Source organism: Lathyrus oleraceus, chromosome 7 (assembly GCF_024323335.1).
Source record: "Lathyrus oleraceus cultivar Zhongwan6 chromosome 7, CAAS_Psat_ZW6_1.0, whole genome shotgun sequence".
Taxonomy (NCBI): domain Eukaryota; kingdom Viridiplantae; phylum Streptophyta; class Magnoliopsida; order Fabales; family Fabaceae; genus Lathyrus; species Lathyrus oleraceus.
Genome location: NC_066585.1, coordinates 246,230,558 through 246,302,646, shown reverse-complemented (window position 1 = coordinate 246,302,646; position 72,089 = coordinate 246,230,558). Strand labels below are relative to the sequence as shown.

General features: G+C 39.1%; 1 protein-coding gene and 1 long non-coding RNA gene across 2 annotated transcripts; one reads left to right on the top strand and one right to left on the bottom strand.

The window, feature by feature from the left end:
* Window positions 1-26,293: 26,293 nt before the first annotated feature.
* LOC127107449 (uncharacterized) lies at window positions 26,294-27,606 on the top strand. Its single transcript, XR_007795723.1, has 2 exons — window positions 26,294-26,683; window positions 27,314-27,606. It is a non-coding gene; the product is annotated as an uncharacterized LOC127107449 (long non-coding RNA).
* An 11,051-nt stretch (window positions 27,607-38,657) lies between these two features.
* LOC127107448 (serine/threonine-protein kinase EDR1) lies at window positions 38,658-51,574 on the bottom strand. The gene is made up of 17 exons (XM_051044733.1): window positions 51,241-51,574; window positions 48,056-48,452; window positions 46,845-47,048; window positions 46,233-46,421; window positions 45,815-46,059; window positions 45,268-45,387; window positions 44,957-45,046; window positions 43,875-43,970; window positions 43,328-43,426; window positions 42,493-42,613; window positions 41,557-41,845; window positions 40,635-40,758; window positions 40,518-40,537; window positions 40,092-40,248; window positions 39,332-39,620; window positions 39,160-39,232; window positions 38,658-39,029 (listed from the first exon to the last, which is right to left on the bottom strand). The coding sequence occupies exons 2-17, from the start codon at window positions 48,302-48,304 to the stop codon at window positions 38,947-38,949; spliced, it is 2,448 nt and encodes an 815-aa protein (XP_050900690.1). The 5' UTR covers window positions 48,305-48,452; window positions 51,241-51,574; the 3' UTR covers window positions 38,658-38,946.
* Window positions 51,575-72,089: the final 20,515 nt, after the last annotated feature.

Below are 72,089 nucleotides of genomic sequence, written 5' to 3'. Positions count from 1 at the left end.
TTTCATTGGAAATAGGTTTTCCAAGAGCATTCAATCGGTTAGTTAGATGGGTGAATCTCTTTTGCATGTCGGAGATGGATTCTCCTTGTTTCATGCGAAAGAGCTCAAATTCCTGATTGAGTGTGTTAATGCGGGACTGTTTTACTTCAGTAGTACCCTCATGGGCAACTTCTAAAGCGTCCCACATTTCTTTAGCAGTCGTGCAATGTGATACTCGATAATATTCATCAACACCAAGTGCTGAAATTAACATGTTTCGAGCTCTCCAATCACATGACCACTTTTTCTCATCTTTCTCATTCCAATCATCTTCCGGTTTAGGTACTATGGCGCCAGCCGCATTGGTCATTGTAATTTGAAACGGACCGTTTTCAATGGCAGCCCATACTAACCTATCCACAGAATTTATATGAACTCGCATGCAGTCCTTCCAGTAGCCATAATTTTCACCGTTGAAAATAGGCGCTCTATTATACGCCCCCTTTGGTTCAGAATCCATACTGTTACAGGCAGCCACAGAGCACCAGCGAACCGGCGCTCTGATACCACTTGTTAGACGGTGTGGCTAGTGATCGAGAGGGGGGGTGAATAGATCACCTCTTAAACTTTAAGAGATTTTTACGTTTAATCAGAGTTTTCAAATACAGCGGATAAAGCAGTCCCGAATCGACTTCCGTCTATTCTGAACCGCTACTAGAAAGCCGGACACGCAAGTGCAGTTGCTGGATTTTAATGAGAATGACAGAATTAATACACACAGAATGTTAACAGATTGAATGCGCTTATCCTCAAATACTATTTCCAATGAACACAATCAAGTTAACCGTTTTGTCAAACAGTTGGTGTGTGAGTGTTTGATGATAAACAGCAATGGTGTATGACTAAAGGTTTTGTTATCACTGCTGTCCAGAAATTTAATCAATCACCACACACTAACAGAATTTGCAAAACAGTATTTGAAACGTAAAGAAGATTAAGGTAAAAGAAGATACGCAGAGATTTGTTAAGGAAGTTCCCCACGTCGTCCTCGCGTGTGGGTACGTCTCCCTCTCAATTTCAAATGAAATTGAGAACTTTGATTATCAATTATTGCCGAATCCGTTGATACAAGGTTTTGATACAAAGACAGAATTTCTAATCTCCAAGAACCTCTTCTTGTATAAACCTTCACTTGATCTGAGCTTGATCAAGATTTTCCTGCACAAAGTTGCAAACAATTCACCGGTTCCACGACCTGCTTGCGAAATCCCCCGATCTCCAAACGCAACGCTGCGGCTGAATCTGTTCTGCAAATGTGACTCCGAAACCCTCAAGAACACACCAGTTCTTGAAGGACAAACCAGTAGGTTTTTCCTAGAAACCCCCTTCAATCTTCGACTCAGCTAGATCCTCGATCGTTCCACTGCAACCCACAGCTAGATCCTTGATCACACCACTGAACGTTATCTCGATCCTTCTTTAATCCAAAGAACAAGAATTGTTGTGTGTAATTGTTCTTGAAGAAAATTGATTGAGAAGATGAAGAAGATGAAGTCTCTTTCAGGTTTCTAAATGCTCACTGACAATTGCTCCAACACTTGTTTGATCTTGTGTTCAATTGTCTTTTTGCTCAATGAATTCGTGTCCCTCATTTGCTGTCAAAACCTGTATATGTATGCTACAAAACAGATTCTGTTATGACTTAAAACAGCCTTGTGTATTGATACACAGGAGTGTGCATCGATGCATACTGTAAGTTGTTTGTAATTTGGTCAAATTAATTAATCATGTATCGATGCAAAAGTCGTGTGTATCGATGCATGTGGTATTTACACTAATCTGTATCGATGCTTAATGCTCATGTATTGATGCACAGGCTAACACAAGTGGTCATGTATCGATGCAGAAGTCGTGTGTATCGATGCACAGAGCTTTTGCACTTCCATGTATCGATGCATGGCTCGTGTGTATCGATGCATACTGAACATAATTTGTTTTGTCATTTAATCAAGGCTGCATGTATCGATGCACAGATTCATGTATTGATACATACTGTTACAAAATGCATTTTAATAGTTATTTTAAGTAATTTTTCAATGTACATGTATATGTGTGGTTATGCAACAATGGAGTGGGATGAATCACAAGGTAAAAACACAATTATATCATGTAATGCAATGCACAACCAATTTGGATGATGTTCACACAATTTGCTATCATTAAAAGTTAATTCAAGTTAAAGAATTCTTTCACACCATATCCATCATAGACCCCTTCTCCTGATCATGCCCTGACTGGCCCAATGCAACTGATTAGGGTTGACCAGTAGTCAAAACCCTAATCTCAAGGAATCTGCTTCAACACTTGAATCCTCTGATGATAACAAGACATGATGATGATGATGAATCATTGTAATCAAGATGAAGACCAATATCCTTTGAGAATCACAAAACCCTAATTCACAGCCCAATCCTCAGATGGCCAATGATCAGTCAACAAAACCCTAACTTGCACTTTGACTTCCTCATCTTCTGATCAAGACTTGGAAAAATGGCTTGCACAATGTAACCACATGATATGCAATATGCAATGCCTAATGACCTAAAATGATATGCAAAATGATAATGCTAGTCCCAAGAGAGGAGGGCAAATTTTGAGGTGTTACAGCTGCCCCTATTCAATCCACTGTGAACCTGTCGATATGAATAGCCTCGGCTTTCAGATGATCAGGATGAAGAGTGATTGAATACTAAGAACAGACGAACAATTTGCACTCTGATGGGATAATAATTAACAACGCCTGTCAGAATCGGCGAAGAAACACAATCTTCTGAAAGAATCCGTCCGGAACGGAAAAAACTCAGCTTGAACCCCAAAACAGAAACGTCGACCTGGATACCAAAATAAATGGTAACACAGGGATAACCATGGCCTGATCACCACATCCGCTCGGGATTATTATTCTCTCTTCTCTTTTATGCTTTTCTTGAACCCCGAGATTTTCTCTATTTTTCATTTTCTTGAACCCCAAGATTTTCTCTTGCGCAAATGATCCTCGGATCACCGCATTTGAACCCCGCTCTCCTGTTTGCCAAAATAATGAACCCCATTCTCCAGTTTGAACCCCAGTCGCCTGACGATGACTCGCAATCGTCGATGTGAACCCCGTTCTCCAGAAAATGCCGCAACATCTCCTTTTCTCCATTTGAACCCCATCTCCAGAAAATGCCTCAACATCTTCTTTTCTCCGTTTGAACCCCGATCTCCAATCTCTCGTGATAATTCCGCTGGCAACGTCGGAAATAACACCAAACCACTCTGAGGGCGACATGTCAGAGGGTATACCTTCACAAAGGAAGGTAGCATGTGTATCTCTTCCTCAGAAGACACCTATAACGACCTCCATTGGCCTCAGCCAGAGTCTAAGGTGACACATGAACAGAAGATAATCCTAAGGACCTCATCCCGGATACAATCTTCAACTCCAATCTTCATTTGAACCCCAGAAAAATGCCTCAGCATATCCTTTTCTCCATTTGAACCCCAGAACATGCCTCAGCATATACTCTTCTCTGATTGAACCCCGATCTCCAGAAAATGTCGCAACATCTCCTTTTCTCCATTTGAACCCCGGAATCGTGCTGATCGCGTAACGTCTTCTGATATCATTTCCATCTCTGTCCGATGAAAACATTTCCTCCAATATCGCACTACTGGGGAACATTGTTGATCTGACGTCGTGATGCTAAACTCCTCGGAGTAACATCTTCACCACCCGATGAAACAAAACTCCAAGCGGTAACCACGGCTTGAATTGCGCTGGTCGCAAAATATTTCCCATCTCTGTCCGACGGAAAAACAAATCTCCTCCAGTATCGCACTACTGGGGAATATCTTCGATTGAAACCACGATTCTAGACTCCTCAGAGTAACATCTTGCTTTTCGGGCCAAACCACCTCTCAAACAGTAACCACAGCTTGAGACTAGATGATGCGTGCAATATGATGCATGATTGATTTTTCTGCGTAATGCTCCATAATTATGGAAATGCTACGCGCTTTATTATTTTTCTATGCAATATGCTATGCTTATTTTTTCATGATGAATGCATAAAAAGTATCCCTCTCAGGGACTCTTCTGAAGAGCTCGAGACACTCTGCTGAGGAACTCGACATTGCTCCAACTCCACCCTGCTGGGGAATAGCACTGCTGTTGGGAAAAGGTAACCCTTGCTGGGGGAAGAACCTCCTTTGCACCCGATCCACTCGAAAAACTGCTGGGGATAAGCACCACCAACGCTCTGTGGGGATACAACAGTCTTTGACTTGCTGAGGATATTGATCCCTACTCTGCTTCGGGAAATCCTCACAGATACCTGACGACTTCACTGGGGAAATGCTCACAGATACTCTGCTGGGAAAACAGCAACCTCCAGGACTGTCGACTGGGGAAGCATCAATCTGACACCTGCTGGGGATAACCATCCAAACCCTGCTAGGGAAAACGAATGCTACTCCGCTGGGAACAACCCATGCAACCCATAGGTAGAATCAACTCAGCTGGGGATGCAAAATCCGTCCGCTACGGAAACTCGTCCAATCCACTGGTAGGATGAACACTGCTGGAGATATATTTCATTGAAACCCGCTCCACTCGGGGAATAGCAACCTTCAGGTTTGGCTGCTGAGGAAACACCGTTTTAAACCTGCCGGGGATAACCATCTTGACTCGGCTGGGAAAGTCACAGACCTTGGATCTGCAGGGGAGTTGGTCCTCTAATTCTGCTTGGGGACCACGCTGGGAAATGAGAAAAGTTGGTACAGAACACCCATCGACTCGTCGAACCACGGTATCCACCTCCCGATCTCGTATCAGTTTTCCATTTTTGAGAATTCCCAGACTCGTCTGGACCTTTTCTGCTCCATCATCTCGTATTCCAAAATCGTATCGCGATCGACGGGACGTACTCCTGGGAATTATATAGAAATTTCAATTTTCCGACTTTGAAGAGTCTTCTTGATTAATTCCAAAGGTCGTCGGACGTCTCAACGTCGCCTCTTCCTACCGTCCTTCATACATTCGTCCCTGATCGGACTCTGCGGGGAATTACATACTTTCAAATCTTCCAACTTTGAAGAGTCTTCTTGATTACCATCGAGGATCGTCGTACGTCTCAACGTCTTCATCCTTCTTTCATACATTCGTCCCTGAGCGAACTCTCTGGGGATTTGTTTTGTCAACAGCTTCCACATCACAACCTGCAAGTGAGTGAAAATACCTAACAGTTCCTGCAAAACAGATCGTTAGATAAAACCGTGCCCCAGGCGTGTCAAGATTTCAACACTTGGGTCACTCAACCTTCCAAATAAGATTTCAAGCTTTCAATCTTATAAACATGCATTGGAAGGGACCTGTATGTCTTAAAATGCAAGATTCTTTATCAAAAATATCTGAATGTTTTTGCAATCAAAGCGGTAATGAAAACAAAAAACAAAATTATTTGACTGAATATGCATTTTATTGATTGAAAAAGTGTGTGGATCAAATGAGCAATACAAAGGAAGCAATTCCTGAAAAGAGGTAAATGCACACAAAAGGAAAAATCTATCCTAATGGCAATGTGAAACCCGTGATCTCATCGAGTTCCAACTTGGTTACACCCCATATGTCCTCAGACTCTCCGTGCTTTCTGCCTTCTGAACAAGACGATTTTGATTGATCCCTACCGGGCATTATCCATGATGCTTTAACCAAAGCGCAAACGATTATGCCAGACGCAGTTGTTCGTTTCAATCCCTCTTTTGCCTGGACCGCCCTTTCGGGTTTTCAGTCCACCGGGATACCCTTTTTTGCCCAAGTCGCCTTTTCAGGTTTTCGACCTGCCGGGTGTACATTTTTTCATTTTATCCCTAATTTTTGCCCGAACCTTTCCTTTCTGTTTTTGGTTCGCCGGGATGCCCATTTTTGCCTGGACTATTTTCTTCTTTTCGTCCAGCGGGTCAATTATACGAAGTATTTTTTAACTGCGTCCGCATTCACAGGGGATGGAAAATCCTCACCATCCATGGTCGTTAACAACAAGGCTCCACCAGAGAAAACCTTCTTGACCACGAATGGACCTTCATAATTCGGCGTCCATTTGCCCCTTCGATCGTTTTGAGGAGGAAGGATCCTTTTCAGCACCATATCACCCACGTGATATACCCGAGGTCGCACCTTCCTGTCAAAAGCACGCTTCATCCGTTGCTGGTATAACTGCCCATGACAGATGGCTGCTAGCCTCTTTTCCTCTATCAGGCTTAATTCTTCGTACCGGGTCCTTACCCATTCAGCCTCTTGCAACTTTACGTCCATCAGGACTCTCAAAGAGGGAATCTGAACCTCAACAGGTAATACCGCCTCCATTCCGTATACCAACGAGAAAGGAGTTGCCCCAGTAGATGTACGTACCGACGTTCGATACCCATGTAATGCAAACGGCAACATCTCATGCCAGTCCTTATAGGTTACCACCATTTTCTGCACAATCTTCTTTATGTTCTTATTGGCTGCCTCAACCGCCCCATTCATCTTCGGACGATAGGGAGAAGAATTGTGATGTTCAATCTTGAATTCCCGGCACAGTTCTGCCATCATCTTATTGTTCAAATTAGAACCATTATCAGTAATGATTCTCTCGGGAACCCCATATCTGCAAATGATGTCTCTTTTGAGAAACCGGGCAACGACCTGCTTCGTCACGTTCGTATAAGAGGCTGCTTCCACCCACTTGGTGAAGTAATCGATGGCCACTAATATGAACCTGTGCCCATTCGAAGCCGTAGGCTCAATCTTTCCAATCATATCAATGCCCCACATAGCAAACGGCCATGGAGACGACATCAAGCTCAACGGATTTGGAGGCACGTGCACCTTATCAGCATAAATCTGGCATTTATGACACTTCCGCACGAAGTTGAAACATTGGGCCTCCATTGTCATCCAATAATAACCTGCCCTCAGCAGCTTCTTCACCATTGCATTCCCACTAGCATGGATACCGAACGATCCCTCATGAACCTCTTTCATCAATTGGCTTGCCTCTGCATCATCAACACATCTGAGCAAGACCCAATCAAAATTTCTCTTGTACAAAACCCCATCCTTATTAAGGTAAAACACCATGGCTAACCTCCGCAGAGTCTTTCGATCCTTTTTCGATGCTCCCTCAGGATACTCTTGAGTCTCTAGATAGCGCTTAATATCGTAATACCACGGCTTCTCATCATCGGACGCTGTATCAACAGCAAACACATAAGCCGGTCTATCCAGACGACCTACCTCCACACTGGGGAACTGATTCCACCATTGCACCTTAATCAAGGCAGCCAGAGTAGCCAAAGCATCTGCCAAAGGATTCTCCTCTCTAGGCACATGATGCAACTTCACCTTGGTGAAAAACGTCAACAATCTCCTCGTATAATCTCGATACGGAACCAAATGAGATTGATGCGTATACCATTTCCCGTTAACCTGATTTATCACCAGAGCTGAATCTCCATATATCACAAGGTTCTTGATTCTCAAATCAATTGCCTCTTCAATCCCCAATATGCAAGCTTCATATTCAGCCACGTTGTTGGTGCACTCAAATGTTAGCCGGGCAGCAAAAGGAATATGGGATCCTTTCGGCGTAACCAAAACAGCACCAACACCGCTTCCATTCACGTTAACGGCCCCATCAAACATCAGAATCCATTCGGATTCAGGGTCAGGCCCCTCCTCCGGGATTGGTTCCTCGCAATCTTTCGATTTGAGAAACATGATGTCCTCATCAGGGAATTCAAACTTCATCGGTTGATAATCATCAATGGGTTGCTGGGCGAGGTAATCAGACAATACACTCCCCTTAATTGCCTTCTGAGAGGTATACTGTATATCATATTCTGTCAAAATCATTTGCCACCTCGCAACCCGTCCGGTCAATGCTGGCTTCTCAAAAATGTACTTGATTGGATCCATCTTGGAAATCAATAAAGTGGTATGAACCAGCATATACTGCCTTAGTCGGCGAGCAGCCCAGACCAAAGCACAGCAAGTCTTCTCGAGCAGTGAATATCTTGTTTCACAGTCGGTAAACTTTTTGCTAAGGTAGTATATGGCATGCTCTTTTCGACCAGACTCGTCATGCTGCCCCAATACACACCCCATAGACCCCTCGAGGACTGTCAGGTACAGAATTAACGGTCTTCCCTCCACAGGAGGCATCAGAATTGGAGGCTCCTGCAAATATTCTTTTATTCTTTCGAATGCCGCTTGGCACTCATCATTCCACCTGACCGTTTGATCTTTTCTTAACAACTTGAATATTGGTTCGCACGTGGCTGTTAGATGAGATATGAACCGTGAAATGTAGTTCAATCTACCCAAGAAACCACGAACCTCTTTCTCTGTTCTTGGTTCAGGCATTTCTTTTATCGCTTTTACTTTTGCAGGATCAACCTCGATTCCTTTCTCACTTACAATGAACCCCAGCAATTTACCGGACCGCACCCCGAACGTGCACTTGTTCGGATTCAACCTCAGTCTGAACTGTCTCAACCGGTCAAACAACTTGGCCAAATCTACCAAATGCCCCTCTTCTGTTTGGGACTTTGCTATCATGTCATCCACATAGCATTCAATCTCATGATGAATCATATCATGAAACAAAGTCACCATGGCTCTCTGATAAGTAGCACCGGCGTTCTTGAGACCAAATGGCATCACCTTGTAACAAAAGGTACCCCATGGTGTAATGAACGTTGTTTTCTCCATATCCTCTAGCGACATTTTGATTTGATTATAGCCAGAAAAGCCATCCATGAAGGAAAACACCGAGAATTGAGCTGTATTATCTACCAACACGTCAATGTGAGGTAGCGGAAAATCATCCTTCGGGCTAGCTCTGTTCAGATCTCGGTAGTCCACACACATTCTCACTTTCCCATCTTTCTTCGGGACTGGCACAATGTTCGCAACCCATGGCGGATAATTAGTGACAGCAAGGAAACCAGCATCCCACTGTTTCTGCACTTCTTCTTTGATTTTCATCGCCATGTCAGGTCGAGTTCTACGCAACTTCTGCTTCACTGGAGGACAATCTGCTCTCAACGGTAGCTTGTGCACAACGATATCGGTATCCAACCCTGGCATATCTTGATAAGACCAGGCAAAGATGTCGACATACTCTTTCAACAACACTACCAACCTGCTCTTTACACTTTCCTCCAAAGCAGCCCCGATTTTCACCTCTTTCTTGACCTCGTCGGTACCCAGATTCACAACCTCGATCGGCTCTTCATGCGGCTGAATCACCTTCTCCTCTTGTTTCAACAACCTGGCTAATTCCCCTGGCAGTTCACAATCTTCTTCGTCTTCTTCTTCAGCAAGATAGATTGGATTGTCGAAGTCATACAAGGGTGTAACAGAATTGTTATCAATGACATCCGGAGAAGAATCGCATCTGCATGAATGTTGATTCATGCATTGCTTTAGAACCGGTGTGAGAAATTGAAAAAGAAAGATGAAAACATTGCCATTTTTATTTATTTTTTATTTTTAAACTGCAAAAATAAATGAAAAACAGGGAACACCGCTTTTAATTGAAAAACATCCTTTTATTCATGATGCAAATTTGCAAATTTAAACATGAGGTGGCCCTTGCAATGAACCATTACGTGTCGGGCAACACGTATGGCTTTCATGCATATAAGATGAAAACAAGAAAAATATTACTCTTCAAGGAGAGTGACCCGGATGATCTCTTCGGCCTTCCAGTTCTGGATTTCCATCCCTGGTGTGCACGGCTTTATCCATTGGTCCATGTCGCAGTCACTATCAGTATCTTCACCCATCATGCAGATGTGATCCGGATCCAGCATTCCGGCGCTCGTGAAAGTTACCGACATACGACGTCCTCTTCCTTGTCCCAAACCTCTGCCAGGCTGATATCCAACCCCAAATCTATCTTTCTTTTCAGGAATCTCCATCATTCTTCCCCAACCAGGAGCCTCTCCACTCTTGACCACTTCAGCAGCCTGCCTATATGAAGCGATAGACGGTTTCTCCTCTTCCTGCTTAGCGAACAAAGCATTCTCCATCTTGACGGTTTCGAATGCCTGGCTAGGCGTCTCCCATATTTCTCCATCCATCTCCACATATTTGAAAGAAGACAGGTGGCTGACAAAAATGTCCTCCTCTCCACAGACAGTGACGACTTGACCTTCCCAGATATACTTTAGCTTCTGGTGCAAAGTCGATGTAACTGCTCCCGCAGCATGAATCCATGGGCGACCCAACAGGCAACTGTATGCCGGCTGAATGTCCATGACATAGAAAGTCGACTTGAACACCTCAGGTCCAATCTTCACTGGCAGCTCAACCTCCCCGAATACGGCCCGCTTCGACCCATCAAAAGCCCGTACAATCAAATCTGTCGGGGTCAAAATCAGCCCATCACAATTCAGCTTTGCCAAGGCCTTCTTTGGCAACACATTCAATGAAGAGCCGGTATCAACCAGCACATGCGAAAGCACGGCTCCTTTGCATTCCATTGCTATGTGTAGCGCCCTATTATGATTCCTTCCATCCACTGTCAGGTCCATATCCGTAAAGCCCAACCCATGGCTAGCATGCACATTGGATACGACCGTCTCCAGTTGATTGATGGTGATCTCCTGAGGAACATACGCCTTCTTCAAAATTTTCAATAAGGCCTCCCTATGCCCCTCTGAGCTCAGCAGCAATGAAAGAATTGAGATCTTGGAAGGAGTCTGCTGCAAATGATCAACCAGTTTGTACTCCGACTTCTTAATGATCCTCAAGAACTCTTCGGCATCATCATCAAATTTATTTTCCGACCCCGCAGGCGCCGGTGTCACCACAGGAGTACTTCCATTATCCACAGCCTTTCCTTTCGCCCTGGCTAAAGCCTCGACCTTTTCTTTTTTATCTTTTTCTTCTTCACCTCTTCTCAACGCATCAGGAGCAAACAACCTCCCACTGCGAGTGAAACCGCTGGGACCGGCATTATCCACCTTTAGCACGATGGTTTCACTTGCAGACTGTTCCTCCAACTTCTCCCCATTGCAATACACTTCCCCACCATAATGCCATGGCACGGCATCATCTTTGTCATAGGGAATTGGCCCAGGTACCGTGATGGTAACTGGAGCCTCCTCACTAAGATTCGACAAATCCACCGGATCATAAAAGATTGTTATGGTGGAGACTTCATCTTTCTCTTCATCAGCCCCCTCAATCATAATAACCCCTTCGTCCATCAAACCCTGGACACACTTCCGCAAAAGCTCACACCCATTCATAGAGATAGTGCACTTAGCACACACGTGGCCGCAGCCTGGATAAACCCCATTCTTCAACAACAACCTCTTGACCTCGGCCAAAGGCGTCTTCAACTGACTCACATCAGACAGCCCAACTCGATTCTCCTCAGAAACGGCGTTCACCCCCCTTTGCCCATGCGCAGGCATGGGATTCGCGTTGACGTTGGGAGATGGTGCGAAGTTAATTGCCTTTGAATCCACTAAGTCTTGAACTGTGTGCTTAAAAGCTTTACAGTTCTCAATGTTATGCCCAGGCGCACCTGAGTGGAACTCACATTTGGCATTCTCGTCATAACTGGCTGGCCTTTGATCAGGTCTCAAAGGTGCCAGAGTTCTGGTTTGCACTAGCCCCAAATCCTGCAACTTCTTGAACAAGAAAGCATAGGTCACCGGAGGCCTATCAAATTGTCTGTCCTGTGCTCTGCCCCTGACCTGATAACCAGCCCTCTGCTGCCTCTGCTGAAAGGGTTGTCTCTGTTGCTGTTGCTGCTGCTGTTGTGGTGCAGGTTGAGGCTCGGCAGGTATAGTTACCGCAGCAGTGTGCTGGGAGTAACGGTCCCTACCGGGTCCTCGTTGAGTATAAACGGCACTGGTATCTCCTTCCTTTTTCCTCTGCCCACCATTACCAAACGATTTCTTTGAACCGGAAGAAGACGCAGAAGCAGTACCCTGAATCTTTCCCAGCTTCAACCAACTTTCTATTCTTTCCCCTGCCACCACAATGTCAGAGAAATTGGTGACAGGACAACCTACCATCCTTTCCGCAAACGGCCCCTGCAGGGTCCCCATAAACAAATCAGACATTTCTCTATCCACCAGAGGAGGTTGAACTCTCGCAGCCAGTTCTCTCCACCGCTGGGCATACTCCTTGAATCCTTCATTATTTTTCTGAGACATACCCTGCAGCTGGGTACGGCTCGGAGCCATGTCAGCATTGAACTGGTACTGCTTGAAGAAAGCATCCCCAAGATCCTGCCAATTCTTTATATCAGACGATTTCAACTTAGTATACCACTCCAGGGAGCCTCCGGACAGGCTGTTCTGGAAGAAGTACATCCACAGTTTCTGATCTACCGTGTACGCAGAGATCTTGCGGACAAAAGCTTGTAAATGCGTCTCTGGGCAAGAACTCCCGTTATATCTGTCAAAACTGGGCGCCTTGAACTTCTGTGGGATCACAATCCCCTCTACCAGCCCCATGTTTGACATGTTCACCACCCCAGGCGTGGCATAACTCTCGAGCACCTTAATTTTCTCAGCCAGCAGCTGGATCTCCTTATTCTGAGGCGGAGCATTGTAAGGCACAAACGGCTCATTTTGCATTGAGAATTGGTCGGCCTCTCTGTCCTCCTCCTGGTCTTCATCGAATCCGTAGAATGGAGGCACAAAATTGTCTTTCTGATTCTGCCCCGGCCCAGGTTGGCTAGCAGCACCACCGAACCCACCAGCATTATTCATAATACCAACAGTGGTCCTCTTTCCACCATCTCGAGACCCCTGCCCCTGGTTGGAGACTCCATCCAGGTTAACCCCACTGTTTGCTGCAGAAACCCGCTCGAGTTTCTCAACTTTATCCGCCAGAGCCTTCTGACCAATTGCAAAGCCTTGCATTATATTGATCAGCTCGTTCATCTTGTCTTTTAGCTCGAGCATATCTGCACTGGGAAGCTCCATGAGTCTGGGTGTATTTCTTCTGGTATAATACCTGTGAGGGCGTGTTGAGTGCAAAGGTACCGTTCTTCGAGCACGAGCAATGATTCCTGAAACAATCAAGCACGTTAGCAACAGATACCTGCAAAATAAAACACAGGTTATTATGATTATGCATGAATGCAGTGTCTATCCATATGAAGGACACTTTGTCTCTCGATCCTGGCATCATTGAGACAAACAATAATCCGGCATCAATATTCTGATATTTAGCATCTGATTTCATCGTGCAGATCGGAGATATGTGATTTAGCATGATACCCCCAACCATGTGTGTGCTTGTGTGAGTGCATACGGTAAAGCAAATAAAGCTTGAAGATCAATCATTGACTGAAAACAACCATCACATAACAAATAGTGCTCCAACAGTGCCATAGTCATACATCAAACCAGATAAAATTCAAATACAATCCTCCAGAATCAGGAAAGAAATACAAGCAAGGGATTCCGTCAACAAGCCTGACGGTAATCCACAACAAATGAAAGATCTAACTGGATGAGGGTCCCACAGATGGCCCTATCTCATCTTCCATCCTTGCGAACTCTGCGGCGAACCTGAGCTCGGTGTTCTCCTGCTGCAATCTCCCCACTTCTTTCTGATGAATCTTCATCTGTCTGAAGTAGTGATCTCTCTCTGCCATGTAGTGATCTCTCTCGGCGACAATCTTCATGTTCTCTGACTCCTTAACCCTCAGCTTAGCTTCCCACTCAGCAATAATCCTCAGATTCTCTGACTCCTTAACCCTCAGTTTCGCCTCCCACTCAGCAATGAGGACTCGGACTCTGTTATCCCTCTGATCTTTCACCAAGATATGTCTTCTCTTCTCATCTTCAATGACCTTCGAAGCTCTAGCCAATCTCTCTTTGGTGATGTCATGCTCCTTTGCTGAAGACGCCAAGGCCTGACTGACCTTCCCATAATAGGCAGTATCCATCTCAAAGCGCTTTGCTTCCAGGGCATGCCGCTTGTCTTGATCCTCCATCTTCCCCTTGAGCTCCTGATTAACCCTCTGAACCCGAGCAACACTCATCTCCAATTCCGTCTTCTCTGCGAGCAACTGATCTCTCTCCCGCTTCATCTCTAAGAACTCGTCCATACTGACAGTAGAAGGAGTCTCTTCAACCAACGGATACCAAGGATCGACCATAGGAAACGGTAGACAAGTAAGCTCCACTCTCTTACTGAGCCAGTCATCGAATGGAGGAAAAGATCTGTTATTAGCTCTACCCCAGGAAACCTTGCCTTTCCTTTGAATGCTGCGCCATGCCTCAGCTACCTGCTTCACCCGGGCCTGATTACCCTCAACTGGGAAGTACACAGATTCCTGAACATCACTTTTGTACGGAGGAAGCTCCATAGCAAATCCCATCTGCCTCTTAAGAAGTGTCGGGTTATAATTAATGCAACCCTGAACTCCTATAAGCGGTACATTGGGAAAACCCCTGCAACTGCAAATGAAATCCTGTCCAACCCCACTACCGTGAGTCCAATCTATGTCCTTAGCCCTCAAACCCATCAATTTGGTCGCCCAATTAACATTCTGACCAAGAAGAACAAAAGCACCCTTAGACGGCAAATAACCCATAAACCACTTGTATAGTAACTGAGCGCAGCATCGAATCAAACCCCCACGCCTCTTCTCGTTCCGGTTATGAACCGAATAATAGACATCTCCAATCAAGGTGGGAATAGGATTTCCTCGAACAAACAAGCAAATGGCATTGATATCCACAAAGTTCTTCTGGTTAGGAAACAGAATGATACCATAAATGCCCGCAGCGATCAAAGCACAGACAGCTCTCCAGTTACCCAACTCTGCCTGCTCCTTAGCCTTAGCTTCCAGGAAACTCAAATGAAAACCAGGCAACTTCCCCTTCTCTTTCAGATTACCCTTCACTATCTCTGGACTCAGATAAAGAGCACGGGCAGTCCCTCCAATATCAGGCTCTTCCTTGGTAGCATAGAAAGGCACCTGATCTCTGATCTGAATACCCAAAATATCAGCATAATCCTCCATCAATGACCCGAGTAAGTAATCTGGGAAGACAAAACACCTCAGCTCAGGATCATAAAACTGAAGAAGAGTATGAACGGCACTCCTGTCTCTGTCAGTGAGCCTGAAAACCATCCTCAGAATCCCCCCATACATCTCACGAAACAACCCCACATGGTCGGGTGCGATCAATGCAATCATATCCTTCAGCACACTGATATCTGAGTCGAAGAAACTGTAGGCAACATCATCCTTCAAACCGGGTCTTCTCATATCTGGGCAGAAAGTCTCTCAACCAGGATCTCGATCAGAAGGGTCCCTGCATATGGGTAAACATGTGTTAGATGCAAATAAATGCAAGATGTAATGATGCTGATGAATGAATGCAATGCGTTGCCATCCTCCAAGTCATCTGATCATCCGCACTGAAACCTGGTTTCTGAACTGATCATAACCATCTGAAGGAACAAGTAACCACAAATTTGGCCCACGGGTTCCGAAATAAACGGAAGACAGACACATCATCATCATCATCATCACCAAACTCTGATCAGATACCATAACCACTGAATCGGCCCGGGGAATCCTGAAATAAACGGATCCCCACTGATAAATAACTCGGCCCGGGGAATCCTGAAATAAACGGATCCCCACTGATAAATCTCGGACAGCACTCCGGCGTCTCGGCAATAAATGACCATAAATCCGACTTATAAATAGAACTCTGATCCACAGAACAAAAAGTCACCACCTGAGCAATGCATCTGAAATAATCAACCCTCCCCTCACAGGTAAATTCTAAACAGGTCATCCTAAGGCGGATAATAGTCTCGACAATCGGGCAGAGATACTCAATGGGTTTGCCCTTTCGGGTGTGCCATTGTAGCTCTCCTGAGATCGTCTAAACCAAAGATCCGGGAAATGATCGGTCACCAGAGTCAACGGCTCAAAAGAGATAACCCAACCAAAGTGGAAAACCCCACTGGAAGAGCACTTCTCAGATGAACCTCGTCCGGCTTGTGGTATGTCACATCGCAACATCATGCCCAACCGACATGTGAGCGACGCGAGACCACGCTAATCCTAGGTGTATGCTCGGGCCTGGGTTTTAGCCCCACTCAGAACACCCACCCCAAAACAGAGGAATCACCTGCACAGAGGACGGCAACATGATAGTATGATGCATGCAAATATTTAATGCAAATATATACACTGGTTAGAATAATAAATGCAATAAATCAAACAAAACAAGCCACCTAAACTATCCTAAAACGCTAGGAAGGACTCGCTTAGGGAAGATGGACCAGCACAGGTCTACATCCGAATTCCCCAGCAGAGTCGCCAGCTGTCGCATCCGCGAAAAAACAACCGGCGAGACTCAAATAAAAACACAACACAGAGCCGCCACTGCGCGTTATTTATCCCAAGATAGGGAAAGGAAACGCTCAGAGAAACCTGGAAAGGAAATGGTCTCGCGACCAAAGAGAAAGGGTAAGGGAGTCGGTTACGCAAGGGGAAGGTATTAGCACCCCTCACGTCCGTCGTACTCGACGGGATCCACGTTCTAAAATAAAGAATAGGTTGCTAAAACATCACACACACACACAAGGGAACGCAGGTGGGGTTAAGAGAAGGGAGCTCGATAGGACATCGCATCCTATGCCTACATATCTCGTCTGGAACGAGAATCATAGCCACTGTAGTTCGGCTTACGCACGCCAAACAACACAAAACGCACAGACAGATGGCAAACATGGAGCCCGACAACCACTCGATGGAATTACGTCAGCATCCGAACCAAAACACGCACAAAACGGCAAACGTGGAGCCCAACAGCCAATCATTGGACTTACGTCGGCATCCGAACCAAACACACAGTCAGATAACAAGTAAACGCACGCAAAAAAGAAAAAGGTTGCCCGGAGTGGTCTCGCACGACCACCTGCCTACATACCTCGTCTGGAACAAGGATCAGGGCGATGTAGTTCCCCCTCAAGGGAAAGAAAAACTAGCCAGAAACCGAGGGAAGACACACTACCAGGGAGCTGGACTCGAGCCTAGTGTTGTCATGCATCGTTACCCTAAGTTCAGTTTTCTATCCTACTTGCATAAGCAAACTACTCCTATCCAGGAAAGAAGCAAGCATACAAGCATACAAAATAATTCAAGCATACATCAAATGAGAACAAGCATCTCAAACAGATATCCACATAGCACGCACTATAACCAAACAAGTGGGCTCACACAATAGGTTTGACTGCCTCAGCAAGTCATCTGTACGGGCTGCGTTTGCTCTTAACCTTGCCATTACGAGGCTAAGGTGAAGCAGATGAAAGGTGAAGTGAGGATCAGACCTCACAGCTCTTATCCCTGACCAGGGAGAGCTTCTGACAAAGGAGCGTGGGTCCAGAATGGAGGGACCCTTCTACGCTCAAAGACTCTGACTCGATTGTGCAACAGCACGAGATCTTGGGTTTGTGTCCCAATGCATCAACACACAGCCGTGTGAGCAGAGGGACGACTCACAGAATAGTGGGGGATAGATTGCATATCCCTACCTTCCACCAATTGCCTTGATTAAGGACTTTACCTGCTTAGGCACAATATTAAACAATCACAATCATCGCCTCTTAAGGAGGACTTCAGACATTTTGCCCGGCCAAATAACAAACCGGGTCTCCAGACTACATGAAGTCAAGAGGACCTACCTCAAATGGTCTACACAACCAAGCAGCAGCTAGCAAGCAAGTTCTTAAAAGAACTAGAAGCGACTAAATGTACCTGTACAAAAGCTAACCAGTCAGTATCTCAGACAACCAATCAGAAAACAGCAAATGTTAATCAGTCAGACTATACAAGTCAATGCACAACAAGGCAAGCTATAAGCTCAAGCCCAAGCTTCACAACCTACAAAACCAAGTCATGTTAGTGTACAAAAAACAAATAATCTCAATTGAATTAACTTGGCTCAATCCCTTTAGGCATTATGCATTTCATCCTGAAAAATCAAGCAAATGTTAGAAACTAGACCACTAGGCCAAGCCTAGGGTCCAAAGGTGACAAAAATGTCTAAACAGCAAGGGATCTCTAACCAAAGTCAAATTAATGTCAAACAAAAGCCAACACAATTAGTCCCATGCTCATACCATTCATTATATTCATTTCATGCACAAAACAATTCAATTTAGGTCAAATGGAACACCAAACATCCAAACAGAACTATTGCATTCAATTCCATGTCAAAACAATTCCAAAAATCCTCAAATAATTTACACCTAAACAAGACATTTTCAAGGTATGGCATGTCAAATTTTAGCTCAATTGGACAAAGGGAACCATGTCAATGAAAATCAACAAAAACAGACACAATTATATGATCCAAACCAAAGCATCAACACATGCATTCACTTCAAAAATTCATAAATCAATGAAAACAATAAAGAAATGAATGGGACCAAAACAGGGATGTCCTATCATGTGTCTATAACCAGCATACCAAATTTCATGTTCATTCAATACCATATGAGCCTTTCACAACAAATTTCACAACATGTGTCACATGGACTTGCATATTTGACCAACAGAGATGAAAAATAGCAATCAAATTGAAAATGCAATGGAAAAATCCAGAAAAATTCACATAGCATCTTAACATGTTAATGAACAATCATGCAAAATTTCACATCAATCCATCAAGCACAAGTCATGAAAATAAATCCAGAAAGATGACCTAACTAGGTGTGACACAAATTATCACACCTAGATTCAAAAATTCATAACTCAATCCACAGGTATCCAAAATTCACAAAATGTACATGTAAATCACCTTTGGCATGTCTATAATCACCACAAAAATTTTCAAGCATTTATTTCAAGGCATGAGTATTTCACAATAGGAATGGCAAAATGTATCAAAAATGCACCTAAGTCAAACAACCCTAGGTCAAACCTAATTTTTACCAAGCACAACTTCTAAAAATAGGTCAATAAAATTCTACAGGGAATTTGGAATCCATAGAAAAAATCCTCACATTTTTCTGACTTTTAAATAATTTTTTATGAATTTTTTAAGCTGTTTATGATTTTTTAATAATTTATTTGAATTAAATTAATTAAATTAGTTTTCATTAATGGCATAGTTGTAATTATGGAACGCGGGCGCGGTAAACCTCCTATTCAAATTTTCAAACAAGATTTCGGGTCAAACATGCTATACTCATCGTCTTCACTCCAGAAATACCAAGAACACGCATGAACATGAAGATCCACGAATCATCACCAAAATTTGCAAGCGCATAGTCAATGGAATCGTCTAAGAACGAGGAGTCCAAATATGTCACTGATTTAACCTACAAGTTCCTAAATCTCACGGATCGATCGACTTAGGGTTTGGTTTCAAAACTTTCAATCCAGATTACTTCCTCTACAGTTCACCATTCCTAAAACTAAAAGCATCACAATGCTCTACATGAACCAGTCTACAAAACGCATATCATCACATACAAAACCATGACATTCGAAAAAAATCAATTACCTGGAATGGCAGTGTCAATCTTGATGTTCTTCGCGCGTTTTTTCCACAAACAGTTGAAGTAGAAGCTCCAAGCAATTGAATGATGTGATCAGGTTCGAACGAATCAGCTCCTAATGCATGCGATCTTGATTCACCATGAATGATGCTTCACTTGGACAGTCGTGTTTTGGTGTGCAATTGATGATGAGATCCACAAACAGATGTAGAAGAAGTTGATTAGAGATTGACACAAAAAGAATTTCGAGAATTGATCAAGAAATGAGAAAGATCCTTGGATTTTTGGTTTTGTGTTCTTGAAGAATTCTTGAGAATTTGGAGAGTTTTTGATCTGATTTTTGATGAATTGTGATTCTGTTATGATTTAGACGTGATTAGGATTATATACTCAAGCTTAACCCATGTTTAATCACACTAATTAATCAAATGCCAATGATTAGTGAAAATGTCACTTTCAAGCTAGGGGCAAAATTGAACTTTCACATGCCAGCTCATGACAGCTCACTGCCACCTCATACACCTTCTAAACACCTGTCATGAGCTATTGCCACTTGTTGCATGCTCATTGGAGGTGTATTTCTCATTTTCACTATGTGATGGCTTATGTGTTCAATTATTCAAGTTCATTTCAAAAGCCAATTTCCAAACCATGAAGCCTTGGCATGTTATGATGATTCCAACAACTTTCAAATTCCATTTGTGAAGTGTTGCAAAAATCCCCACTCAAAAATTCCAATTATTTCACAAGTTGGACAATTTTGCCCCTGGTTCATTTAACTGTCCAGTTGAAATTTGACTTTTTGCATTGACCATTTTTGAAGAAATCCAATTATGCACCATGAAATTACATGTCAAATGGAGTTTGTGCATATAAAGAACATCCAATTTGGACAATCCATGTGGAAGTTATGCCCTCCTGATTATGGGTCATTTCTGAAATTCACTGGACCATAACTTGACAACCATACATGGGATTTTCAAGTTCTTGGACATTTTGGAAAGGTGAGAACAAGATCTACAACTTTCATGTTGAACAATTTTTCATTTGAAGCTTCCTTGGACATGTAATTTTGAGGTCAAAAACTTTCCATTTTTGGAAACTTCCATTACAAGTCACTTTCTATTTTTGGCAATTTTTGTTCTGACTTGATTTTCTTCATTCTTGAGCTTTGACATGTCAAATAACACCTGTTTCAACATGAATGAAGTGTATCCAACTCATTTCCTCCTCCAAATCCATAAAATCATGCACAGTTGACTTCAGTTGACTTTTTCAACTGACAGATGAATTTGGCAATGCATAGATCAATCTGAGCCCCAATCCTCTGATGAAATGGCTCAAGGGTGAAACCCTAGCCTCAATAATCACAATAAAACCAAATAATGAACCCCATATCCATCATAGACCCCTTCTCCTGATCATGCCCTGACTGGCCCAATGCAACTGATTAGGGTTGACCAGTAGTCAAAACCCTAATCTCAAGGAATCTGCTTCAACACTTGAATCCTCTGATGATAACAAGACATGATGATGATGATGAATCATTGTAATCAAGATGAAGACCAATATCCTTTGAGAATCACAAAACCCTAATTCACAGCCCAATCCTCAGATGGCCAATGATCAGTCAACAAAACCCTAACTTGCACTTTGACTTCCTCATCTTCTGATCAAGACTTGGAAAAATGGCTTGCACAATGTAACCACATGATATGCAATATGCAATGCCTAATGACCTAAAATGATATGCAAAATGATAATGCTAGTCCCAAGAGAGGAGGGCAAATTTTGAGGTGTTACAATAACCCTACCTCAATTAGGTCTTTTGAGGGTTGTAACGTGGCTTGGTTCATGGTTATTGAAACAAAAGGATATAAGGCTCAAAGTTTATTTTAACCCACCCCTTATTCATGATGATCTCCAATCCTACGTTTAATTAATTCGACACACACTTACTCTTACGAGATTTCAGCAGTGTAAGATCTTTTTGAAATGACAGTCACTTATTTCGCTCTTTATGGATGTTGGTGACCTTTTGATTTGGATATGGTGGTCACTAAATCTTGTTTTTATTTTGTTGAGGGTTTTTGTGACCTCCTTTGGTTTTTGTTTTGATCCCTAACTTTTGCCTGAACTGCTTTTGAAGCTTTCAATCCATCGGGATTGCCCTAATTTTTGCCTAAGTCGCCTCTTGGGTGTTCGACTTAGCGGGCTTTTCTTTGATTTTATTTTTGATAAGTTGTGACTGCCAAGTCAATGGTCATTGAAGAACAAACGCCATAACTTTTGGATTTTGCATGGTTCCTTCTACACTTCAGGATATGTGTGAAGAATGTCATGTAGTTGATCCACATACTGGATATTTCATCTTGTGATTTAAATGCATAGTCAGATTAACTGAACACTACCCTGCCCTAGGTTTAATGTAATGTTTTTTTTAGATCCGAAAGAAACTCCTACTTCAGGCTCGAAGTGGTTGACCAGGGATTAACTCCTTATCTCTCTAGTGTTTGGGAATTTGAAACAATGCCTATACATCATCAGTAGGATTTTATCCGAAAGCATACAGTCAGCAATTATGGGTATTTTGTTTTCGTCATCCTCCCTCAAATCTTTGCTAAAACAAAAGTTATGATAAAGAAAAGTGAATGGGAGAAACACTGATGTATTTTTTTGTTTTTGATATAAGAGAAGAAAAATGCGCGAATGCGAGATGATTAATTCAAAACATGCATCATTACTTCATCAATATTACCATTAACAACAAACAGTGTTTAAACACAAGCAGCTTTTAACAACAAAGAAACTTTTGTCGATCAATTGTTTCACTTTAGCCTTGAAAGCATTGCAGTCTTCAGTTGAATGCCCTATTGTTCCGGCGTGATATCCACATTGCACATCAGGATCATATCCAGGTGAGTAGAGGTTGGGTAGGGCCATTTACTGTAGCTAGCATAACGTTCTCAACAACTGCAGTCTGCTGAATGTTGTCTTCCTTCTTTGCTAAAACTATCATAGCTTCCACAAGTTGGTCTAGCTGATTTTTATCGAGTCCACATCTCCTCTCAATGCAATATGGCTTTGCTCCAACGGATCCATAATCTTTCAAGAGTTACTTCAAGTCTGATATGAATGTCGGGAAATCAACTGCAGGTTATGGACGAAGGGTGGATGAATTTTTTTGTATGTATTTTGTATGAAAGGTGATATGCAATGCACGACGATTGCAGATGCAATGATATGTGTATGAGTTGTAGTGACATGTTCAGGATCGCAGGTTCAAAGTGTTTTCAGATGGATCAGAATAACGGGTAAATGACAAGTATCTCTGATTAATGGAACCCCAGGGGTAGGCTCTACAGTTGGTAGGTTCCTAGAGTCACAGATATTTCTTGAGAACGTCACTGCCATGACGAAGACTCGTCGGACAATAATATCCTTAAGAAGATCTCATCTAGGTGAGGTCTTCGTATTGTCCCAATAAGGAAGGCTTCATGGGGATTCTACTACACGACTCTCGAGTCCAGGGTTCTAACAAGGTTCTCAGAGTCATAGATCGAGGTTGGAAATATTACTATAAGATAGCAATACGTCCAAGGGATCTCATCTGATTGGGGCTTTCGTATTAACCCAACAAGTCTGAAACTTCGTAGGTTAATACTACATAACCGCCGGATATAGTGGGTTAAAAGGTCCCTAGAGTCATTGATCCAACTTGAGAATACTATCGTCGTGACGAAGACTCATCGGGCAACAATATCTCAAGAGAATCTCCTCTAGGCGGGGTCTTCGTTTCATCCCAACAAGGAAGACTCCTTGTGGGCGCCCACTACGCAACCACCAACTTAATCTTATGGTTTTTATCAGACTCGGGTGGAGAGCCTATCTCACAAAGTATCACCAACCAGAGGCCCCCAAATAAGACATAGTCAATAAATCACAATATAATAATTATGACAGAATAATAATAGCAGAATAGAAAAATAACAGACAAACAAACAAGATTAACACACAATACAAAAATTGAACTAAATTAGGCTTCACACTCTTGTGCTTGGAGCTATTCCCCAGCAGAGTCGCCATCTGTCGCATCTCGAAAAATACGATTCCTCGTGATGGTCGCGGAAAAAATTATGTTCGAACAGAGTCGCCACCGAACTTTATTTATCCCAATGAAGGAATAGGAAAATATCGATAAAACCTTTAGGAAATGGAATAATGGTCATCGCAACCATATTCGGGTTCGGGAGTGGATTACGTAAGAGGAAGGTATTAACACCCCTTACGTCCGTTGTACTCAACGGGAACCTTTTAGTTCTAAAGTGCATTTTGAGTGTTAATCTATGTTTGTTTGTTATCTTTGGGTTATAAATATATTGAAAATAGAAATGGATGGGAACCTCAGAAAGGGAAAGGGGAGGTTTTTTTATTAGTGTGCTCGCGAAGATACAGCAATCTCCTGCCTACGTATCCTTATGGTAATAAGGAAATCAGAGCATTCGTAGTTCGGGGAACTACGGTTGGTTGGTGTTTTTTAATGAACAACTATTTAGATCGCATCCTAAAGGCTAAACGTTGGCTTGTCTACTCTCGGCGGAGGCTTAAGCATTGGTTTGTTATGCGCATTTAGAAAGGATTAAATAGTGTCCTTTTTGAAAGAAGGGTTTTGGTCACACGGGGGTGACGAGTTGAATTAATGTGTTGGGTGTTTTGTTTGATTGTTTATGATCGCACGAGGGCGAGAAAAGATAGGTTTGATGTGTTGAGATATTTTGGTTGGATGACGATTACTCGGATAGTCGAGTAAGACAACTCGCATCCCAATAGTCGGGAAAGGGAATAGAAGACTCTAATCCACTTTCTTTTTCATCCTTAATTATAGAAAGGGTTTGATAATAATTAAGGTGTTTTCAATGGATGACGAATACTCGGATAATCGAGTAAGACAACTCGTATCCTAATAATCGGGAAAGGGAGTAGAAGACTCTTGACCGCTTTCTGTTTCATCTGAATATTTATGAAAATAAGGTTGTATATGGTTGACGTATTTTAGCCTGAATGACAAATACTTGAATGACTAAGTAAGATAACTCATATCCAAGCATTTGAGAAGAGGAATTGAAGACTCAAGACCATCTCCCTTTTCGTATAGTTCGTTATGAAAAACGATTTGATTAAGTATGAGTTGGTGAAAAATGACAATTGTCCGACTGACCGAGTAAGAGAACTCGTATTCAAACAATTGAGGAATGAAATTGAAAACTCAAAGTCAACTCCCTTTTCATTTAGCTTATTGTGAAAATATTTCGATTTAATTTGGTTTGGAAGTTTGTAGAGGAACGACAATTATTTGACTGACCAAGTAAGAGAACTTGTATTCAAATAATTGAGGAGAAAAATTGAAGAATCAAAGTTATCTCCCTTTTGGTTTCTTGTTATAAAAGGATTTGATTTGTTTGTACTTAAATGAATTAGAAATGACGACCATTTGACTAACCGAGTAAGAAAACTCGTATTCAAATAATCAAGGAGAGGAGTTGAAAACACAAAACCATCCCCCTTTTCATTTTCAAACGAAGTGTTGTTTTAAATGTCATTAAGTATTTTAATTTAACTTTCAATGTCGGATCGAGGTTTTAAAATTGCATTCTTGTGAATGAATTGAATTTAATTGGTGAATAATCCATTTAATCGATTAATTAAAACCGAATAGGTCTCATTGTAAGAAGGCCCAAGAGTAAGCCATGTGAGGTTGATGGCGGTGCTTTTACAAGCGATCGACTTACAAAGGTGTTTTGAAAATGGGCTCGACTTTGAATCGAGAAGTATGTGATTTGAAATCGGCTCGGATTATTTTAAAATCGATGAAAGCGACGTGATTTTGTCACAATTATAACATATCATTTTGTGTACGCTCAAGGTTCAGTATAAACAAATAGATAAAGAATAATCATGCACATACACTCCTTAAGATAAATAAACATCTAAATTATGAAGGTCATTTGTGATTCTATAGTCAATTAATTAATTGGATGTTTAACTAATTATTTTATTTTAATTAAATAATAAGTAGTAACAAAAAAAATGAATATAATCAAATAATTAAATACTAATAATGATAAAAACCATATAATTGTGTATTTACTTTTTAATAATAATAATAGTAATATAATTACATATTTACTATATATATATAAAAAAATATTAACAATAGTATAATTAGTTTTGAAAATAAAATAAATAATATTAACAACAGTATAATTATAATTTTTTTAAAAGAAAGAATGAAATAAATAAACCAAAGTGCTGGCACACACAATTCTCATAAAAAATAATTACTTATATTTAACTAATAAATGGTGATAATTCAACATATTATTGGTTAAATACTAATAAGTTCTATAATTGATATTAAATAATTTAAAAAAATGAATTTTTAATTAATTAAACAAAATTCATGTCTTTTTGAAATTAAAAATTCATTTCCTTTTGCCTTTTTTTTATTAAAAAAAAACTAAGTTAGGTTTTATGTATTTTAGATGGATTAATAATAAAAGAAAAGGAATGGGCTCTAAATGTTCCCCTTAAGGCCCATCAGGGCGAAAACCAAATATGGTGGACTAGCTGGGTCGGAAACCCTGGAAACCCATGAGGAGGACCCGCTCCGGTCCAACTTGAAAATAGGGTTGGATCTCAATTAAACCCTTCCTACTTCTGTTTGCAACGTTTAACTCTCTCTCTCTCTGTTTAACTCTCACTTTCCAGTTCCCGTTTAACCTTCTCTCTGTTTGCAACGTTCGTTATTCTCTTTACAACAGAGCTCAAGGAAATCCAAGGTCTCAGTTCAACAACGACCAATAGATGGATCTACATGTATCAGCGTAACTATAAACTATCGTGGAATTCTATCAAAAAATCTAAAAACTCGAACACAACGCATGCACCTCAAAACGGAATGTGGGAACAAGTCACTGATGCGCCGAGGCACAAATCACGCAGAAGGAAAGATAGGTCATACATACAATCGTTAAAATTCAAACAGACCAAGGAGTAGAGGGTTAGGTTTTTACCGTTCGAGATGCTTCAGAGTTGAACGAACAGGTATGTGATTCTCAACTTCTCCTGCTTCTCCGAAATAAGCTCTTGGTGTGCGTTTTTGCTGTTCTTGCTTAGGGTTTCGGGAAATCAACTCTTGGTGTGTGTTTTTACCGTTGTGTTTAGGGTTTTGTTTTTTTGAGAAAAATTGCTTTGTTGTTGTTGTTGCTCTTGCTATGTTTATGTTTTTTGAAGAATTGCCTTGCTGTGTATTTTGTTGTTCTTGTTGTGTTTATGTTTTTTGAAGAATTGCCTTGCTGTGTATTTGTTGTTCTGTTTAGAGTTTCTTTAGAAGAATCTTCTACTGTGTTGTCTCTTTGGAGTTAACAGAGGAAAAATTACTTTAAAAATTTCTTCTGGATTTTATCAAAAAAACCTGTTACTGTTAATTAGTTTTGTGGTTTATATACATGAAGGTTGGTTTCTGTGAGATAACTTGTTGGATCCTATTTCCAGATTTTGTGGGATGATTAATCTATGGATTTAAAGTTGTTTATTTGGATAATGCAGTGTGTTTTTGAGTGCTTCCTTTGACTTATTGTGTAACATATTAATCTTCTCTTTCTATTAATTATTTTCTAGCTTTTTAAGTGCTTATTTGATAAGCTGTTTTTGATTTTGAATTGGTTTTTGCAGGTGAAGTGATGTTGATGCTGATTGATTGAAAAAGGGGTGCTGTTATTCAACAGGTTTTTTAGTTCTGAAGAGTTGCTTTTGAATTGGGAACTTCCAAAAGAGCTTTTGGAAGAGTCTGTGAAATTTGCTTAAAACTGCTGTGTTTACATCTTATTCCAATTTTTAATAAAATTATTTCTGATGTAACAGAGACCTTTTGGATTATGAACTTAGGGATTGCTTGTAACATGTACAAACTTAATTTGGAATTTCTCTTTTTGGCCAGTTATGCAATTGTTTTGGATTATTAGGAATTTTTTGAATTAAATTTTAATTATGTAATTATCTTTTAAGCTTTTCAAAATTTAACTCAATATTTATTTATGCTAATCAATTTCAACTTTTAAAAAACAACAAATTTCCAACTTATGTATAATGACTTAATTTTAAAAACAACAAATTTCTAATTTAAGGATAATGACTTAATTTTAAAAACAACAAATTTCTAATTTAAGTATAATGACTTAATTTTAAAAACAACAAATTTCTAATTTAAGTATAATGACTTAATTTTAAAAACAAATTTCTAATTTAAGTATAATGACTTAATTTTAAAAACAAATTTCTAATTTAAGTATAATGACTTAATTTTAAAAACAAATTTCTATTTTAAATACGAAAAATCTAAATATGGGACTTTTAATTTAAAAACAACACAAGTCTATTTTATATACAAAAATCTAAATATGGGACTTTAAAAAACAACACAATTCAATTTTAAATACAAAAAATCTAAACGTGGGACTTTTAATTAAAAAACACAATTCTATTTTAAATACAAAAAAACTAAACATGGGACTTTTAATTAAAAGACACAATTCTATTTTAAATACAAAAAATCTAAATATGAGACTTTTAATTTTAAAAAAAAACACAATTCTATTTTAAATACAAAAATCTAAATATGAGACTTTTAATTTTTAAAAAAAACACATACATGTTTCTAAAAAATGCAAATTCTAAATATGGGACTTTTGAAACAAAGAAATCTCATGGATTAAACCAAAATGGCCGGACAAAATTGGGGTATGACATTGGGTAGCAGTGATGTGTTGCTAGATACCGCTCACTGTTTATTATGTTAAATACGTGATTTAATATAATTGTCAATGCCGCGAAAACCTACAGGGTCACACACAAAGGGATGGATTGATGAGAGATAGAGCAACTAAGGAACACCGTAAGGTACGGTGCACTTAACTGAATTGTAGGACATCGTAAGGTACGGTATACGTAAGTAGAATACGAAATATGGTAAGGTACCACGCGCTTAAGTGATTTTGACATATTATAAGATATGGGTCATATACACTTAAGTGGGCTTTTTAGCTTGCAGCCCACACAAGTGGTTCTATAAATAGAACCCTTGTGCAGAAGCATTTGTGCAGTTGCAATTTCGTTTCTCTCTCTCTCACTCAAAGCCTTCATTCATAGCAGCTAGCACTGAGATTGAAGGAATTTGTTCGTGTGGACTGAGTGGAGGCGTTATCACCGTTTAACGTTCGTGATCGCTCCATAGATCTGTATCAAAGGTTTCAATTGCCACAAGAGGTAACAGTTCTATCACAGATCATGCCCATTCTTAAGGATCACTAAAGGAGATTTTTTTTTTTAAATTCCGCTGCGTTTTGGATCGCCCTTCTCCTTCACTACCTTAGTAGAGTTCTCAATGATGCAAAGACTAAATATAGTGTAGTCGAAAAGTTATGTCTATATCTATATTTCTCATGTACAAAATTGAAGCATTATATAAAGTCAGTTGATGTTTAAGTTTCGTCTCATTTCGATGATATTAAACATATGTTATCTAAACCTAGTCTACATAGTCGAATTGGTAAATGGGCATTGGCTTTAACTGAGTATTCTTTAACTTACATGCCTTTAAAGGCTGATAAGGGACAAGTGGTAGCAAACTTTATAGTCGACCACTCCATATTCGAAAATTCCCTAAACTATCTAGAGTTTGAGCCTTGGAAGTTATACTTCGCCTGTTCTAGTCATAAGGATAGAACAGGTGTGGGAGTATTAATTATTTCTCCTAACAAAATTCCACCAAAATTCAAGTACAAGGTCGAAGGCCTTTTTTCAAACAATGAGGCTGAGTATGAGGCTTTGATAGCCGGTCTTGAGATCTTGTTGGAATTGGGGGAGACTCAAGTCGAAATAATGGGAGACTCGGAGTTAGTGATAAAACAAATCACAAAGGAGTACAAATATGTTAAAGAAAATCTAATTATGTACTTTGTGATAGCTAGCAGACTCTTACGTAAAATTGAAATGGTAAACATTCGACATATACCTTGACTTCAGAATCAAGAGGCAAATGACTTGGCTTAAATTGCCTCTGGGTATAAAATTTCTAAAGAGAAATTGCAAGATATAATTGAGGTTAGAGGAAGAGTTGTGTCAACTAGACTATCCCCCGTCAGATTTGGAGACAACAAAGCTAGGATATACTGACGAAGAGAATTTTGAGATACTGGTCATAGACTTTTTGACATACGAAGATTGGAGAAAGTCAATACTAGAATATTTAGAAAATCCAACAACATCTACTGAACGAAAAGTAGGGTATCGTGCTTTAAGTTATATTCTTATGGGGAACAAATTATTCAAGAAGACACATGAAGGAGTCTTACTTAAATTCCTTACTGAATTTGAGGCATACTTAGCCCTCTCTAGTGTCCATAGTGGGGCATGTAGGGCACATGAAGTGGGTCATAAGATGAAGTGTTTATTGTTTCGACAAGGAATGTATTGGCCTACTATGCTTAAGGATTGTATGGAATTCGCTAAAGGGTGCCAAGAGTGCCAAGTGCATGCGGGCATACAACATGTCCCTATAAGAGAACTACATTCCATTGTGAAGTTTTGGCCTTTTAGAGGTTGGGCATTGGACCTAGTTGGAGAAATTCGACCAGCGTCATCTAAAGGTCAAAGATACATTCTAATGGGTATAGATTATTTCACTAAGTGGATTGAGGCCATACCTTTAACGAATGTGGATCAAGAAGCTATAGTCGAATTCATCCAAAGACATATCATCTACAGGTTCGGAATCCCAGAAACTATCACAATAGATCAAGGATCAGTTTTCACTTGTAAAAAATTCCAAGAGTTTGCTAAGGAAATGGGGTTCAAGTTATTAACGTCTACACCGTATTACGCTCAGGCTAATGGTCAGGTCGAAGCAACGAATAAGGTAGTAATTGGGTTAATTAAAAAGCATATGGGGAAAAAGTCAAGTAATTGGCATAAGACATTGGACCAAATTTTATGGGCGTGTCGAACCTCTGCTAAAGAGGATATAAACGCCATGCCTTTTCGGCTAACGTATGGTCATGATGCATTTTTACCAGTCGAAATCTACTTGCAGTCAACAAGGATTCAAAGACACCATAAAATTCCATCTGAGTCTTATTAGAACATGATGTTAGATGAATTAGTTGATTTAGACGAAGAAAGATTAAATGCCTTAAAATTATTAAAAAGGAAGAAAAAGAGAGTAGAAAAATCTTACAACAAAAAGGTTAAAGTTAAATTGTTTTCGACTGGAGATCTAGTGTGGAAACTGATTTTACCCATGGATCGAAAAGATAGAACATTTGGAAAATGGTCCCCTAAGTGGGAAGGCACTTTTCAAATTATCCAAGTTTTTTCAAATGACGCATACGAAATCGAAGAATTGGCTAAGGATCAAAGGCTCTTGAGAGTAAATGGGAAATATTTAAAGAAATATAAGCCTACACTTCAAGAGATAAAAATAACGAAGGAATAATTCATGCATAATAGTCGAAGCCAAAATGGTAAAATCAAATTGGACAGATTGTCAAAATGGCTAAGTCATTACATAATAATCCACAATGGGCTTAAAGTCATTACATCAGAATCAAAACTACGCAAGAGACAAACACTTTAAATAACCACAACCAAGTCAAAAGGGGAGGGATTCCTTTATCTTCTGGTACTTCGACTTTTGAAGTTTTAAGCGTCGTTCCCAATCAGATTTGTTACAAGAAAGATTATCAATTTCTTCTCCCAGCCTTTGGTCCCTTTCCACGTGATGCATGCCAATTTGGACTTCCTTTGTCAGCTCCTTATCATCTAGTTTTAGGAATTCCTCTTTGCGCTCCTTATCCTTGACGATCTTGGTTTGCAACTCTTTGATTTGCTATTCCCAAGCTTTAATATTTTTGTCACGGGCTTCGACCTCCTTCTTATTTTTCTCATAAGTCTTCTCCAACTCCGCACTTTTTTAAATGGATTCAGTGGATGCTTTCCATTCTGATGTTTGGGTTTCTGATTTTCTTTGAATTTTGTTTGAAGCTTCCCTTATTCGAGTAAGGTCAGCAACAACGCAATCAATCAGTAGCCGCAAATCCATGACAAGATCTGTGACTTCTGGGAAAGCATGTATGACATCAATTTGTTTCAAGAGGTCTTTAATCCCATAGGAGGCAGAACTATCATTCTCCAAAAGCTGGATCAGATCAGTGTGGAATGCCTTCTCTTTGAGTTTCTGGAGCACTTCAATACCAGACTAGCTTGTAGTTTGGCCCTCTCACACTGTCGAAGTACTGAGATTCTTCTCTGACGAACCAGCTCTTTCACTAATAACAGCCTTCAGATATTCTAGTGGTTTGTTTTGTTTTAGTGCTTCTAGCTCTTCAGGAGATAGCGCAGTGGTAGTTTCAGTCAAAGGTTTTGTGGTGTCTTTGGCAGCATCGGCTTTTGGATTGGTCTTGGGTTATTCTTGTGTTTGTCGATCCTCTTGCTCATTCCTTTCCTCATTAGCATCATTGTCTTGTTCCTCATCCTTAGGGGGCTCTATGTCGAAGTTGAACATGGATTGATCCCCTTCTTCTTCGTCATCGGGACCATACGTACCTTGTCTTGTTTCTGGAGAACCATCTTCTGATTCGTCTTCAGGAATCTCCCTAGCATCCTACATTTCTGCATCCTTTTCCACAGGGGCATCTTCATCCTTTTCATCCCCGTGTTCGGAGCCACTGGTATGGGAGTGCTAAGTGATGGTTTTGGGTGATGAATATTTTTATGCATTTCTGCAGCAGGTTTGTTTATTTCACCCATAGACCCTTTTTCGAAGTCATGGGGAGTTGTGGGGTGGCATGTGGGAGCACCACTGCTTTCTAGGAGGATCGTTATGACAATTGGTTCGACTGATGGATGTTTGGAACTTCCTACAGCAACCTGAAAAATAAGACAAAAATATGTGAGTCGAAAGTAAAGGAGGATGCGGTTAATTATTCATTAAGATTAAGGTGAAGTATTTTACCTTAGGACCTTCAGCCCCGGGACTGGATTTATCACTTTCCATTTGTTATGGAGTTTTCTTCGACTGTGGCGGTTCAGCCTCAAGTACTCTTGGGGTAGGAGGTTTCTTTTCTTTTCTTGTTTTTTATTTTGGTGGGGCAAGAGCCTCTTGAATCTTCAATTGTTTCTTTTTTCTTTGGTTGGTTGGTTTTGAAGTATCTGGAGATAGATCATTGTCATCAGATTCGATTACTTCGGCCTCAAGTTCTTTTTGTTTTCTTTTCCTGGGTGTTAGTGGTGGTTTTCGGCTAGTCTGAGAGAAAAGAGAGTTTAGATGATTAGAAATGTGAAGGTAATACATAAAACAAAAATATCAATCTATAAAATATACCTTTGATGTTGTTGCTCTATTGGCATCTTCTTCTTTTGCTTCAATGGATTTTTTGGCTGTGGAGGCAGTTTTCTTGGGCGGATTTTTATAGCTGGAAAAGAACTAAATTATTGCAAGATAAAGAAATGGAAGAATTGAGAGAAGAAGTGAGTCGAAAAAACTCTCATTCCACACCTTCATATATTTCAGACTCTATGTGGACGTCTTCTATGCCAATATGAAGGTGCCCTTTGAAACTGTCCAAGTTGTGCTTAGTCGAAACCTCCCGGTTAGCCTTTTTATGAGATTCTTATCGAAGGATTTTTACAATCCTCACAGACGAACCAGACTGGAAATGGAGGGCTAAAAGCCACACCAAATTCAGCACTTGGCAGTCGAGGAAACTTGGGAGGATACATATTAAAAGCAGTTTCGTACCATTGTTCAGGTTTAACGTACGAAGGTAGTTTTAAAAATTCCATTTTTTTGATGAATTTTTCTTTCAAAGTGAATGTTGCTTCGTAGACGGTTCGACTAAGATCATCAGGTCTATAGGCAGTTTCAAAGTACTTTTGGAATGCTTGGATCTCTTTGATGTGAGTCGAAGTACCTTTCTTGACCTTCTCTTGCACAGAGGTGAAAGCTTTGGTGACGTGTTGATTGAATGCAGAAACATTAAAAAAAAATCAAAGTAGTAATCGCGCCACCAAGTGTCGAATTCATGAGTACAGAGGAAGTAGGATTTGAATGCAACTAGAGTAAGTTTTGTCTGGTCTGCATATCGAGCTATTTGCCTGCTGCTGGTAGCCTCAGTGTGGATTGCATTATAAAGAAGGAGGGAATTCTTCTTGGCATAAAGAGGTTTTGGTAGGATCTGAATAAGGCCAAATTGTCGTGAGACAAGATTTGATTGGTAAGCTATGAGGGTGACTTGGATTTTCGATTGGTTAAGCCTAAGGGAGAATACCCTGGGAGTAAGAAATGCTTCCCAGATAGCAATTGATTCAGCCTCTTTGTCTTTCGACGGTGAAGGGAATGTCCTCGTGAACCATTCACGACCGCACATTCTTAAGGCGAAAGGAGCCATGGTTGGAGTAAAATTATAATGTTTAGCATACATCATCACGTAGTTGGTGAAGCTTTGTTGAAGGTTTCGTCCTTCATCACTTGGATTTAACATGGACAGGCGTGTCCCTTCGACTCTTATGTTCCTTACTTCGTCAGCATCTGCATCGATGGAGTTGCGAATTAGAAGACATGCTTCAAAACTAGCATTCAACCATAATTGTAGCAGCCAGAAGGGGACGGAAAGTAATAAGTTCCCTTTCGTCTGGATGTTTTGAGAGCATTTACACCTTCGCCCAGAGATTCGTAAAGGTTAGCCAAAATCATTTCGCTGAGACAGACGTTGCGTCCAGCGGGAAGTTGGTTCACCAGTGTAAGGTATTTCTTTGCTACCTGAAGGGACTTCGAGCAAAATACGCAATGGGACAACCACGAATAAAGGGCAGGATAGAAAGACCCTAAAACAATTATTCATGTATGTTAGATTAATGGGTTCGTCGGTCGGAGGGTTGCCTTGGTTATCTGGGTTAGGGTTTTCCTCAGTATGGATTTCATCGCTAACCTTAGCTTCTTTTAGCACATGCTATGGGTTTGTACCTATGGTAGGTTGGGGAGAATTCCTTGAGCTTATTATGATCAACATTTGGATTTGATAATGGTCCTAACATAGCATGAGTTTTTCCATAAATAGAAATAGGGATCAATACCTGTGACTGGAAAATTCTTCTTTGTTCTTCAGTAAGAGGCTCAGGTACATATTGTTGATTACCCACAGTGTTTGGGCCTAATATCTTGTCAGCAAGAGGAAGACCTGGAGATTTCTTAGAATTTTGTGTTCTTTGTTGATTCCTTGGTAGTTTTTGCGGATGATGTTATTGTTGCAGAGAGATTAAAAGAAGAAGTAAAATGGGTTTTGTTTGAGGAAGATGAAGAGTGGAAGAAATTGCTTTTGAGGAAGTTCATAAGGAGAAAAAGTTGGAAAAGTGTTGAATATACCTATTTATAAGTTGTTGAAGTGGAAGCGGTTTTTGTTAAGCATTAATGGTTGAAAAGAAAGTGGGACGCGTGTCAGTTGGAATGACCATGATGAACGGTGGAAGTTAAAGGCTAGCCACGATCTCTTAGGGGCTAGGAGGCGTGATGATTGTATAAATATTCTCACGTGAGTTTTAAAGAGACGTTTTGTAAAAGTTGTCATCATGGTTGTGACGTCATAGCAGATGAACAGTTTGTGACGTCGAATTGGATTTTCAAAAAAATGCTATTTTCTTCGTTATGTCGAAAAAGACATTTTTGGGGCGCAATTTGTTAGCTGGAAGTTTCGATGTCAGGCTTGAGTCAATGAGCGAAAGAAGAGAGAATACCTTTGAAGACACTCTGGACTTCGACATAAAAACATTGTCTGAGAAATCCAGTCGAAGTGATCCTTGTGTAAGAGGGAATTGCTATGTGAGACTTATAAATACTTCTAAGTTTAGAATGGTAATTCGACTGAGGCAACATTAAGGTTGTGTTCGACGCAGATGTTTGAATTTGAATAAAAGAGGGATAACTGTATTTTGTCCTTATCTAGTTTTAAGAAAAGATGCGTGGAACGTTATAATGGATTGAAGACATGCCGAGCGCGACATGTCATTGTCTGGGAGAAAAGTCGTTGGTAGTGGTTATTTCGATTTAGTATATATATGGGTCTTAGTGTTAGGATTTAAGGGTGTTCAATTGTTGTACAAATACTCAAAATTACTCAAAGTATCTAGTGTATTGAGAAAAGAGTGTCATTAAGAATGTACGTTTGATAACACCATTTTCTACCTTTCAATTAAAGTTTATTTATACTTTTTCTTTTCCAGAATTTATCTTCCATTGCAAGTTATTTTCAAGCACCTTTATTATACTTTCCTTTACATTATGCAATTTATTTCTTTAAAAACCTTTTAAACAAACAATCTTCAAACATGAATGTTGTCAAAGTGTTCATCATTTTCTAGATATAATATTAACAATAGCACATGTCCTAGGATTAATCTGATTGATCCTGTGAGTAACCAAAGTATGTTTGATTTGGAAGACCAACGGTTGTTTACCAATTTTTACGGTAAACAGATACACATAAGGACGGTAAATCGTATATCTCTATCTTGGCTGAATGAGAAGTGATATGAAAGAGATTTTTTTAAGTCGATGACAACATGAAACCCCACATCAAAGAGCAACTAAGGAAGATTTCTTATCAAAGAAACCAAATTTGAAACCATTATCTCAACCGATAAAAAAAAGGTGATCCTAAGAAGGTCAAACCAACGGTGAATGACGATTCAACGATGCGACCTCCTTCCTATTTTGAACATATTGACAAAAAATCCGGTATCCACAAAATCTCAAAAGAGTGTTTTTAAAGGAGACCGCATTAGCAAACCATCTCCTACACCACCTTTACCAAATATTCAATACATCAAAGAGATGCTGATTTTTATGTACAAATATATTGAACGAATTGTTAATGTTGAGGGTGACAGTAACTGCGGTTATTGAGTTGTTTCTGCTTTGCTTGGTAAAGGAAAAGATAATCATACATTTTCAACCAACAATTTTTCAAAGAGTCGAAGGCGCATAAAGAATCATACACACAGTTATACAGTAAAAATGAACATTTTGATGGAATTCATGAATCTCTTATTCCTTGTATTAGTGGTCCGGTCCCGGAGGAAAAATGGACACGCTTTTCTGAAATGGGTAATCTAATAGCAAATGTGTATTATATGGTGTGTATTGATCTAACAATATATGGTTTCTCAGAAATATTTTTCCACTGTGGATTGCCCCTTCTCAAAATCTAACTGATTGTATTATGTGGCTTTCAAAACCACTGCATTTTGTTCAAGGTTATTTGAAGTCGAGATGCCCTATACCACTGACATCATCGGAGTGGACGGCTCATTCAACAAGGGAAACTGAAACTTGGCCGAATTGTTTTTTTATAGGATGCAATAATTCACCAAGTTGAGTGAGATTGAAAAAGAATCAAATAAATAAAAGTCAAAGGTAGAACCATCCATGGATATAGATTTAGACGGTGACACATGTTTCGATTTATTTTAGTTTTTATTCAACAATGTATTTATGTGATTAGACATATTTTGTATGTAATCTTGAATTAATATTAATGATGTCAAATATATACATTTTCATAGATTTCAATATATGTTTCAGTTTTCCAAAAATTTCTCAATTTTTGTTTTCTATAACAGGTTTTGTTTCTTAAACAAGTTATGTGTGAATAGTGTTGGGTGAATCCAGAAATACATATCCGGACGCACTCAAATGTTTAAAAAAAATACTAACCAGGGTTTATTCAGAAAAGCATTTATGGACTCATCTTAATTTCACAAATTTCAATAAACAAAACAGTGTATATCCGAAAGTACGTCTTTAGAATATCCTCTAAGACATGATTGGATTTGTAAGATCCATATTAATCTAGAACTTATATAAAATGAATGTCATTAAACTTGCTAGCACAAACACACAAAGAACATACATTGTCCCAGTATGCATATCTCACTTTTGTCCACTTCAACGGCGAGAACTCCTCTTCAATTTAGGTTCTCAGATATCACTTGTCTTGTCGATCTTAAATCAAAATTAGAGAATTTGTACCTAGAAAACTGAAGAGTTGTAAAATCCTATTATCGTTCGCCACAAGGATGAAAAGATATTGTTCAACAAGTTTGAGCAGAACACAGATGAAAATTTATTTGTTATGTGGAGTACATTTCACTGTTACGAAACAAAAAGTTCGATCGAATTTGATACAATATAACATACATTTGTATCATTACTACATTTGTATGTGTATTTTTCTCTTTCTACATTTGTATCATTTGTATGTTTATGGTTCAATGGATTCCAAAAATATATTTTTGTATGTTTATGGTTCAATGGATTCCGAACATATATTTTTGTAAGGTATCCTGAGATGCATTTCTGAATTAATTTTTCTCATAGAATTGAAATCTGATTCAATTAAGAACGAATTGTGTGTGAATAGGATGCATCCAACAATATGTTTTCAAATTCCATAGATAGTTTTGATTTTTCATTAAGATGAGAGGGCAATCCTTAGGGTGGGAAGAACAATCCCCTAAAATATCAAGGGCAGTGTTAAAAATACAAATGTAAAATTTTAACTTAATAAAACAATTTTTAAAATTTCTAAGAATTGAATATACCCACTCCAAAAACTAGCTCAAAGGATGAAATTGTCTTCATATATTTATCAATCAATATCCCAAAAACCTAAGCAATGTGGGCCTTCAAACAAACTTTAACATCACAAATAACAATTTCAAAACCCACCCTCACAGCTAGCATGGACCTTAGTCAAATATACACATTGCAATATGCTTGGATCTCAACCTCAAAAGTTAACTCAGAATAATATTGTCCTCACATAATTATTCAATCATCGAGTGGAAACATAAGCAATGTAGGTGCGCAAACAAACTCTAACGACACGAATAACAACTTAACGACTACTACATGTAATTCATTAACATGTCAGCATTTACCAAAAACTAATTAAAAGAACGGAAGCAATTAGGTCTTTTAAGTATCTTATGTCATTAATTATTTTCAAAATCTTCAACTATAAAAAGGTCAAGGGATTTTTATGTAATAAGAACTCGATAAAAATCAACCGTTGCCCTTTTTTTTCCGTCTTTTTCATTTCCTAGCATAAGATATAATTTTGCAGCAAAGGATGAGAGATGCACCAATGCATGCAAGTTTAAACATGTTCTGAAACCATAAAATTTATTAGTTTACAACATCATACAATGTGATAACTCTACCCAGAGTTCACTATGTACAAAAGATAACCGCTGCATCAGGACATTGAGTACTCGATGTCCACCAAGCGAGACAGGATCTCCTCACAACTTGGTCGCTCGTGCGGTTCAGCCCAGCACTCTGCACATGAAAATGAAGAAACCAGTTAAACTAGATGGGACCTGAATTATAATACTACTATATACTTAATATTTTTATCTTTTAGAAAAAAGGGAGGCCTTGAATCAAGTTATGAATAAGTTGCAGAGACCTGAAATCAGCCTGCCTAGCGGGCCTTCAGGAATCTCCAATCTGGAACTCTCATTAGCAACAGTATAAACCACCTGATCAGAAAATTAAAAGTGGTCAGCATAAATTATCATTTTGTTTCCAATATAAAACCATAACAAAAATTTAAATAGTAACAAATCTATCTAACATACCCTCTCTGGAGGGACGCCTTCCCAAGGCCTGCTCAAGGTGCAGAGCTCCCACATTATCACCCCTAGGCTAAAGATATCACATTTTTCAGTGAACGGTTCATTTCGAATCAGTTCAGGAGCCATCCATTCAGGTGTTCCAGCTGAAGAAGAATCTTTCATGGGAGAATCAATAATTATTCTCGAAAGTCCAAAATCACAGATTTTCACCGTCCAGTGCTTATCCACAAGGCAATTTGCACTTTTCACATCACGGTGAATAATCTTCATTCGATGAATATGCATCAAGCCCCTACTCATCACCGAGGAGTTATTTTTGTAAATGTCGACAAATTAAATAGTCTTATAAATATCATCAAAATTACACAATTCACCAGATAGATAAGTCTTGCTGAACAAACAGAGATAAAATATGACATGTGAGCTATAATCTGGCCCTGGATGATAATTCTTTATGATGAATTATCATCAGTGATGATAAAACAATTAAACTCAAAATGTCTGACGAGTTGTAAATTGCATTTCTCTTTGATTTGGGATAAACCTAAACAAATTATTATTGTCTTGTTTGCTATGGTAGGATCTGTTTCGTATACCATTAGGCTGGATGAACAGAATTTACCACTATATGCATAATTGATATTTGCAGAATCAACAATATCTGACATGAAGGTTAATGGACAGTGGAGTTTAAATGACTTATATTGGAAAACAATGGAGAACTAAGAATATTCTGAAGTATGTGAATAACCAGAGTACTTACCTGCATATGTCACGCAGCATCTTTAGTCTTCTTCGCCAACTAAGCTTCTTTTTTTGACCGCTCACATGAATCAAGTAGAACAAAGATCCCATTTCCATATATTCGGTCACCATTGACAACCGTGGAGGCTTTGTGCATGCACCAAGAAATAAGATGACTGCATAAAATTCAATCACTTATTCACTTATATAAGATCTCAAAGAAAATATGCTACATGAGATATTCTAAATTTTTACATGACATGAGATACTCTTAGGAGGACTGTATATATACAACAGTATCATATAATTTTAAGAATTCGATAAAATGATGATACAACAATTTAGGTTGTCTTGCACATATTTTCAAACTGGAAAAAAACAATGTGCAATAAAAATTGGGGGAAAGCCATACAACTATATAAATAAACAAGAGGTTAGACAGTACCATTAGGATGTCTGAGTCGGCTGGAGGAGAATAAAAACCAAAAAGAAGACACTGGAGTCAGTAACTGTTGGATGTAACATAAAAATTAATGACAAACAACAAATCATCACATAATACCTGAGAATGGATATCTCATTGCAGAAATCTTCCATGTTTTCAGCAGTTAAATCTTGCTCAAGGAAAACTTTGATTGCAACATCTGTGCCATTCCATATGCCACGGAAAACTTCTCCAAAGAACCCTGGAAAAGTATAGAGAGCAATGAAGTTCCATAAATCATATAAACCTAGTTTTCTTCAGGGAAATGCAGATCATGAAAAGAATTGAAGGGATATTTTCTGAACAATCAGTTGAATCATCATACTGAGTTGGTAAAAAATAAATTAACTTTTTTGGTTCCGCAGCAAAAATAACTTACAGTTGCTAACACAGCTTAAATAAAAAAAAGTACAGGAGGAAACTTTCCAATTTTATTTCTTTAATAATTACTGATACTCTAATTCTGATTTCTTGATAAATTTTAAAACCTCAACTTTTTTCCTTATATGTTCGATTAGATTGTGTTCCTCAATTATTAACTCTTAGTTGGAGTTCTTTACTAATTTAGTAATTACTTAATTTCTTTCCACCTTCTCATCCCATGCATTAATTCCTTGGCTAAAGAAGATCCACACTCATAGACAACGGTCAGCCTTGAAATTGTTGAAACCAGAAAAGAGGCTGAAAATGAATCATGCAATTTTATTTTTAATTTTCTCATGTGAGAGAAGTAGAATAATTTAGTACTGAAGGTTTTTTCTTGGATTTTCAAAATCAAACAATGGAAACCCTGGGAAAAAATTCAGATCTGACCTGGATCTATCAGGTCTTTCACAATCATGCACAAATAAGTAGAAATCCAACCTCGGAAATAATTGGAGTCATGTGAATTCACAATCATTTTAGCAAATCAATCATGCTTAGATCATATGAATGATACTGAGCCGCACTGCAAAAATCACATGATTTTAAATAACTGAGGGAAAATATGAAAACGTACCGATCCCAACACGAGTTCCAACAGTCAATTCTGAGAAATCAATGTTCCACTCTTCATATGGTAAAAGGGGTTTATTATTCGACATTGATGACTCAAGGATTTTATTCCAAGTTGACTCAAGTTCATCACTCAATTCATATCCCGGTGGCCTGCTTGTCTCGGAAGTTTGATCTCGATAATCATGTGGTGAAGAGGGTAATGACATTGCCTTCTGAGAAGTTACATTGTCACGATGCCGCGGAAATAAGGGGGACGTTTCATGATGACCAGCAAGACAGAAATTTGACAGCTGTGATAATGCAGTACAGAAGTCGTGTGCGTCAAGCTTCATGTTTTAAAACAGAAACCAATCCGAATAGTTTTATACACTAAGTAAAGTAACACATGTTAATGCTATAACCAACACTGAAACAACAAGCAAAACATTTTTCGATTATTCATAGTAGTCTAAATGGATTAAACAACACCATAATGTCTTAGCATGAATAAAGTTCTAGTGACAGGTGATTAATTCCAAATCCTTAATGAGTTTGACCTATATTTTCCTTGGTCTCCTTCTTTCTAACTATTGGACTCTCCTGTATCTAATTCTAATCAACCTTATTTAACAGTATTTCTATACAACTCCACACATGCCCAAGCAATCTAAGACAAGATTAATTAATAATGAAAACCATACAATAAGTCCATAACCATTATGGTTATGATTCTATTCCCAATTATTACAATTATATTGTGGTCATCGACAAATTAAATAGTTTTTATGCTTTCTTTTTAATAAGAAAAAGATCAGACTTATTATGAATTTCAATTGCATATTGCTATCTTCTAGATTGTGTGATGCATAAGAATGCCTGAAGATGCCATAGCTAGAGAAAGGCAGTTTAAATGATATCATATTGAATTGTTACCAGAACAATGCATACTAACACATACGTTTTTCTGAAGCTCTGCGCTGTTAATTCTATCATTGGGAGAATGAGGCAAGGAACTATCATCCCCTTGTTCCCTTAGATGACGGTTTTGCTTTAGTTTTTCATTCATTGCTCGCACAGCCCTACAGAGATTAGATCCTTAGTTATCACAGTTATAAAACAACCTATAAATCGGCAACAGCACATATACAATACATTACACTGAATTAAAATAACAGATGGTCATGGACCATGAAAATAGGAAGTGGGGGTTCATCACTTCGCTTGACCAAGGTACTAGCATAACTAACACATTCCTAGTATTGGTAATTGGTAATTTAGCACAAAGCAGGAACCATTTATGATAACCACCAAGCCTCTGATAATATATCAAATTAGTAAATTACACTGTAACACAAGCAAGGGTTAATTGATCCAACAATCCTCACCTGAAACTTTTATAAATTGGAATAGAAGTATTTAAGGAAAGAAAAAGAGCACATGGGACATAGCACAAAGCAGGAACCATTTATGATAACCACCAAGCCTCTGATAATATATCAAATTAGTAAATTACACTGTAACACAAGCAAGGGTTAATTGATCCAACAATCCTCACCTGAAACTTTTATAAATTGGAATAGAAGTATTTAAGGAAAGAAAAAGAGCACATGGGACATGAATAAGGAATCTTCCTAAAACAGTGGGAAATAGAAAAGCAGTTAATTAATTGCCTTTCATATCAGATTACAGAAACCCTTTGAAAATTGCATAGCAGTCAATTTAACATTGAACAGCACCAAGGACAGCAAGCTTAGTATACAGAAATGCAGAAGCATAATTGAGCAATAGCCAACCTTGCAATATCATCACCAACCTCTGGTGTAATACTGATGCTTCTTCGTCGTATCCTACGAGCTTCTGATGAGGATGCACCATCTGACTTATAGCTGGATCTGAAGAAAAAAAGAGTGGCCTATTTGAAAATATGAAGAAAATGCTCTTATACATATATGTATATAAAAACAAGATATAATGACCATCAGGAACATATGTCCACGCCACCAAATTAATAAGGACAAAAGGAAATAAACTCTAAGTTTCTAGTCCACTGCAACACCAAGAGTGATAATAATTTAACGTAGTTAGGCTTTTACAAGTTTTAGGCCGAAATTTAAAAAAAAGATTGAACTAACAGATATCACTTTTTTATCCAAATTTGAACTAGTTATTAAAGATTTATACAACCAAACTTGGATAGACAAAAAAAAATGAGGTTATAATAAACAACTGGTTTTCCTTCTGCAATAAGAACCCAGAAAAGAAAAATGACAAGTGAAAAATAAAAGGTAATGGCCAATCTCAGGGTACTAGCAAATATTAAGGAATCATAAAAGCATTAACCTTGATGTAGCCTGGTCATCAGCAAAATCTCTAAATGCAGTCTTGTCACGGCCAAGCTTAGACTGTCCACGAGCTTGAAATAACGGATGTTCGGGACTGCAAATTCAGAAAGAAAAAAAATAGCACAAAAGGAGACTGAGCACAAAGTATTAATATTCTAAGGTATTTTAGTAACTTGGCTTCGTAGATCACTTTGAGATACTGATGCCACTGATTCACAAATTAGAAACACAAAATTGGCAAGTCTATTGGTGAGAGGTTGCCACTCTAAATTCCTTTTGAAAACTAAAGATAACCCCTCTGTATCATCTCACACTCTCTAACTAACTTGCTAACTAAGGGAGGCTACCAATCACCTATAATCAATATGCAATGAGGACGTGCATCACTTATTGAGCAACAGAGACGGCAACTTTACCAATGTAAACCATACTGAAAAGAAAGTACAAGCAAACACATATATAGACGATATACAGCCGCATGCACATGGAAGATTCAATACTTCAAACTAGGAATAATTTGTAGCAGAGTACGGTTTTATTTAATCCACCCATTAGATAACCAGAGATTATACTGTTAATCAGAAGAGCTGAATATCGGTAAATTTGAATAGAAAAATTGAAAAGGATATATTTAAGACAATATGGTAATTTATCTACAAAATCCACCTAACTCAAATAATTAGTATGATTTACTAGTCAGCAGATTATACAGACCTCTAATATCATGCACAAGCTTCAGAAAATAAGACAAGCAATGTAAGTAAGAATGTCCCTAATAAAACTAGCTCCTCTGCTCTAGGAATAAAATCTAAATCAGCATTATTTATTTAAATTAAAAAATATATATATAACTGGTTTCACAGAACTATGATTGTAATAGCATTATTTTTTAAAACTGGCTTGCTACATGAAATAGGGCCAAGTTAAATAAAATGCTTTGACAAATCACATTCAAGATAAGTTTTAAAGTGCCGTGATCTATAAAGTAACAATAGCCAAGATCATGAGCAATGCCAAAAAATTGTTTTGAACCTAAAATGCATACATATATCAATCCAAAAACCACAAATCAGGAATAACCTTGAACTAGCAGTCCTCTGTTCCGCAATGACCTTTCTTCGACTGCGCCGACCAAATGAAGTTGCAATGTTGGGTTCACTATGAGACAAACTGAGAAAATTGACAAAATAATTTAACACAAAACAGTTGTTATTCTACTTCTTTAAGAAATCTAGTCAAATTAGGCTCACAAACGATAGAAAATAACCTAATTGTAATGAAAAATAACACTTACAGGTGAAAAGGGAAAATATAGAGGATAGATTCTTTTACTGAATAAAAATAACACGACAAAAAAACTAAAGCATGAGATCTAGCAAGAGAAATATTACCTTAATTTCCCTTCCAGATTGGAATTTGATCGTAACATCATGCTTCGCAAGGTAGGACCAGATACATTTAAAGATGTTTCAAATCTTCTATGGAATTGGAGATTGTCATCTTTTTCAGCACTGTAAGGAAGACCGATAAAATCAACATCAGTCAATTAACAACTCTTTTAATGGACAAAACAGATGGCTTAATGTTCATTTGGCCAATGCTTAGTTAGAAGTTGCAATTCAAAATGCAAATGCAAAAGGCTTAATTATTATTCTAGCAAAATCGAGTTCTGATATCATGTTAAATGGGCTTGAATCTAACTCCTAAAAGCTAACTCAAAGTATGAGAGTGTCCAAACACATATAAGCACTGCACACAGCTTGAAAATCTTGGTAATGTGGGACACAAATGCAGCTTCATATATAAGTACTGGATTTTTAAATTGGTGAAATTAAAATTAATTGACAGTAAAATTTTGAGAAACAAAAAAGGTACAAAAATGTGATTATGCCAAAGCAAAAAAAAAACATAACAGTTTCCAAACTCTCGGGATCTTACCTCTCTGAAACCCCATATAAAGGACTGTTTGGTTCTAATGGTGAATCACACGAATCATTTTCTGCTGAATCACTCTCTCCCGCTGCAGAAATGTGTGTCATAAGAATTGACTTGATTGATCGTGGTAACAGTTGGCCAGGAAAGCGCATAAGATCAACCAGCAGTTCCACAGAATTTAACACAACTATCACCGACATATGCTTGTAAGAGTCTACACAATCAGCAGCCCCGTCATTTGGAAAACCCTGATGAAGAGAAACAGGAATCCTTCAAAATTAGATATGATAGTAAAAAACATTGAATATTTATCATTATTTCTTTTGCTAAAGATATCATCCTTAGACTGAAAACATTGGTAAACAAGAGTAAGGCAGGGAGTAATTGCAGTTTATAACAACCAAAATAAACTAGAGCTTACCATCATAAGCCTACTTTCAAGACCTACAGTATCTGCTAATACTTTAAATAAGATAGCTCGAGGACGGCATGAACCGTGCTTGATTTGCCCCAGCATCTGGACACCGCGACTTTCAAACATGTGAGAGGATTCTTCAAGTGCAGCTTTTGCTGGACTTTCTACATTTGCCCGCTTATAGAAATCAGAAACCTGTGGAAGAATCAAGATCGAAGTAAATGCTGAGCACCATTTTAGTTTTTAGTTTACTAAGTTTAAAAAATAAAATAAATATCAAATAAAGGAATTAAAAAGAAAGTTACTCTAGATAATTGGCATTAATGCCTACCAATAAACTTGTGATTGATAATTAAGGTGGAATAATTTAATTGAAATAAGTTGCTGTAGACTAAAATCAAAAGGTAGAAACTATGAATAGAACAACCTACGAGGATGAACAAGTCTCTTAAAATTGACAGTGGGACTATTTTGGAAAATAATTTGACATTTTAAAGTACTTTTTTGCACAAGGAAAAAAATCATATCGAATGACAATAATGGAACAGTAATGATATGAGAGAAAATCTTAACAAGTTAAACAAGAGCTACAAAATAAGATACAATTAAAGTACATACTAATCCAGCTATCTTCTTAATTATTGCGGCTGGATTTGTGCTCAATCCTTTGACCAATGTGACAATTAGTTGCTTCAGCATAGATAACTTCCTATCTTTCTTTGCATCCACAACAATGACATCGGCCTTAAAACCCTCTCCACCCAAAGCTTGAAGATCCTCCAGAGTAGGAATACTATCAAAAAGTTTCTTGAGCCTTTTCTCCTGCAAATCATCAGATTAGTTAATGACAATGAAATGTTGAGGAAACATCTTGGTTACACATCAAGAACATGGATAACACATATGAACTCAAGGAATAATACATGACATAAATGGGCAGAACGTTGCACTTTATAACTATATTATAAAGTAAATAGCTAGTATGACCAAGTAACCATAAGTACTTAACATTAAAAGTAAATTTAAAAGAGAGGGCCGAAATTTTATCATCTTCCATCGGGAAACTTCAACAGAACCATATCGAATTCCAGAATGTGCTGTGTTTACCTTTTCTTGCAAACCTGAATGACCCCTTCTTTGACAATCAATGATATTGGTACCTCTTGTGATAGTGTATTATACCATAATAACTAACTATTTTGCACAGGCTAAATACAAGTTCTTTTCTTCACCGCAAGTTTGTAACAAGCAAAGTAAACACGTGCTTTCACAAGTTCATTGCTACCAGCTCCACTAACTGCACCAAGCACCACCCACATGGATTCCACACTACTCATACCAAGAAGCTACAAAAAATCCACATCGCTTTTCCTACAACTTATATAACTGACTACTTGAGCTCAATGCTATACTAGTATTTTGTAAACTTTGAATAACTCTGAAGTTTCATAAAAAAAGATGCTCGACTTATGGGTCTTCTTTTCCAATTTTTATTAAATATTTATTATCAAGAAAAAACAATATGTGAAGATAATCAAAGAAAAAATTCTCAAAAATCGTATGAGTAAATGAACATTGATATTTCATTTTCTGTTTTCCCCCCAAGCGACAATAATTAGGAGTTCCAACTCAATTAATTATTTTCAAGTCTCAACTAATTAAAGAAACTTTGTTTTCCTGTAAACTCTTTTCTAAATCATACCAAATCAATCAATATCTCCAGTTCATAACATGACATGATCAACCAAAATACTCCAAGCTCATGCATTCATACAAGTGCAATAACATATACAGACTAGTAAAGTAATATATTATGAATCAATCCTCACCGGAACAACTGAGTAAAAACCATTTGGTATTGGTTCTGATAGCATTCCTGTGTGCCAGAGAACTTGTGATGCCCTCTGAGGTGACATAAAATCTTGGTTAGAATATCTAGGTGATTCTTTATTATTTAAGGTCTCATCTTGAGCTCCCAATGACACAGATCCAAATTTTCCAACGAAATCTGAAGGCCACTGTGACACATTGGATTGCATGTGCTCCGCTGGCCGTGCATCTTCTCGTGTCCCCTCCATGTTCTTATAAATTCAAATTTTAAGACCATTTCTCTAAACTTCTTAATCCATTAGAGATGTATCAAAGTACAAGGTATTTCTGAAACCACAAATCATTGAAACACGTACTTAAGCAGCTCCAGCTACTTCAAACTCGAGATCCCATAACCTGCATGAACCATATACAAAGTATGGTATAAATGATTGCATATAATAGGAAACATTAAACTGAAGCATTTTTGCACGATAGTCAATAAAGCTACAGTGCAAAAATAAATATAGTAAATTTGGTTTAGAATACCTAGCTACTCAAACAAAAACCTCTCTCCAGATTAAGCCACCACAAGTTACAACTGACCCTAATGTGTCAGTCACTAGAATTATTCTAGACGCAATAACATGAGAAAATTTGAGAACAAAGATAATAACTAAGATGAACTTATTAAAAGACATAGTAAAATTCAGGACGACCTTACTCCAAATTCTGAATAAAAACAAGGAAACATTAAAAACCATGCGGAGTAAATCTTTCCATAAGTGCAGAATTCCCAATGCATCCTTTCCATGGGTATGCTACAATAAAACATGAGATTTTGAACCAGTAATCTACCCTACTCTGAAAAGGAAATAGAAACCACAAAGCTAAAAGTTGACTATTGGGAAGAAATTATCTTCAATATTGGGGGTGATAGATTTGTACAGTGATTATAGTAAAATGGTATGATCATTCTTTTAAATGCCAAAAGTGTAACATTCACATCCTTCATGCATAATGCACTGGATGCAACCTTTCATTTCCATTTATGCCTTATGTACAGTTGTATTGTAACTCCAAAAACCCATGCATTATTATAAGTTTGTCACATTTTTTTATTTCTTGTGGATTATTTTTTAAAAAGGGCAGCATTTAAAATTTACTAGCTCATACTATAGTTCTCCAAAAAGCCAAAGAAAACTGAAATTCAGTAATCTTTCTCCTCACATTCAATAAACAGGTTTTGTGAACGGAACTGGTAATTTGAGTGGGTATGATCTACTAAAAAGTAGTAGGAGCCCTTAATCTTAAGATTAAACACTCGGGGATAAACATAGAATACAATCATCATGATTACCAATCAGATTCATGACTCATTACAACTACTTGTAATGTCCTCTCCCACACATCCAAAGCTAACACAAGGCACAAAACTAATGTCTCCAAAAGCACATATATTTACGTTAATCTCTATTATTTGATATATCAAAGATTCTTCCCATACTCTCTTCTTTCTTATATAATCTTCGCCCATATGTTTCAACCGTGATCGACTACCCCTACTTATTAGCAAGGTTGTCAATATCGAGATCTTGCATAAAATTGGGAGGGATAGTAAGATCGTAACCAAGATTGGAAGATCATATCCAATTATTTTTATAAGATTGTAATCAAGATCGGAAGATCCTATCCAATTATTTCTGTAAGATCGAGATGGGATAGCAAGATCATAAACATAAGATCGTAACAAAGATCGTAAGATCCTACTAAAACAAAAATGATACTATATATTTGAAGTATTTTCACACATTTCTTTGGTAGACAAATGTCTTTTGGGGGGAAATGAGCCTTTTTCATATTCAATTCATTAGACATGTATGATTGAGTTTTTAATTTTTATACTTTGTTAACCATTTACTATAGTAAACAATTGTTAGAGATTAGGAATATATTTAGCCCATTACTTTGTTTATCGTAAGCCCAAGCCCGTTGTTTAAAACAATTCCTAGAATTGAGATGCTTATTCTCAACCCTAAATGAAAATTCCATCATTTCAAAAGGCATGTCTTCACCGCCGCCGAACCGTAACGGTTACACCTCTGCATCTTGTCATCCCCATCCTTCATTTCTTTCCTAATTCTTCTTACTTGTTTCTTCTCGCTTGTAAAGGTGGTAACCAGAAAACGGGCGATCATGGCCGGAACTGGCCAAGATCATACCGAATCAACGGTTTTTTTCACAAATTGGTTACGAATTTGAAGCTATCCTGCTACACTACACCAGTTTTACGACTGGATCAAAGGGGTGAGCAAGGTTGCAGAATTATAAGATTTTAAGATCTAGATCTTGACAATCATGCTTACTAGAGCAATATAGTTCTTGGTATGTTTACTTGTGCTCATATGTCAAAGTATAGCTTACAGATGGAACATAACTGAGTGTCGTTAAATAGTCGTTATAGCGGCACTATACCAGATGGAATAACTGAGTGTCGTTAAATAGCCGTTATAGCGGCACTATACCAAATGGAACATAACTGAGTGTCGTTAAATAGCCGATATAGCGGAATTTAGAAAACTACTATTCTTTCGCGACATGCTATTTAATACAAAATATTGTCAAACAGCCACTACAGCGGTACTATAGCACTATTGCACAGTGGAATCTTAACAATCCACTATTTCCCGCTATCTGCAATCGACAACACCAAACTAAGTTCTATTGGAGTTATTGTAACTAACAGTTGATCAGTTACAGTCTGTTACAAACAGAGACAAGTCTAACTAACTATAAATATAAAATACTGTATCCACATTTTTGTTATTCATCTTTTCTCATCAGATTCACAATTCTCTCTCTTCTTTAAGTTACATTTCCCTTCAGTTTCAATCATTTTCGTGTCCCTAAAAACTGTTAAAATTCCAAAACTACACAAACCTTCAAGTCTACTCTCTTCTCACCACAGTCAACACTAAATTTTTTTACACGATTTCCACACGATCAGATTTCAAAACCTATTTATACACAATCAAAACCTATTTATACAAGCAAAGGAAAAGCAAAATGCATGAATGAGAGAGGTTGATAAAGTTGGAGCGTTAGAAAAATAACGGAATTGAAAGTGGCGGCAATAAAAGAGTAAAATCCAAAAATACGTTGACGAGAGTGCGAAAGAGACAAAGGAGAATAGTGATAATTATACCGTAGAAGAAGATCGAAGCATTTGAAGGCAACAATGGCGATATTGAAGTGAAAGAGAATTTGAATCTGAATGAATGAATGAATTCCGTCGGAGAGAGATGTGATAGTTTTGGGTTTAGGAGGAAGGTATGGAGAAAGCGATGGGGGTTAGAATAGAGAGTTTGAGAGAGAGTGTGTTGAGAGAGTAGTTATTAAAACTTAAAAAGAGGTGAAAGATGAGGTGGTGAGTCACGTGGTCAGAGGGATCTCTCCGACAGCCAGCTAGATACAGAGTTAGCCTTTCTTTCTTTCCTCCGCGTGACTCACTTAAATCAAACACTCTTCCCTCTTCTCTCTATTCTATTCTTCTTTCTCTTTATTCTTTTTCACATACTTATTCATTCATTTTTTAAAATAATCTTAGTACACCAACTTATAATTAACAATTATTAAATATTCGATCATATTTTCCTTGACAGATGGGTACTATCCTAATTGAGTTCGGTACTTATATGTATCAATTCAACCGATGAATATGTTTAGATAAAATCCAATCAACATAATCTAATTACGACAACATAGATATGAAATTTATTGAGAAGATATGATCAAAAATTTGTTAGATAACATTAATATTTCAGAAACTCAGGTGATTAGTAGTATGAGATTTCAAACGGGAGACTTCGAAAACAAACGAATGTGTCGGGGTGTGAAAACGATGGATGTTACGATTGAGCGAGTCATTAAAATTCTCTCTAATCGTTGGGTAATTTCATTTCTTTCTAATTGTTGTGTAATTTCATTTCTCTCTAATTGTTGTGTGATTTTATTTGAAGGAATAATATTATAATTTTTTTTATTACACATTTTATTTATAATTATTTTAGAGATTAATTATTATGCACTGTCGGTGTAAAAGGTTTTACACTATCGGTACATCACAATCATCCGTTTGTATTACTTTTTAAGTGGTTAAAATAAAAGTCAAACATTTTAAATAAATCAATAATTCTAATTAACTGATAATATAAAAAATATTTACATTCTCAGTATATATCAATTAAATTCATTATTTTATTATTAAAATAATTATAAAGAAAACAAAATAACATAAGAGTCATATACAATTGCGCATATTTTTAAAGATCACATACATACGTCATAGTCATTAATATTATATATCAACATACGTCAGTCATTAATATTATATATCAACATGCACCAATAGATATTTGCGTCTAAGACAAAAAAAAAATTGCATTAGGGGCGAGTTTTAAAAAAAAAGTGGTTAGTTTTTTTTTTAAATAGGGTTATTTGAGAGCTTTTTTGAAAAAGATAGTTATTTTTTTAGAAAAAAAAAAGGATATCCACCTAACTATTGATCCTATACTTGCATCTCTTAAATGCTTTTTTATTTATATATTTATCATGAAGTTGTTACTATTGATTGAACAATTTAGAAAAAAAAGTATATTAAAAAATATTTGCACGGTCATGAATCTATGGCCGACAGTTTAAACAGCTATTATTTTATTTTTATTTTTATTTTTGTTGGTGAATTTAATAGTAGCTATTGTTTGATTTCTTTCTACTACTATACATGGTATTGTGTGATTGAAAATATACAAATTATTATATTAAGAAAACAAAACGACATTCGTATATTCAACTAGTATGAGAATAGTATTTTTATATTATTATTATATTATAAGTTGTAGGATGCAAGTGGACCCTAGAGGTCAATTGTATCCGATCAGTTCAAACTCTTAGCAACCTCTCCCACGCACGTGGAAAACTATAGTACTAGAATAAGACCAAGATATTGCCGTATGAATTTAATTTTGTTTTATACAAAAAATAATTAATTTGTTTTCTAAATATGGGATATTAACGCTTAAAATAATTGACAAGTAATGGAATGCAAAAGTAGTTTGGTTTGGGGAATATGTTGACAAGAGATAAAATGAATTAAGAGATTAGTGGATGTAGGGTTGACTGATTGGTAACTGGAAAATTGAATGTAAAAGTCTGAAAATGTAATTGATTAGTCAAATTAGTCGTGATAATAATGAGTTTAAGAAAAGCTTAGTTAGTCAAGGGCGCGTGTAATTTTTGAAGTAAAGATATTAATTTGAAACTGATATCTAAAGTCTTGCAAATAACAACTTGGTGTGGCCTAGTTAAAAAGATTAATTTAAAGTTGGTGTCACTTAAGAGTTTGTTGAATGGTCGATTAGAGGGATTTGTTTCGGCTATAGATATTTTATCTTCTTCAAATAGTGTTAAGTTGAATGATAACTTTTTTTTTTCAAGCTATTAACTAATAAAAGTTATTGAGAATATAATTATTTGTGTTAAAAGATCATTTCAATATGGTTGTTGTTGTCGAAATACATTGTTTATAGAATTTGTATAACTGTCAAAATATAGATAAAATGTGACTTCGACAAAAATTTAGATTTAGTTTTATTTTGTATTTTAGCTGAGTTAGATTAATTGGAGATTCTTTGGTGTGCAAACAATCTCATCCTATGAATAGGGGTGCTCTATTATTGTTTGTAATGCAGATGCATGGAGAAAAGTTGAATAAAATTTCAGTTTGAAAGCAGAGAGAGAAAAAAACTCTGCAGAATTATTATTATTATTCCTAATTTCTCTCAATTCATATCTTTCTTTTCTTCTAAAATTTATGTGCAGTGGAATCATCTTGTAATCAATGTGATTGATTTACTCAAGTGAAAAGTGAAGAACAAGATGTGAAATCAATCGGAAGAATTGATTCTTTTTCGTCAAGATTGATTCAGAATTCTTCAAGATTTGGTGAAATTTCAATTAGGAATTCGTCGTAATTCCAACATCTGATATCTAGAGCATTGATTGTGTGATTCTTGGGAAGCATAGCGCAATGAATCATCTGAACGGAAATTTTCCAGCAAGTCTTCCAATTATGAATGAATTGTAAGAATTATGATAATTGTTGTAAGCATATGAAAAATGTTTTTTGTTATCAAGACATGTGGGATCTTGTGAAGGATGGGGAAACGTCACTTGCAGAAAATGCGGCGGATGTAGAAAAGACTGCACACACAGAGTTGAAGAAGAAATATTATAAAGCTCTCTTTATAATTTATCATTATGTTGATCCAGACAATTTCAAAAAGCTAAGTGATGTTGAATCAGCGAAAGAAGCATGAGAAATTTTGCATAAATCATTTGGAGGTGCTAAGAAGGTGAAAGATGTGAGATTACAAACTCATAAAAGACGTATGAATTGCTTCAGATAGAAGAAAGAGAAAGCACAACTAGTTTTTTCACTAGGGTTATAAAATTGGTGAATCAAACCAATGTATATGGAGAAGTGTTGACATCAAGGTCAATTGTCGCAAAGATCTTGAGGTCATTGGCCCTAAAACTCGATCATGTGGTAGTAGCCATAAAAGAATAAAAAGAATTGTCAATATTGACAAAGGAATAGCTTCAAGGGACGCTTGTATCTCTTGAATAAAGAATGACTGAAAGAACTGCAAGCGAGTCGAATAGTGATGTGGCTTTGCAGGCGCAATCAGCAAGAGAAAATAAAGGTAAAGCATAATGGTTAGACAATAAAGATAGAAGAGGCTACAATAATTCGATTGGTAGAGGAAACTAACAAGAAGAAAATTCGTTGAATCAACCCTCATACCAAATCAACCATAGAGGTGGTGTTGCAAGTAGAGGTAGATGTGGTGGATGAAAACCTGACAAAAGTCACATTCAGTCTTTCAATTGTCAAAAGTATGGTCACTACTCTAGTGATTGTCCTGAAAAACAAAATAATCAAGATAATGATGTAAATATGGAAACACGTGAATAAGAAGAGATGTTGTTTATGGTTACAACAAGAGATGAAGAAAGGTTCAAGGACTAATGGTACTTTGACTCAGGATGCTCATCACACATGATTGGTAGGAAAGATTGGTTTGTCAATATAAAATCCTTAATGAAGAACATGATGAAATTTGCAAATTCCAATACTCTAGCAGCTGAAGATGTTGGTGATGTTCTGATTATGAGGAAAGATGGCAAAAGGTCAGTAATTTCCAATGTATTGTATATACGAGGCATGAAAAATATTTTGCTCAGCATAAGGCAATTGATCGAAAACAATTACAATGTTTCGATTAAGGATAAGATGATGAGAGTTATTGACTCAGGTGGAAGGTTAATCTTAAAGGCTCCCATGTTTCGGAATAGAACCTTCAAGATTGAACTTAATATGATGAAGCACAAGTGATTTGCAACTGCAACTAGCAGGGATGAATGGATATGGCTCTATAGACATAGTCATCTCAACTTCAAAGACATCAAAGATCTAAAAAGAAGAAATATGGTTTCATGGTTACCAGAAACCGACATTCCAAATAAAGTGTGTAAGGAATGTGTGCAGGCAAAGCAGCACAAGAATAGCTTCAACAAGGATGCGGGAAGCGAGTCAAAGATGATTCTTGAAATCATATACTCTAATGTATGTGGTCATATCTAGGTGGATTCGTTTGGAGGTAATAGATACTTTATCATATTCATAGATGATTTTAGTCGAAACAATGGACTTACCTGATCAAGAAGAAAAATGAAGTGATTGAGGTATTTGCCAAGTTTAAATCTATGATCAAAATACAAAGTGGTCGAAAGCTCAAGATTTTGAGGACTGGTAGTGGTGGAGAATATGTGTCGAAAGACTTCGATACATTATGTGAGAAAGAAGGGATTGTGCATGAGGAGGTGCCACTTTATACTCCATAACAAAATGGAATTGCTGAAAGAAAGAATAGAACCATCATGAATATGGTGAGAAGTATGTTGAAAGGCAATCATCTACCCAAAGAATTATGGGGAGAAGTTGTGTCAACTGCAACATACATCTTGTACAGATGTTCGACAAAAAATCTAGAAGAAATCGCGCAAGAAGAATGTTGGTCTGGTGTCAAGCATAACTTAAGTCATCTAGAAATACTTAGACCTATAACATATTGTCATGTTCCTGATCAGTTGAGAAGAAAACTTGATGACAACTCGAGTCAAATGATTCTGATAGGATATCATTCGACTGGTGGATACAAGTTATTTGACCCAGTGAACAAGCAAGTGGTAATCAACAGGGACGTGATCATATATGAGTTTAAGGAATGGGATTATAGTGAAATGTAAAGAAGGATTCAGTGAAATTCTTATGTGAAGAACCAACAAGTGAAGTCGAAAGAGAAGTTCGACAAGAAGAATTCAGAGGTCAAGCAAGCACGGGCAGACCTCAAAGAACAAGATACATGCCTGCAAGGTTGCAGGAATGTGTGATTACGTCAAATGATATGTTCAATGATGAAGGTGAGCTGGTAAACTATGATTTCTATGAAAATGTTGAACCAGTCAATGCACCTGAGGCATTGAAGGATTTGAAGTGTATGAAAGCGATGAATGAGGAATTGGAGTCCATCAAAGTCAACAACACTCGGTCACTTGTGGAATTGCCTCAAGGCAAGAAGACAATAGATGTGAAATGGGTATACAAGGTAAAGTTGAATCCCAAAGGAGAAGTAACTTGAAACAAGGCAAGACTTATGGCGAAAGGATTTCTTCTGAAATAAGGAATCAACTTTGACGAAATCTTTGCACTCGTTGCTAGGATCGAAGCAATCAGGTTGGTTGTTGGTCTAGAAAAAATGAACAACTGACATATGTGTCAAATGGATGTGAAATGTGAATTCCTAAATGGCCCCTTAGATAAAGAAGTTTACGTTACACAACCAACTGGGTTTGTGAAACAAGGCAAAGAAAGAAAAGTATATAAGCTGCATAAAGCCCTGTTTGGACTCAAACAGGCTCCAAGAGCTTGAAATTTGGAGCTTGAAATGATAAGATAGATAGTTTCCTAAGGGAGCAGGAATTTGTGAAGTGTACAATTGAGCATGGAGTATATGTAAGAAGAAGCAAGAGTGAATCGTTTATATTGTGTCTCTATGTCGATGACTTATAAATAACAGGTAGTTGTAAGAAAGAGATTGAAAACTTCAAAGGTGATTTTAGCAGGAAGTTCGAAATGTCTAATCTAGGAAATATTTCATACTTTCTTGTTATCGAATTCTACAAGAATAATATAGGCTTAATAAGGCATCAAATAAGATATACAAATGAAATACTCAAGAGATTTTAGATGGAAGACTGCAGTGCAACTTCGACACATACTGAACCAAGACTGCAACTGTCAAAAAACTTAGATGAAGATGATGTTGACCCAACATAGTACATAATACCTATTGAGTCATTAAGATACCTTTTTCATACAAGGCCTGGTCTAGCATACAATGTAGGTATGGTGAGTAGATTCATGCAGAAGCAAAAGGTATCACATCTAGCAACGACGAAGAGGATACCAAGGTATCTCAAAGGAACTTTCGACTATTGCACTTTATTCCCTACATTTGATGTAGGAAAAGAATGCAAGCTAGTGGGTTACACTGGCTCAAGTTGGTGTAGTGATGTTGAGGATATAAAATTCACAACTGGTTATATGTTTATGCTAGGCGATGCACCAGTTGCTTGGAGCTCAAGAAAATAACCAGTAGTAACATTATCGTCGTGTGAAGCATAGTACATAGATGTTTCCCTCTATGCATGTAAAGAAACGTGGATGGAGAACTTAGTCAAAGATATTATAGGGAAGAATCATGGAGCAATTACCATGAAGATCGACAACATGTATGCCATCAATCTGGCGAAGAATCCGATAGCACATGGAAGAATCAAACACAACGAAACGAGGTTCCATTATCTCCTAGAGCAAGTAAAAAAATGGGAAGCTGGACTTGGAACATTGCATAACTAAGAATCAAATTGCAGACATCACGACAAAAGGTGTGCAGGTCGAAGTGTTCAAAAGACTAAGAACAATGATGAATGTAGATATATTAGACACAATGAATTAGGTGGTGTGTTGAGAATATAATTCTTTGTGTAAAAGCACCATTTTGACATAGGCTATTGTTGTCTAAATGGTTTGTGTACAAAATTTGTATAGCTGTCGAGATATAGACAAAGTGTGGCTTTGACAGAAACTTAGACTTAGCTTTATTTTGTGTTTTAGTTGAGTTAGGTTTGTTGGAGATTGCTTAGTGTGTAAGCAATCTAAGCCTATAAATAGGAAGGTACCCTATCATTGTTTATAATGTAGTTTCATAGAGAAAAGTTGAATAAAACTTCAGTTTGAAAGCAGAGAGAGAAACTATGCAGAATTATTCTTCTTCTTTCCATTTTCTCCCAATTCATCTTTTCTTTTCTTCTAAAGTTTATGTGCAGTGAAATCATCTTGCAACTAAGGTCTGGTTGATTCACTCAAGTGAAGAGTGAAGAATAAAAGACGAAATCAATTGGAAGAATTGATTCATGTTCATCAAGATTGATGGAATTCTCCAAGATTTGGTGAAATTCCACATCAGGAATTCGTCGTAATTCCAAAAAAAATTACATGAATAAAAGTATAGCCTACAAAATAAGAACTAAATATACGTTGCTTTAACTTAAGTGAGAATAGTGAATAAGCTACATCCACCATGATAAAGAGAAGAACACATATAATTGTGTTTTTTTATTGAAGACTTTTATATTACATGGTTTTAACCTAAGTGAGAATAAGGGATAAGGTACATCAATAACAATAAACGGTAAATTATGACAAAGTGATAAAGTGACATTATAATCCATTTCCTACATTTTCCTTCCTGGTATTATAGTAGGAGGCCTTGACATGATTTAGGTTGAGTTTTTTGTTCAGACCCAGAAAAGTTTAAAGGTTATGCTTCTCAAAAACTTGCATAAAAAAATTTGACTCTTCAATTTGAGAACACAATAAGATTCACAAAAACATTAGAATACCTGATGTACCTTTCAACTACGACTCAAACTCAATATTAGAGTTGAGTAATAACAACAATGGGGTTTTTGTCTAAATGTTGAAGATGATGGGATTTCAAATGTATCTCATACAACACTTAATTAGAACTCATGAAATAATGAGTCAAGGAAGTTCTCCTTTAAGTTTGAATTAAGAGTTGTGTAGTAATTGGTATTGTGTTTAATCTATTTTACTCAAGAGTGTGATTCTCTTGCTAATATATTTGTAAATAGTGTGAAGTGTAACACCCCAAAATTTGCCCTCCTCACTCATGCATTCATTTTTTAGGTCATTTAGCATTTCATACCACATTGCATCATGTCAATCGGGATTAGCTCCAAGAAGCTCGGACATCATCCAGGACCCTTTGTGAGTTTTATTCAAATGGTCAGTCAACACAAGGAAAAGACTTGAGGTACTACCAACAGGGCCAGATGAGGCCTATTCACCGTGCAAATCGCCAAGCTGGAAGAAGCGAGAATCTGCTGCTGAGCTGTCATGCTCGCTAGGCGAGCAGATGCTTCGCCTAGCGAAGAGTACTGTCATGCTCGCTAGGCGAGCAAATCCTTCGCTAGGCGAAGGACGCGCATTTCAGAAATATCAGAAAGTTTTGGGCCTGAGCTGTCCTCATTCAAAGCCCACAAGCTGCGAAATTTGGTCTATAAATACCAGAGTAGCTGAACACTGGCTGAACAGCAAAGACCAGAGACTGGGGAAGGAGACCTAGGAACTACTCTGCAGAAACCTTCAGGCAGCTCTGAGAAGTTCACTCCGCCTCACACGAACCCTAGTGCTACTTTGCAGATCCGGCCGCACCACTCAATCCTAATCAGTCTCTCTCATCAGGTATGCCTTTGTTCCTACTACTTTACGCCTCGAATTTGAATATTGTGAATATATGAGGTAACATCTGGTTTTGCCCACGGGTTTATATTTGTGTATGAATATGTATAACAATATCTTGAATGTTTTAATCATTTTCGTTTATGAGTTGGATACCACAGGGTTTCGGATCATAGAGATCGAACTGTTATCAAGGAGGAATCCAAAACCCGCAGGCCTTCGCTAGGCGAGCCTGTAGCGAAGCTTCGCTAGGCGAAGCAGTCGCGAACGTGACAGTATCTGCTTTTTGTTCTGTTTTGTTCTAACCTGTTTTTTGGTGTTGCCATGCCATTGTTTTCCCGGGATCTCACCTTGTTTGTCTAACCTTTTTGTCGAGTTTTTGTGAGGACTCATACACTCTTGCAGGGATACCATTCGGAGGTTTATTCTGACTACTCGTATTGACTGATTTTCTTTGATGGTCTAGCTGGAGAGATCTCAGGGTTGCTAATCTCTTAGTTGCTGAAACTTCGGATCTTTATCCGTGTGGTAATTTTTTCCCTTTCTCGTACTTTATCGCTTTCTTAGCTGGAAGACCTCGATAGGAGGCAATGTTTGAGCCCCTTGGTGGCATTTTACTTTGAGATACATGTTTTGTGTTTTGTATTCGTATCCCCACAGGTAGCGCGGTTCCTTCGTCAAGGACTGCCTGTTTGCCCTCGAGCATCCCAAACCCTAAAAACCATAATACACGTTTACTCCTTCTACTACAGGCGAGTAAGTCTCCAAAGGTCGAGCATCCGGTAGATTGCGTAGTGACGCTGTTCGTCCAAAACCCAATCCATAACCCCGTAGTTAGCCGAACTACAGCTTGCTCTGATTCTCATTCCAGATGAGATACGTAGGCATAAGACGCGATGTCTTAGCGAGCACACTAACCCCCAACCCATAGGTCAGCCGAGCTACGAAGACTTTGATTCTCATATTCAGATGAGATACGTATGCAGTGGATGCGACATCCACGCGAGTCATTTCTCTTAACCTTTTAGTAAATAAACACATTAGGTAAACCCACACCCTTTAGACGAAAACCACAAAAGTGGATCCCGTAGAGTACTACTGATGCGTAGGGGTGCTAATACCTTCCCTTCGCATAACCGACTCCCGAACCCAAGATTTGGTTGCGAGACCCCGTCTTGTCCTTTCCTTTTTTCAGGTTTACTTCGAGCGTTTCCTTTCCCTCCTTTGGGATGAATAACGCACGGTGGCGACTCTTCTGTCTTTTTTTTTTTCGCCGGTTGTTTTCTCGCACACTGTATTTTTCAGGTTGCGACAGCTGGCGACTCTGCTGGGGAACCTAAGAAGTTGACCTCTTGCTGGTCCATCTTCCCTAAGCGAGTCCCTCCTAGCTTGTGTGATTTTCTTGTTTAGTGGGTGTTCATGCTTTTGTATATTTTATTTACTTACTTGCTTGCATTCATCTGCTGTATCTGTTGGAGCTGTTGTTTGTTTGTTGGGATGGGATGTTCTACGAGAGATAAGCCCATTACCCAGGCTTGAGTGTACACACAGGTTTTAGAGTGGATGATCATGAGGCTTGCGTGGCATGTTGCTACGTTAAGTCGTTCGTGAAGAACCACACCCAGACGAGGTTTCTCTTGGATATATTATGTCCTACGGATGTTCCGTAATGACATGATGTTCCTTTAGAAATTGTCGACTCTGGTGACCATTTCCCGAGAACTCAGTCGAGGCCTCTCCTCCGAGACGTGATTATGTTAGCTCTGGTGGGCGCATTCTCGCCGATCAACCCGAGGACCCCGAGACTGGGAACTTGCTTTAGGATGTCCTGTTGAGGGGAGTCAGTGGAGGTCTTTTATCCCGTAATAATACCAAACCTTCAGTGGTAAACGTATTATTCGTGACTGAAGGGCTGAAGTTGACGAACTTCTGTTCTTAGAACCTGCCAGTGAGGGGCGGGCTAAATTCAGGAAACCTTAACCTCCAACCAACCCGGTTTTCTGGAGCAGAGCTTTGATCTTGTATTATATTCCTCAGTGGTTCTCTCTTCAGACAGTGTAACCTGACAGATGTTCAAGCAGATACAGCAATCCTGATTGACATACCACTGCATTGCATTCGCATCATCACATCATTTGCATTCATAGTATTTAACACATGTTTATCCATTTCAAGGGGGTTTAAATCTTCTTCTTGATTCCGGTCGGGGTTTTTCTGAAGATGGATATTGGCAGAAAGAGACTGGTCGCCTACAAGTTTCCGGTGGTCTGTTTGGAGCCCATCCAACAGTTGATGCAGTTAATGGATCCTGATTATCTAGAAGGATTCCGAAAGGATTACGGTTTGATTCTAAGTTTCGTCACGGTTCTTTCCAAAGATCAACTTGACGCCCTATTCACACTGCTACAGTTCTATGACCCTCCACTGAGAGGTTTCACTTTCCCGGATTATATTTTGGTCCCTACTTTGGAGGAGATTGCCAGTTTTCTCAGAGTTCCTATCAGGTCACAGTTATTGTTCTACAGTTCTGAGTTTCTGCCCGATCTCAGCATGGTTGCTTCAGCCACATATTTGGAGGAATCAGTTTGGAAGGCTAATATGTGTCAGAAGGGAGAAGTTAGTGGTTTTCATCTGAGTTTCTTATTGGGAGAAGCAAAGAAGAAACTAGAAGACGGTAACCAGAGGGGTTTCAATGCTGTGTTGGCTCTTTGTGTGTATGGGATTGTCTTGTTCCCTAATGTTGCCAAATTTGTGGACATGGACGCAATACGCCTCTTCGTGTTGAGAAATCCAGTACCGACCTTGCTAGGAGATTTCTTTCATTCAGTGCACCACAGAAATAAGAATAGAAAAGGAGGGTTGTTGAATTGTTGTGCGCCTTTGTTTTATAAGTGGTTCAGTTCTCACCTACCCAAATCAGAAGTGTTCGTTAATGTCAAGGACTCGTTGAGTTGGTCGAAGAGATTGATGGGGTTGAGAGCTGAAGATATTTCTTGGTGGTCCGACCGGAGCTTGCTTCGGGAAGATATTATTCATAGTTGTGGGAACTTCCCAAATGTTCCGTTGGTAGGAAGAAGAGGAGGAATCAACTATAATCCTTCTCTAGCAGTTAGACAGTTTGGATATGCTTTAAGAACTCCGCCTTTGGAAAAGGATGTGGAAGAATCTCTGTTTTTCCATTCTTCGCCTGATTTGACGGTATCCCGTAGGGCAGCTGAGGCCTGGCTCAAGGTGATCAAGAAGGGAAGAACTGTGCTTGGAAAAGGAGATTGTAGAACTTACCCTCGGTATGAAGAGTGGCTTCAAGGAAAAGTCGAAGAGTTCGGTCTGCCGTTCCCTATTGAAGAACCTTTGTATCCATCTACTCCTGAGCAGTCAACAATGGTGAGCCGAGAGGAGTATGACAAGTTGAAGAGTGCCATGGAGGGACTTCAAACCAAGAACTCAGAGTTAAGTGAGAAGTTGCAAGACTGTATGTATCAATTCCAGGAGGCAGAATATCAGAAGGGGGAAGCCGTCAGAGTGCAAAAGGAAGCAGAGAGGAAATTTGCTGTGGAGGTGGACTTCTTCAGGAAGACAGACGAAGCCTTGAGATCATCCAGTTCTGAGTTGAGGCGAGTCAAGCAGCAGTTAGTAGATGCTCATGGTAAATTAGCCGGGTGGCAGGAGCAATGGGATGCATTTTCAACTTCTCGGAGGGCAAAGGAGGAGGAGACAGTAGCCGAACTGACTGGTCAAATAGAGAAATTGACGACTTTGCTGAAGGGGAAGGACAATGAGCTTATGTGCGCCCGTTCTACTAATGGCTACATCACAGATCAACTCAATGAGGCTCGAGGACAGATTGAAGAACTCAAGGTGTTGGCAGGTTTGAAGAAATCCAGACTTGAAGAGGTATTCGGAGAAGATGATGGGAATTACTACAGAGAACACATCAACGAACTGGATGGGATCATTCACAAGAGGAATCTGCTTATCCGGCATTTGACAGAATCTCCAGGTCATCCCGACACGGTGGCATTACTGGATGAAGTGAGGAGTAGTCCTTATGGGTTGTATACAGGAGGCTGATCCTTGGTTTATGTTCCTCCCTTTACCTTTTGTTTTGTTGTTAAGTGATAATCCACAGGCTTGTTGTGGGGATCCCCTTTTGATGTACTTTTGGCTAAGGCCCTTTTCCTGGAACTCATTTGTATGTTGGTTTCCCTTTGTTGCATCTTGATCTCAGAGGTTTATCCATGACTCAGTCTTCTTGCACTATTCGCCTGATGTGAGACTGGAATCAAGGGGGTAGAATACCTTTTGGAATTGATAAACATGTCATTGCATTTACATATTCATTGTCATATTTTGCATAATAGGTACCGCTGCAGTGTTCTCATTTTGTTTGGTGTCCCACTAGCAGGATAGCTGACTCAGGCATTCACCGATACGGTACCCGAAGGAATCAACAGAGAGCAATGGAGAGCCTACAAGTAGAGCTCGCCGAGATGAAGATTCGCATGAATCAGTTCATGGACTTGGTTCAAGGGGTGGCACAAGGACAGCAGGAGCTTAGATTGATGGTACAAAGGGATCCCCCTATTACTCAACCGGAGACGTTGGCTGATCCTCCAGCTGGAGAGGCTAATGGTCCCAATGGACCAGGGCCTATCCCGATCCTACATGTCAACCTAGATCAACAACCCATTCAGGATGGTCAGGATGATCAGTTCCCTTTGCTTCAGGAAGACTTTGGCATGGACCCCATGTTTAAAAGATTGGAAGAGAGGTTGAAAGCAGTGGAAGGACAGAATCTTCTGGGAGTAGATGTTGCTGACTTGGGGCTGGTCCCAGGTGTGAGAGTGCCACCGAAATTCAAGGTCCCGATATTTGACAAATACAATGGCAGCTCTTGCCCCAAAACTCACGTGCAAGCCTATTTCCGTAAAATGGTTGCATACTCTGACGACGAGAAACTACTTATGTACTTCTTCCAGGACAGCCTAGCTAGGGCATCCTTGGAATGGCATATGAGGCTGGACAGAGCCCACATCCGTTGCTGGAGGGATTTGGCAGAGGCTTTCGTAAAGCAGTATCAGTATAATGCAGACATGGCTCCGAACAGAACTCAACTTTAGAATCTGTCTCTTAAAAGCAATGAGTGCTTCAGGGAATACGCTCAACGCTGGAGGGATACAGCTTCCCGTGTTCAGCCTCCTATGTTGGAAAAGGAAATGGCCAACATGTTCATGAATACTCTGCCCGGACCTTACTTGGAGCGTCTGGTAGGTTGCAATGCTTCCAACTTTGCTGATGTGGTCTCTACTGGAGAAAGGGTGGAGAATTACCTAAAGACCTATAAGAGCCAGAGTGGAGGTGGATCCTCATCAGGGGTGAAGAAGTCGTTCATTCAGGGACAGAAGAGGAGAGAAGGGGATGCAAATGCCATATCTTCTTATCAGAACAGGGATAACCGGAGGAATAACTTTCAGAATTATCATCAGCAACCGTATGTTGCGGCTGTGACCATTCCAGCTGCAGCACCACTACAACAACAACAATCACAACGTCAACCATCTCAGTATCAACAGCAGCAACAACCGGGTAACAGACCCGCTTATCAACAGAGGCAAAGGATGATGGACCGGCGTTTCGACACCCTTCCAATGTCGTACGCTCAGATGCTTTCTAGTCTTCAACAACTACAACTTGTGCAACTGTGCACTCTGGCTCCTCCTGTTGGTAGACTTCCGGTGGGTTACGACGCCAACGCTAGATGTAGCTTCCACTCTGGGGCACCTGGCCATAATATTGAGAACTGCAAAGCTTTTAAGCACGTAATTCAGGACCTCATAGATTCAAAGGCCATCGACCTTGCACCGGCTCCGAATGTCGTCAACAATCCCATGCCCCAGCATGGTGGTGCGAACGTTAACATGATAGAGGGAAAAGCCAAGTCCATTAAGGATGTGTTGAAGTTGAAGACTCCATTGTTGGATATCAAAGGATGCTTGCTAAAGGCCGATGTTTTCCCCGGTTGTGGGAAGGGTTGTTTGGATTGTGCCACTCAGAGTAGAGGTTGTTTGAAGCTACAGCAGGGTATCCAGACCTTGCTCGACAAAGGTATCCTCCAGGTTGAAGATTTGTCTGTCCAAGAGTTTGTGGAAGGGGTTGAGGAAGAAGGGTTTGAAGATGCTACTGATGAATTCGCAGATGTTGTTCCTACTGATTCTGTAACCCGTGATGATGTATTTATTTTTTCCAATGTGGATAATCCTGATGTAATTGAACTTGATCCCGATGTTTCGGATGCTTGCATTTCAATGAATGAGATTTTCGGGTACGACTGTGATGTTGCTACTATCACTATTTTCTATCCAACTAATCAGATCAGTGTGCCAGAAGCGCAACCCGTGCCACCAGTGCGACGATCTACTATGACCATCACAACCCCTGGTCCTTTACCTTCCACCAGTGAAAGGGCCATTCCGTGGCATTATGGGGGGAATGTATACACCTACGATCATAGGGTGGAACGGCCACTGAAAGTAAAAGAGGGTCAGAAGCCGGAATTTGAAGTCGAAGGTCCCGTAGTGGACAATGTTGGTGGAATCGGGCGATTCACCAGAAGTGGTAGATTGTTCTCACCACCGGTTACCCAAGCTGATAATGCTGATGCTGTGGCAAAAACCAAAGGCAAGCAAGTCGTGAATGAGGGTACCTCTGCACCACAGGCTGGTTCTGAGCCCACTTTTGCAAAGGATGTGGACGAGCTTCTGAGAATCATAAAGAAAAGCGACTACAAGGTAGTCGATCAGTTGATTCAGACTCCGTCCAAGATATCCATTCTCTCATTCCTGTTGTGTTCGGAGGCGCACAGGGAGGCACTTCTGAAGGTTCTTAATGCTGCATATGTGCCTCAGGAGATCTCAGTAAACCAACTAGAAGGGATCGTTGCAAATGTTCATGTAGGCAACGGGTTGGGTTTTACCGATTCTGACTTGATACCAGCCGGACGCAATCATAACAAGACTCTGCACATCTCGATGGAGTGCAGAGACACCGTGCTATCGCATGTTCTGGTGGATACAGGCTCCTCTCTCAATGTGCTACCCAAGAGAGCCCTGTCAAAGTTAGAAGTAGAGGGTTTGGTCTTGAAGCCTTCAGATCTTATTGTTAGAGCCTTCGATGGCTCTAAGAGATCGGTGTTTGGAGAGGTAGAATTGCCAATTCTGATTGGATCACAAACCTTCAACACTATCTTCTACGTGATGGATATCAGTCCTTCCTACAGTTGCCTGCTGGGTCGTCCTTGGATCCATAATGCTGGGGCAGTCTCTTCAACTCTACATCAGAAGATTAAGTTTCCGGTCAACGGACGAATTATCACCGTCTGTGGTGAGGAGGACATCCTGGTCAGTAACCTGTCTACATTCAAGTATGTAGAAGTAGAAGGTGAAATCCATGAGACTCTGTGTCAGGCTTTTGAGTCAGTTCAAGTCAAGGATGCAGCTCCGGTGGAAGAGGTTAAAGCGGGTGCCTCTATCTCATCCTTTAAACAGGCACGGGCCGTGGTGGATTCAGGTGTTGCTCCCGGTTGGGGGCGCCTGTTGGAATTACCAGTGAAAGAAGATAAGTTCGGGATTGGGTACCAGCCAGCTCTGACTTCTACAACTTCAACACTTCAGACTCATCAGGGGCCGATTACTTTCTCCAGCGCTGGCATCTTTCAGTATGGCCAGATATCAGCAGTCAACGAAGAAGATGGGGATAATGATTGTGACATTGACAACTGGGTGCGTCCGAAGATCCCGGGTGAAGTCATCAACCATTGGTCTTCTGAGGGGATTGTCCAAGTCACTCTTCTTGAAGAGTAATTTTCTTTGTTTATTCATGCATATCCAAGTCTTACGTTCCGCCCAGGGCGTAATGACTCATTGTAGGGCCCATCTATGTGACAATTGCATTTTTATCATAAATAAAGGACGTCTTTTTGTATTCAAATATTTCGTTCCCTGTCTTTCTATTTTTGCAGTTTTTCAAAATAAAAAAAAATGGCAATGTTTTGTTTAGTTTTCACTTCTTGTTCACACTCATAAGCACATACCATCACTCATGCAGATGCACATCACCGGATCCTATTGATAACGGTTCTGCTATGGTTCGCTTCGACTTTGAAAATCCAATCTTTCAAGCTGAAGAAGAGGATGATGAAGACTGTGAACTCCCTGAAGAGCTTACCAGGTTATTAAAACAAGAGGAAAGGGTTATTCAACCGCATCAAGAGTCTGTTGAAGTGATTAATCTCGGCACCGAGGACGCCAAGAGAGAAATCAAGATAGAGGCTGTTTTGAGAAATGATGTGAAGAAAGGGCTAATTAAATTGCTGCAAGAATACGTTGACATCTTCGCCTGGTCTTATCAGGACATGCCTGGGCTGGACACAAACATCGTGGTACACCGCTTGCCCCTCAAAGAAGGTTGTCCTCCGGTCAAGCAGAAGCTCAGAAGAACAAGACCAGAGATGGCTGTCAAGATAAAGGAAGAAGTGCAAAAACAGTTGGATGCAGGGTTTCTAGCAGTCACCAATTATCCGCCATGGGTTGCGAACATCGTCCCATTACCTAAGAAGGACGGAAAGGTACGGATGTGTGTCGACTATCGGGATCTGAACAGAGCTAGCCCTAAAGATGATTTCCCATTACCTCACATCGACGTTTTGGTGGATAATACAGCTCAGTTCTCGGTATTCTCCTTCATGGATGGTTTTTCTGGCTATAACCAAATCAAGATGGCACCAGAAGACATGGAAAAGACAACTTTCATAACCCCATGGGGCACCTTCTGCTACAAGGTGATGCCATTTGGTCTGAAAAATGCCGGAGCAACATATCAACGAGCTATGGTAACTCTGTTCCATGATATGATTCATCATGAAATCGAGGTTTATGTGGATGATATGATTGCCAAATCTCAGACAGAAGAAGAACATTTGGTGAATTTGAAGAAACTGTTTGAGCGTTTGAGGAAATTCAAACTGAGACTTAATCCGAACAAGTGTACTTTCGGGGTGAGATCTGGAAAATTGTTGGGTTTTATTGTTAGTGAAAAAGGGATTGAGGTGGATCCAGCCAAAGTAAAAGCGATACAAGAAATGCCTGAGCCAAGAACAGAGAAGCAAGTCCGTAGTTTCTTAGGGAGGTTGAACTACATCGCAAGGTTCATCTCTCACCTAACAACCACGTGTGAGCCAATTTTCAAATTGCTGAGGAAAGATCAGGTTATCAGGTGGAATGAAGATTGTCAAAGGGCTTTCGAGAAGATAAAAGAGTATCTACAAAAACCTCCAATCCTTATACCTCCAGTTCCTGGGAGACCTCTGATAATGTACCTATCAGTGACTGAGAACTCGATGGGGTGTGTATTGGGACAGCATGACGAGTCTGGTCGAAAAGAGCATGCCATATACTACCTTAGCAAAAAGTTTACCGACTGTGAAATCAAATATTCGCAGCTTGAGAAAACTTGCTGTGCTTTAGCCTGGGCTGCTCGCCGACTGAGGCAGTATATGTTGAACCATACTACCTTGTTGATTTCTAAGATGGATCCAGTGAAATACATATTCGAGAAGCCAGCTCTCACCGGAAGGGTCGCTCGTTGGCAAATGATTTTAACAGAGTATGATATTCAGTACACGTCACAGAAGGCCATCAAAGGTAGTATTCTGTCAGACTACCTTGCCGAGCAACCGATTGATGATTATGAGCCAATGAAGTTTGAATTCCCTGATGAAGACATCATGTTCCTCAAGATGAAAGACTGTGAAGAGCCAGTTGTTGAGGAGGGACCTGATCCAAACGAAAAGTGGACTTTGTTGTTTGATGGGGCTGTCAATGCTAGAGGAAGTGGAATTGGTGCTGTCATTACAACTCCGAAAGGTGCCCACATGCCTTTCACCGCTCGTTTGACTTTTGAGTGCACAAATAATGAAGCTGAGTACGAGGCCTGTATCTTGGGTATTGAGCAAGCCATTGATCTGAGAATCAAGACTCTGGACATCTTCGGAGATTCAGCTCTGGTGATTAATCAAGTGAATGGTGATTGGAATACTCTCCAGCCCACTCTGGTCCCCTACAGAGACTACACGAGAAGACTGTTGACTTTCTTCACAACAGTAAAATTGTATCATATACCTCGTGATGAGAACCAGATGGCAGACGCACTTGCTACTCTATCCTCCATGATCAAGGTAATTCGTTGGAACCATGCTCCCAGGATCGATGTGATGCGCCTTGACAGGGCCGCATATGTGTTTGCTGCTGAACTGGTAGTCGATGACAAGCCCTGGTATCACGATATCAAGTGCTTTCTGAAGAATCAAGAGTACCCTGCAGAGGCATCCAACAATGACAGAAAGACTTTGAGAAGATTGGCAGGCAGTTTCTTCTTGAACAAAGACGATGTGCTGTATAAGAGGAACTTCGACATGGTTTTGCTCAGATGCGTGGACAGACACGAGGCGGACATGCTAATGCAGGAAGTTCATGAAGGTTCCTTCGGTACTCATGCCGGCGGACATGCAATGGCTAAGAAATTGTTGAGGGCGGGTTATTATTGGATGACCATGGAGTCAGATTGCTTCAAATATGCTCGGAAGTGTCATAAATGCCAGATCTATGCTGATAAGGTGCATGTACCGCCGAATCCTCTGAATGTGATGTCTTCGCCGTGGCCGTTTGCCATGTGGGGCATTGACATGATTGGAAAGATTGAGCCGACTGCCTCCAATGGGCATCGCTTCATCCTTGTTGCCATCGACTATTTCACCAAGTGGGTCGAAGCAGCGTCGTTCGCGAATGTCACCCGACATGTGGTTGCCCGTTTCATCAAGAAAGAAATCATTTGTCGCTACGGGATTCCCGAAAGAATCATTACTGATAATGGTTCTAATCTTAACAACAAAATGATGAAGGAGTTGTGTCAGAACTTCAACATTCAGCATCACAATTCTTCCCCTTAGCGCCCTAAGATGAATGGTGCTGTTGAAGCGGCAAATAAGAACATAAAGAAGATTGTGCAGAAGATGGTCGTCACGTACAGAGATTGGCATGAGATGCTACCCTTCGCCTTGCATGGGTACCGTACTTCAGTACGTACATCGACCGGGGGAACCCCTTACTCCCTGGTGTATGGTATGGAAGCAGTCCTACCGGTTGAAGTAGAGATTCCTTCTCTAAGAGTCCTGTTGGATGTCAAGTTAGACGAAGCCGAATGGATTCGGACAAGGTTCAATGAGTTGAGTCTTATCGAAGAGAAGCGAATGGCAGCCATTTGTCATGGGCAGTTGTATCAGAGTTGGATGAAGAGAGCCTTTGATCAGAAAGTGCGTCCTCATTGTTTCCAAGTCGGAGATTTAGTGTTGAAAAGGATCCTTCCTCCTCAGACAGATCACAGGGGCAAGTGGACTCCTAACTATGATGAACCGTATATTGTCACCAAGGTTTTTGATTGTGGGGCCTTAATGCTTGCAACTATGGATGGTGAAAACTTCACTTCCCCTGTGAACTCAGACGCAGTTAAAAAATACTTCGCATAAAATAGACCAGCTGGACAGTAAAAAGAATAGTCCAGGCAAAAAAATGGGCATCCCGACGAACCAAGAAAATGAAAAGGTTCGGGCAAAAATTAGGGACAAAAATATAAAAAAAAGATTGTACACCCGGTAAGTTGAAAACCTGAAAAGGCAACTTAGGCAAAAATGGGTATCCCGGTGGATTGAAAACCCGAAAAGGGCGATCCAGGCAAAAGTTAGGGATTAAGCGAATGACTGCGTTCTGAGTAGTTCTGAATCTCATCTCGTGCCAATGACTGGAAATTTTTGAAGGATAGGAAACAGTTCAATCACTCTTTCAGAAAGCTGATCATCTGGAGGATCTTGAAGACGAGCAAGTCATAACAGAATTGGAACCCAATAGAAATCCATTTCACATTGCCATTAGATTAATTTTTGTTTTTATCTATTGTGCGATTACCTCTTTCCAGGGATTGCTTCTTAATGTAAATGCCTATTCAGAGGCCATTCAATCAATAAAATCATGTTATTCAGTATATCTCTGTTTTCA

Coding starts and splice junctions, on each gene's coding strand:
- LOC127107448 (XM_051044733.1), bottom strand. CDS start 48,304: ATGGAGGGGACACGAGAAGATGCACGGCCAGCGGAGCACATGCAATCC. Junction 40,538..40,634: donor AATGAGATATCCATTCTCAG/GTATTATGTGAT, acceptor ATTCTCCTCCAG/CCGACTCAGACATCCTAATG. Junction 39,233..39,331: donor AAGGCGTCCCTCCAGAGAGG/GTATGTTAGATA, acceptor TTTTCTGATCAG/GTGGTTTATACTGTTGCTAA.